The following is a 71,919-nucleotide window of genomic DNA, read 5'->3' as shown; positions in this document are numbered from 1 at the left end:
GAGCTTCAGAAAATGCGTCAGGAGCGCATCTGTCACCTGGTGTACCCATTGGACACGGTGCTTGACGACAGCATTGGCTGTGCTGTGTGGTTTGCAGCCAGAGGGGCCGGTGTCATCACGGAGAACGACTACCAGACGCCCTTCACTTCAGCAGCGAAGGTGAAGTACGCTTGTCAAATGTGCAACTTCCCACAAACTAAAGTAATTGCCAATTTGCATTTGGCAATTGATGTAACAAACACTTGTGCTATTAAATTAGAAGAGTTTTCTTGCAGGCATCTCCTATCACATGGGAAAACTCCCAACATGATTTCTTCAATTATTAAATACATTTGTTTTTGTGTTTTATGATTACAGGTCATTTTAACAGGCATTGGGGCAGATGAGCAGCTAGCAGGTTACTCCAGGCACAGAGTGCGATTTAAGACGTCTGGGCACGAGGGACTAATCCTAGAGCTGGCCATGGAGCTGGGCAGAATCTCTTCAAGGAATCTGGGCCGAGATGACAGGGTCATAGGAGACCATGGAAAAGAAGCAAGGTAAGAGTTTTACACTTTTTAGGCTGATATTCTTCACCCGAGTACATTTAAAGTACAGCTGCTTATTAAAGAAAGCCCATTACACCAACGTTACCAGCAACCACCAGTAGAGCACAACACAAGAGCCAACAAGCCCTGTATTTGTTTTAATGTCATGTGATTTATGATTTGAGTTTTTTACGTTGCATAAATAAGTATTATGTATAAATGATCATTGTACACAAATCTGCAGACTAATCTTACTTTCAGCTCCTTTTAATCAGGGATTCAAATACAAGTAAGCTCCACTGGCTGTCAGTCTGTCTGTTCGTCACGTCACACTTTTGCCCTACTCTTATCTCCGGCACCGTTGCCCCTATCCATGCCAAACTTTGCACACACACACTCCTTGGCTGGCAAACCACAACCTCCATCCCATGGCCCTCTTCTAGCGCCACCATCAGGCCAATTTTAGCAAAACAAATTTTGCAACACTGTTCCTACAGATTTTGGCCTAAAATCACACAAAGCGGTACACAGTATCTCTAAAGTCATGTCATCAACATGGATATGTCCCATTTCCCATATTCCCTCCTGATTGGCTACGATTGCTTTCTAAAGTTTGTGTATGCAACATGACGGTTGCTTATCTCCCGATTAGGGAGTCTTAATGGTGTATAAATGATCATTGTACACACATCTGCAGACTAATCTTACTTTCAGCTCCTTTTAATCAGGGATTCAAGTACAAGTAATTTGATATTCTTGTCTACGTTCTAGGTTCCCCTACCTGGATGAGGAAGTTGTAAGCTACCTGAACTCCCTGCCTGTGTGGGAGAAGGCTGATTTGTCCCTGCCACGGGGTGTTGGAGAGAAACTTCTCCTGAGACAAGTAGCCAAGGAGCTGGGGCTTGGTCATTCAGCTGTACTGCCCAAGAGGGCCATGCAGTTTGGCTCCCGCATTGCAAAGCTGGAGAACCACCGTGAGAAGGCTTCGGACAAGTCTAACAGACTCCACAGGATAGATTCAATGGTTTAAACATACAGGTCCACTGTAAAACCTATTGAATGTATAAATCCAAACAGATTTGATATTTACTGTTGGATTCATTGAACTTGGTTTGGATGTCAATTTTTTTATGTACAGTATAATAAAGATTACAAACCTGAAGTTTCTTTTTTTTATAAACATTTGGAGGGATCCTAAATTGTCTGAATAAATTAACAGCGTTCCGTATTGGTCTGGAACAAACCAAATGGAGTGGGAGGCAAACTAATCAATGCATTCCCTACATGGCCCAATACTTTAATATAATAAATTATAAATAATACATTTATAAGACCACTTCAACTCATGTTCATATCATGTGTCCCCATAATGCTCATAAGATGTCACACATTTGTCTACACTGGTGGGCTGTGGACAGCTCAGAAACCAGCTGCTAATCACTTCGGTAGGCAGGTTTGGTCATTTCAAACAAGATTTCAAACTTCATTACATCTTTTTTATTAATGCAACTTTCCAGGAAAGAGGCTGTTCGCATTGTCGTGGAATCTGTCGGTGATGTGACTGGTAGGCAGGTTTCTGAGCGGTCCACAGCTCACGATTTAGGTATTGGGTAGGTAGGTAGTTTCCAAAAACTTCCAGAATATTCAACCCAATTTCCAGGACTATAACAATCATTCAGCCGAGCGCAATAATGAGTCTTACTCCTACAGTATGTGCAAAGCCCAAAGACAGGCAGTGTAGCAAATATAAAGTGTGCACACCGTGAACAGATCGTCGTCAAAAGGTAAGAAAATCGTGGCAGGGAACCCTCAAAGTCGATTTATGGTGGCAGTAAATGAGTTAACAAAATCAGACATTTTTTCGAGGACCTTCCATGAACCTTAATCAATTTCAAAAATCTTCCAGTACTGGAAAAAAAGTCAAAATATTTCCGGGAATTTCATGATCGTGGGAACCCTGCTAGTAAGACGGATTAGAAAGAAATTGTGCCGTCTAGTGCAGTGGTTCCCAAACCGCCTGTGACCCAAAAGAGAATCAGACATTTGCCAGAGACCCTAACAAGTGAAAATAGCAGATCTACGTTGTGAGCTTGTAGATCTATTTTCACTAATTAAACTAATTTATGTAATGTTTCGTGAATTTACTGAAAAAAAGTTTATAATTGGTTAGAAAGACTTGGCTTTTTGGGATTTTTTTAAAATGCTTTGAAATATTGAAAACAAAAGGGACCCACAAATGGATCCCAACCCACTGTTTGGGAAACAGTGGTCTAATTAGTATAAGGACCGATTAGTTGATAATGGGTGCTTTATAGTAACAGTAAGCTTTGCTACAGTAGATAACTACCACTGCAAGCCAGCAAAGTAATATAAGAAGTTTAAGTATCCAGACGATAAAGAAGCTTGAGACATGGCATTAATGACTGGTAATGTGAACCACAGTCTTATTTATTAACATGGAAACCAGATAAAACAAAATGTTCCCAGTAAATAATGTATATTTTCTGACACTGTACATTTACTGTCCACAATAAAGTGTGAGAACAATAATGGGCCACCCACCAAGCATTATTATAAATACAGTATATTTGAAAATTTGTCCCGACTCGAGTGGATGGTAGAGTCCTCACTACAACTACAACATCAATGTGGCTGGTCACAGAAAAGAAAAATCGTAGTTTTTGGTGCTTGGGTGTGGATAGCCCTTAAGAGGATCATTATTCTACGATCACAGTCCATCACTCAAGTTTAGAAGAAATCGGCTGCTGTGGGGCGTCCTTTAGGTGTCCTCTTGAGGGTTGTCATGAGAGATTTCTTGGCCTTGGGGGTCTTCTTGACGCTAACAGTGGGTGATGTAACTGGACTCTTCAAGACTCCGCACCTGGGCTTCTGCTCAGGGTCAAAGGGCACTCTCGACAACCCCTCAGGGCTCAGTAGCAGGCTGCGATCGGTCTTCCTAAACTCTGCATCATGACAAAGAGAAACCCATGGAAGTCAGGAGGACATTGGTACCACATGACCATTTAGGCCTAGAATTATTGATTGCTTTAACCAGTGAAAAATAGCAGATATACAAGCTCACAGCGCGGCACCGAGTGCCGCGCTGCGAGCTTGTAGATCTGCTATTTTTGAAAAAGTCATGAAAATGTGTGCAAATCTTTGAATATATGTATTTTCAAAGCGAACTTTTGTAACTCAAATTTTGCTTCTGGGTGGTCCCTGGAACTAAATATTTTGAATGGGGGTCTGTGGCCAAATACATATCATTTTGGGGGTCCTTCACATGAAAAGGTTTGAGAACCACTGACATAGTAGTCTCTCAAGAACAGACTAACTGAGCTCCAGTTGAGTGAAAAGAACCTTTTCTTTGACGATGGCTGGCCAGATTGCTGACATAGAAACATAGGTTTTTTTCCAAAAATCTTAGAAGGATTCAAAAGACACTTATAGAATCGGGACAAAATTCTAATTTAAACGTTTTTTTCAAAAATAGCAGATCTACAAGCTCGCAGCGCGGCACTCGGTGCCGCGCTGTGAGCTTGTATATCTGCTATTTTTTTATATTTAAAGCATAAAATATTGCGTCATAATGTGTTCAGGCCTAAATGGGTTAACACTCTCCAAGGTCAAGGCAGTAAATTACACTTCACATTCACAGGTCTACTAAACTCAGTTCATTTCAAATATATTCTGTTGTATCGTCTTACCACTGAGACGGATAGGAAAACAGTATGAAGATATGGGAGAGAAGTTGTAATAGTACAATTGTATCTGCTCCACCGTTAAAGACTAATACTTGCAGTAACAAAAACCAAAGAAATTGAAAGCTGGATGGAATGAAGGGATAAAGTCAGACATGTACTATAGTCTCACACACACAAAAAAGTTGTCATTTTAGGCATAATGTGTTCAACCCAAATTTGGGCTGTGCCATTTTTTTAAGCTGGGCCCAGAGAGTCTACTGACAGATACATTTACTAACCAGCTGTTTTATTGTTCTTGAGGCCGAAGGTCACCTTCTTTGAATCCGATTTGGGAGTCTGATTTTTCTGTGAGGCAAAAAGAAAGAAAGAAAAATGTTTCAATTAATAGATACACCAGTTATAACATTACAATATGCTTAATTGTATATCGTATAATTATTCAAAGGCATTCCAATCCCAGATCTGTAATGCATATTTTATAAGCACCCATGCGTCACCCAGTAGTATCAACTATACAGGTAGTTCCGACGAAGCAATCTGATTGGTTCAAATAGCCATCTACCCGTGATGATAATGTGCGATATGGAACGGGTTTCATCAAACAAAGAAATCAGCCGTACAGGTCGCAAAATAGCTGCTGGCTCACCACTATCGTTTCCATAGGCGATGACTTGTAAGCGGCTATGCTAGCAGTTTACATGTAAAGTTCAGTGACAGTAGCAAAATCTGGCATTAAAAAAATTTAAGATTTCTATAGAATATCTTAATTACAATGAAATGAAGTTGACGTGTTTTTCTTAAGGGTAACAATATTACACAAGAGGGTCGTGTTTTATCATGATTATCGGCACTTCAGCCCTGCCGACAAAAAATTGACTTTTACTTGTGTTCATTATGAGACTCTCATACCATTTTACTAGGATGCGGTGTGCTGGGCAGTCCCTTTTTACTAGGATGCGGTGTGCTGGGCCGTCCCTTTCCCTTGGTCTTACAGAAGAGCGGTGTTGGGGGCAAGGTGTCGCTATGAAAACGGATGAAGTCTGAATCTGGTGTGGTTTTCTTCTTCTTCTGGAGCTTTTTAACACTGAGTGGAGTAGACTGCTCTTTCACCAGCTGAAACAAAACATAACACTCTTGAGCAGGTCAGCCGGTGTGAGGCTTGTCTCCTCGGCCAAATAGTGATCTTAAATACCTAGTTTGGACAGGGCTGAGCAATGTGGACAAAATACACGATCACAATATTAATAACCGGGATAACTACCTGTGCTTTTACAATATATTTACAAAAACAGATTAAAAAAAAAAAAAAATCAGTAATGCCTGTATATTAACTAAAGGCTGTATAATAGAACAGCTCAGTCAGGTAAGATCAGACACTCTTAACAACTTTCCATTTCCTGGTTGCGACAATCAGCAGCTGGTGACAGCAGGGACAATGAGACACTATACTGTCTTTTTCAAACCCCTGACATGAGGCAGTACTTTCTACTATTTAATTGACTGTTTGACTGATCCCCATTCAGCAAAAAAACACTCACTTTGTTCAGCTTGGGCTTCTTCGCAATCATGGCATCTTGCTCTGCCTGCATCTCATCGGACTCGAATTTGATCTCCACTGGGATCTTCCTTTTATTCTTCTTCTGGCCTTTCTTCACAGAGGAAGAGAGCACTTCAGAAGCCGGTGGCTCATCTGCATCACTTTGCTCTTTGACCTCACTGACATCCGCTGCCTTCTGTTTCTTTTTCTTCTTCAGGACTGGCGTTGTCATGGTGATCTCCATCGGTGCTTCTACTTCCTGTGCCGTTTCTCCAACTGTTGCTGCCTCCTCCAATGGCTCTTCAGTCTTTGCTGCCTTTTGTTTCTTCTTCTTCTTCACTGGCGTCATGATGCTGGTGACGGTGGGGAGCTCTTCGGCAGGTGGAGTTTCGACCGCAACACTCTCCTGTGTCGGACCCTCCTCCTGTGTCATCTTAACGTCCTGCTTGCCCTTTTTTTTCTTGGTCTTCTTTAGCAGCAATGTTGAGGCATCTTCTGTTGGTGCTTCGGATCCAACTGGTGTGATCTCAGCTTCCGTTGTTTCTCCCTCAACTTCGATCTGAGCTTCACTCTCAGCCTCTTGAGCCACCCTGAGGCTCTTCCTTTTCTTCTTTTTCTTAGGGGTTGTAGTATCTTCCACTGAGATGATGGTGACATCTTCTGTTGATGCCTCACACACTGAGATGATGGTGACATCTTCTGCTGATGCCTCACACACAACTGGCATCATCTCAGCTGGGCTCTTCTTATTTTTCTTCTTCTTAGCCGGTGTTGTAGTGGCATCTTCGACTGAGATGATGGTGACATCTTCTGTTGATGCCTCACACACAACTGGCATCATCTCAGCTGGGCTCTTCTTATTTTTCTTCTTCTTAGCCGGTGTTGTAGTGGCATCTTCGACTGAGATGATGGTGACATCTTCTGTTGATGCCTCACACACAATTGGCATCAGCTCAGCTGGGCTCTTCTTATTTCTCTTCTTCTTAGCCGGTGTTGTAGTGCCATCTTCCACTGAGATGATGGTGACATCTTCTGTTGAGGCCTCAATTGGTATAATCTCAGCGGTTGCATTTTCTCCCTCAACCTGTGCTTGGCTCTCAGCCACTTCTGCTTTCTCCTCGACCTTGAGGCTCTTCTTAATTTTCTTCTTCTTAGCTGGAGTCGTTGTATCCGTCGGTGCAGTGGTCAGATCTGGTGATGCCTCCGAAATAACAGGTGCTTGTTCCGACTCCTCTTCCTGTGTCTTTACTTCTTGCTTCTTTTTCATCTTTAGTGGGGTTGTTGTGGTGGCATCTTCTGTTGAGGCTTCACAAATAACTGGTACAATCTCCGCTGCTGTATTTCCAACCTCAACAGCCTCCTCTGCCTTCTCTTCGACCTTGAGGCTCTTCTTATTTTTCTTCTTCTTAGCTGGAGTTGTTGCATCCGTTAGTGAAGTGGTCATGATGTCGTCCGTCGATGCCTCAGAAACAACAGGTGCCGGTTCAGATGTTTCTTCTTCCGGTGTCATCTTTGCTCCCCGCTTGCCCTTGGTCTTTATCGGTGGTGTCGCAGCATCTTCTGTTGAACTGTCACAATTACCCGATTTGATGGCAGCCGCGGCACCTTCGCCTTCCACCTGTACCTCGACCTCCTCTGCCTTCTCTTCAACCTTGAGGCTCTTCTTGCGGGTCCTCTTCTTACCTGGGGTCGTGGTATCTGCCACTGAGGTGACAGGGGTCTCGTCTGGGGTTGTGGTATCTGCCACTGAAGTGATGGTGGTCTCTGTGGTCTCGCCAGCTGATGCCTCACAACTAACTAACGAGATCTCCGTACTTTCTCCCTCCACCGGTACTTCACCTACAGCCTCTTCCACTTTCTTCTCAGCTTTCTTTTTTTTCTTGGCTGGGGTGGTAGTGTCAGTCTCCAGGGTGATCTCTGGCTGTTCGGTCCCCCTTACGGTATCCTGGGTAAGGGTAGAAGATGTATCCCCTGCCAACTCACTGGGCTTGGGGTCCACAGAGGTCACAGTTGACTTCTTTCTCTTGCCCTTTTTCTTGGGCAGCGTCTCTGATTGGTCCTCAGTTGCCTGCAGCTCTGGTTGGCTGGGTTCCTCCGTTGCTGTAACCGATGTTGCTTTTTCTTCCAAGGGCAAGGGGGTTTCTGATTCACCCTCCATCACTGTGGGTGTAGCCGCTTCTTCATGATCCTCTGACTTGTCTTTAGGTGCCTGCGGCTCTGGCTCGTTGGGTCCTTCCATCACCATAACTGAAGATTCGTTCTTTGACTTTACTTCCAAGGGCATGAGAATGTCTGCTTCGCCCTCCGTTTCCGTGGGTGTAGCCTCATCTGTGACATTCACAGACGAGGGCTTCCCCCCCAGGACTGAGATGGAGGTTTCTATCAGTGCTTCTTTCTCTACGTCTGTGGCAGAATCGGCTGGGGGTGACAGCGCAGCCGGTGCTTCCGTGTCTGTGTCTATTGTTTTCGTGTCTGCAGTCTCTGCTCCACCTACACTTTTTGTCTTCCTTGCTTTCTTCTTTTTTTGTTTGGGCTCCTCTGTCACCATAACTGACGATTCAGTATTTGCCTTTACTTCCAAAGGCAGGAGAATTTCAGATTCACCCTCTGTCTCCATGGGTGTAGCCTCATCTGTGACTGTCACAGACGAGGGCTTCTCAACCAGGACAGAGATGGAGGTTTCCATCACCGCTTCTTTCTGTCCGTCTGTGGCAGAGTCTGCTGGAGGTGACAGTGCAGCCAGTGCTTCCGTCTCTGTGTTGATTGCTTCCGTCTCTGCAGTCTCCTGTCCACCTACACTTTTTGTCTTCCCTGCCTTCCTCTTCCTTTTCTTCTTCTTCCTTTTAGTGGTAGTTGAGTCTGCTGCTGGTTCCCCGTCATCTTTTGTAGAGTCTTGGTTTGGTTCATCGGCTTCTGCCGCTTCCTTTTCCTTCCCTAGTTTAAAAAAAGTGAAGACCCTGTTACACTCAACTCTTGCAAATGCATTATTAAACACTTGAGCGATACCTTGGCATGCATTCTTAACAGAAGTTAACATACTGTAGAAGTATAGACCTTTTTCCAGAACACACACACGTTATGGTTGCCGTTCTGGGAAATCCGTCTATACACAATATTCTTTGCAAACATTTATGGTTTGATGAATACCATACTTTAACAATAATAATTAATTTGTCACAGTGGAGAGAGATAGGAAACACGGATCAAGAGTAGAGTGACATGCAAGCCAATGATCTGCCTGGCTGGGAATCAAACCAGGCACTCACTGTCAGGCATTAAAGACCATGTGGTACGGTGCGTGCCCTAATCTCTAATGGGCCATGGATACTTGTTTATTTTAATACAAATTTGCATGCCCAATCTGTAGGACATGCAAGCAATAACTTCCTGTTCTTGATGTAACTGTCAAACATGAACACAACTGAACATTGTCAAACATGAACACAACTGAACATTATATTAATCTCATAAAGCTTTCATCTGAATGAGAAGTGTACTCAGTCATCTCATACCTTTTGCTTTCTTGGCTGGAGGTCCTCTGGTGTCCTCTACCTCCTCTCCCTTTCTCCTTTTCACCTTCTTCACTCTTATCCTGCTGCCAAACATGTCATCGTCCTCATCTGTAGACACTTCATCTGGGTACTCATCCTGCGGGAAGACACCTGAGAGAGGCACACACACAAATGGAAACATGTTGACACACAGAAAGGACTGTGACAGACACCAAACTCAGATGGATATCAAAGCAGCCGTGTGATTAAATGGTGAAGAATCATCAAGGGTTCATACCTTCGCTGAGATCACGCAACCTGGGATGAAGGATACAAGAAAAGCAGCGTGAGGGAGACAGGAAGGAGAGAAGAGAAATCAGCTAGAGTATTATCAAAGACTACATATTGTATTGATCAGGATTGTTGAGCTGGTGAATACTGCATGTGACCCAGCGCAGCAAATAAGATGGTCATCACGGAGCCACACAATAACGTGTTGCCTATAGCAACCACACTAATTATGTAGTTTTGAAACAAAACCTTCGCGATTCTTCAGGTCCGTGAAACGAGACATCCAGTAAGTGAGGCATTACAGTGGACATTTGGGGATACGTCTCTATAACTACGTCTAAAAGTTGAATTGTCTCTAGATAATCATATCTGTAAAAGTGAAAGTGACAGCTAAAAGATGAAATTCAACAATTCTTTCATTATATATCCGAGTTATGTGGACAATTTATTACAATTTACTGATGGGTTTCCAAATGCAGATGTCGCTTTAAACAATTCTGAAAGAGCAGTCTAATGAACTCTTTTTCATAGTCGCTTAAGATATTCCATCTTGAACCAAAATTGACCAACCGTCAACCGGGCCTGCTAACTATTTATATGTGACACAAGACATGTCAGGATGTTAATTGCTTATAACCTGTATGTTAGCATCTGCATTAATTATGTTTCTGCACCTGGTTATTCAGGTTTTTCTTTAAATTTGTCACCAGTCTTTAAGTGTTAATAAGGCAAATCTTATCTACTCACATTTTGATGATTTTGTAGAGTGTCTGTCTGTTGTAGCTGCGTGTGTTGCTTCGGCTGGCAAGCTGAAAAAGCTTGTCTGCCAATCCAGTATAGTCAAACTACAAAACACAAACAGCAGAATATAGTGTAAGCATCCATCCATCATATTGGATAAACGTAAATTCAACCAGAATTAAAGATTTCCTACTGAATAGTTTTTTGCTCATATTGTACTTCTGCTTTTACTGATAAGAGACTTAAGGTAAAATACATTCACGATAAGGGATGTGAATTCAGAGCTTTCAGTAAAAAAAAACTAAAAATTAAAACAGCAATGATGTATATCATCCTCAAGAGGTGTTATTCACCTGAAGTATAGGTCCGATATCCTCCTCTTCATCAGGTATCTCTGTATCAGAATCCTCCTCCAGGTGAAGGTCATCCTCCTCATCATCAAGGTCATCCTCCTCATCCTCATCTGGGTTAGTGCCTAAACCCAAAACAATATCCAACAGTATTTCAGTAATCGTCCTGAGTAAAGAAGATATTATGCGCAATAGGCTAACAGCAAATCACAGGTAATGGTATAAAGCAGCTGAATTCTAAAGATCCTGACAACCTGAACCAAGCCAACTTGCAAGAACTAACTGATCAGATCACATTGTCACCTCCTCTAAAAATGGTGCGCTGAACACACCACAAAGACTGAGCCAACTGTCAGCTAATGGCACTGTTCTGTGCCTACGTAAGAGGAACTAGCTCTCCATACCAGGAGGTGTCAGTTGTCCGTATCAGGGTATATCTAATCTCAGCAACTCCAATGCAACAAAATAACCCCACATCTAAGCAGTAGCAGTTAGGTTTTCAATGTAGTCAGTGGGTTCCAGGACCCATGAGTGGTCATTTGAATGGGTCCCAGGGAAATGTTGAGTTCCAAGGAAATTCTGAGTCCTAATAAAATAAAAACGTTTCCCATTCAGACAGTATGGCAATACTGGCAAAAAAAAACAATGCCAAAATCATGTCCGATTGTCGGCCACAGACGCGCAACGATGACAGCTTGGTGTCAGCACAGGTTGTGATGAATGAGTGACCTTGAGGTATTCAACGTGGCAACATAGCATTCAGTATGGATGTTCACGTATGCACATAAGGTTTGCAGTATCTTTAAACACCAGACTTTAGATGTAGGGAGTAGGAACCTACCATTAAGCTGCTTTCCTGCAGCTTTTTTGAGTGATTTTGTCTTTTCCTGCACAATCTCCTCATCTTCTTCAGAAGCCTGTCCTGAGTCTGAGTCCTTGGCCCCGGCTGTTTTCAGCTCCTTCAGTAGGTCCTGAACAGCAAACGGAGCCTGGTCGATGATGGTTCTGAAGATTTCCTTGCAAATGGCTGAAAGCAGGACACGACTGGCCAGAGAGGAGAGAGGACAAAGAGGGCAAGGAAAGGGAAACCTGGTTAATCCCGCAGGGGGAATTCAGTTTTCAGCTTCACCCCCAGCTGGTTATGATGTGCACTCGGGGGAGAAGCTATGAATCGATCCGCTTCCCAATCTCTCAACCCATTCAGCAATGGCCGACCCAAGGAGAAGAGATGGAGAGGAGCACTGCTGTCATAACTGAAATAACGTTGTGTGTAGAGATATCCTGCTACGATCTCAAAGATCGGGTCAGATCAAAGCATATTTTAAGTTTGCTCCGTCTGTGTCAGCGGTCATATCATTTATTTAAGGCATCAAATCATAAATATTTTCTTTAAACAGAGCGTCACATAATTTTTTTATTGTGATGCTTGTTTCGACCAGGGGTGGACGAACGCACCTGTCCAACTTTTAACATGACAGACAGATCGAGGCGCACAACCCTTTCGAAGTGAAACGAAGAGCTCCAGGGACAACTATCCTGACTGAATCTTTGAGTACAGTGTGGGTATACTTACTCCTTGGTTTTGGCTGCTGTTTTGCAGAACGGCTCTATGAAGGTCAGATTTTGAGCTGCTGTGAGCTGTGGGGGGGAAAAAAAGAGAAATACATTTGTAGAAAACCCACTCATTCACCTAAAAAGAGCTATTTGAGCCAGTTGTGGTTATTTAAGTAAAACCTCGCCTCCAAAATGACCAACATGAGCTTAATTCACACTTGTTTAACACTTTAAAAATAACATGTTCCCCAGCCACTACTTTGGGGTATTTCTTGTCTTGTGTGTGTGTGTGTGTGGGGTGGGGGGACATGATTGTTTTTCAAAGCAGTGCACATAAGTTTGTTAGCAGCTGTTCTTGATGCTGTTCTAGCGGGGACTGCCCGTAAATCCTACATCTCATTAGTCCTAATTTGGTTTGGGTTAGGTTTTAGGGTTAGGTTTAGGCATAGTTTTACTGAGGTTAGGTTTAGGCATAGTTTTACTGAGGTTAGGTTTAGGCATAGTATTTTCACCAGGTTAACATTCACCAGATTTGGACTTACAGTATGGGATGTAGGAACAATGAGATGTCAGACCAATGCCATGGCACCGTTCTAGCAACTAACATGGATTTTCCCCAGTATATCTTGGAGAAAATCCACAATGGTTGGACCAGCAGTCTTTACCTCGGCAGCACCAACCCCAGCCAGTTCAGTCAAGTAAAGGTCCAGGATGTGTAACTGGAGGCCAACGGGCGCTTCACTGTCTTTACGGAGGACCTGCGCTATGAGCAGCTCCAGGAACTTGGTGACCACACTGAGGAACAGAGTAGACAGGCAACATATTCACTAACCACAGCTCTACAATGGATGGAAGCAATTGATAAGGCATTATGGATTATGGATGAACAATAATATGGAAGAACACAGTATATTGCTTAAAGGAGCAATATTTATATAATAACCTATTCATTTCCTTTCTAGCCACTCAAGACAAAACCATTACCTGACTTCCCACTTCATCTTCTTCAGCATCTCAAATGTCTGTCTGAATAAAAAGCGGACCAGCTGCCAGAGAGACAAGGAAGAACACAATGGATTTGGGTTCAGGTGTGTGTCAAATTAAACATCTCACTTTTCTATTGATGCATATTTATTAGTTAAGAAGCTTTGTACTTTTACGCTCTGTATGATACTGAAGGCTTCAGATATTCCATGTTACATGACTCAGTTTCCCTCCAAGGTTTTATACTATTTCACTTGTACTTTGAGTCATTTAACTACCTGGGCATGATACAAGTCCAACTATTGTCATTCATCTTTATCTGTAACTTCTGTTAGTACAGGTATACTAATACATAATGTTATATTACCCTTGAGAAATTCTTTACCACAACCAAAATCAATGAGTCACCAAGTTTTAGATTTTTGGCATGATGTTAGACAATTGTGCACTTGGTGATAAGTTTTAGATTTTTGGCATGATGTTAGGTATGGACATAAGGTTGTCACAAATCGCAAACAAGTTGGGCTCGCCCCCTAGTGGTTTGTTTGCAATGAATCCAATCCAATATAAGCCTAAATAGGTCAGTATATGGTTGAAACCCCAAATAATTGATGGAAGAGATTTTTCAATGGATTCTGTTACTATTGGGTATGCTAAATAACATACTAAAACATTAAAGCATAAAGCATATATTCCACTCCCAATTTATATGCATTTAAGCTCCTGTGGACGTCATCTGGATAATAATGCCTTTCCAGTTTCAAGAAAACATTTCTCCTAAACTAGTTCTACCAAACTAAGTTCAACTTCACTTTAGCCCTCATAAACAAACAAGCTCTATTGACCTGGAAGAACTTGTCCATTCGCAGCCGGTCAATTCCATTCCACTCTCTTTTCACAGTCAGAAGGAAGGTTTCCAGATACAACAGCTCTGCAACAAACAACACAATCCATGCTTTAATGGAGAAGCAAATGACGACTGTAATAATTAGAGAGAGCACTAACGAGCATAGAACGAGTTTGACACTTTTATGGTCAACTCAGTGCACATCCCCTCTGAAGTTCAAAGGGATCAATTAAGAGCTCCTGCCAGCTGAGCTGATGGATGCTATTGCTAGTTATAATATGCAGATGATTTAATCTGGTTACTTTTTTCTCCCTGCCAAGTATTTTATTTGGACAGTATGTTGTTTAGACCAGTGTTTCTCAACCTGCATGGGCACACTTTATGTCCCAAGAATCCATGGGCACACCAACATAATACGGGGGTGTAAATATCGTCACTGTCAGGAAGAAACCTTGTATCTCCAAGTTTCAAATTTGTACGTTTCTTGCCAAGTAAAGCCCTGCTTCACCATACAAGGCTGTCACAAAACAGCAGATCTACAAGCACAAAACGCCTCGCACCACGAGGCGTTGTGTGCTTGTAGATCGGCTGTTTTCACTAATTTAAATCACTCAAGGGGCACACTTGACCCTGCTGTTTTCACAAATTTAAATCATTTTTAAAATGATAAATACAATACAGGCTTTCACGCAGTTTCAAGGGGCACACTTGACCCTTCTCAGGGGCACAACAAAGGTCCCCGTGCTTGTGGATCGTCTGTTTTAACTCATTTAACTCATTTTTAAAATGATAAATACACTGGCTTTCAAGCAGTTTCAAGGGGCACACTTGACCCTTCTCAGGGGCACACAAAAGGTCCCCAGGCACAGCAGTGGTTGAGAAACACTGGTTTAGACAGATGCCATGTCTGATGTTCACCTTGGTATCCTAGTTACTTTGTAGCACTAAATGTTTTTCTTTGCACTCTGCTTCTTGACAGTTGACCCTGTCATTTGCTCACAAGAGTTGATGCCAATTACTCTGATCTTGCACTTTATAAGTCCATGCGGTGGATAAGAGCATCCGACGCTCAAATTGTAATAATGTGATTCAACTTTGAAAACATTTTCACAATAGACAGTTTTAATAACTTACGGCCTTCCACTGTTTGAAAGTTGTGCAGAAGGCAGGAGATGTTGTTTGACAGCTCCTCCTGAGGACCAAAGCGAGTGAATGTGAATAAAAAGAAAACCCTTCAAAAGGCCAAGAGAAAGCATGCAGTTGAGAGGAGGGAGAGGACTGAAGCCACTGTACAGTACCTGCAGGAGCGGTTTGTCCTGCATCCACAGGCAGTAGAATAGACCCTTCCACAGCTTGAGCAGCTCTTCCTCAGTGAATCCATCTGCACACAGAACACAAACTTGAAATCAATGTGTCCTGTGAATTGATTACAAATGGACCCCAATGCAAACAAGCCCAACAGCTTTCTTGTGGTACTGTCTTGTACTTTTTCCTATGTAAACTTCTAATAAAGTATTCAATCAATCCTACAAGCAAAACGTGTTTACTGTTACTTGGTGTGGTAACATTGCTTTGCAACGAGGAAAACACTTCATATAAAAAGCAATTAATATAGCCAAACAACAACATATAATACAGGTTAACTGCGGAGTAGCATGTCTGGTGATTCTGCTTCAACCTGAAGATGCTCCCCCATCCACAGTCACATGTAGGCTACACGAAAACTTAGTTTGAATATTCACATAAACCATAACATGAGAGTGCTTAGGTTAAGTGCCTGCAAAAAAAATGAATGTAAACCCAATGAGACAATTCCACGTTATTATGTTATGTTAGTTAATAGTGAGTCCCTTGGCTTGGATCAAAGCTAACGTGACTAGCTTTGGGGAAGCTAGCTTGAACATAACGTTGACACTCTAAACGTTAGCTTACCTTTGCCTTTCTGCGACCTCACAGTGATGTATTTTCTCAGTTTCTTGATTGCCCTGGTCCGGGTTATCTTCTCGTTGGAAGCTAGTCTTTGAGCGAACTGGATCTCTGGTCCTTGTACAGGCGCCATGCCTCTACTCTACCTCTTCACGTGGGAACACTTTTCTCAGTGATCAACTCCAGTCAACTTTCTCTCCTCGCTGCGCACGTTTTTACACATTTTTTTCTTCACTTGCGTCGCAGAAAGATGACGAGACACGCACACGCACACATCAACTGCCATACTCCACAGCACCACAGGGAGGCAGTGTTTGACTGCTCCTCATTCAGTTTGCACTAAAGGCTGCTTGAGACACCTGCCATCATAGGTTGTAAAATGATCTGCCATATTAAACATGTTTGTTTGTTGTCTCCACCAGCCGAAGGCAGGGGGAGAGTATGTTTTCGCCCCTGTCCGTCCGTGCGTCCGTCTGTCCGTGTGTGCGTCCGTCCTCCAAGTTTGTTACCAGCCAATCTCCGGCGCCGTTGGCCCGGTCGCTGCCAAAATGAGCACACACACTCCCTGGATGCCAATTCAGAACCTCTGCCCCACATTTTTCAAATGGCCCTGTTCTAGCGCCACCATGAGTCCGATGTTTGCAAAACACATTTCCTTACACTACTCCTACAGGCTTTGTCCAAAAATCACGCAAATCGGTAGACAGTATCTCTACAGTCATGTGATCGACACGGATCTGTCTGATTGTCTATATTCCATCCTGATTGTCTGATATTGGCTTTCAAAGTTTGTAAGATTGGTCCATTTTGGACAAAATGCCTAAAATCACAAACGCAGAGTGCAATTATCATGAAATCGCGCACACACGTTCCCACTAGGCCGAGGAAGAAATGCCACTTCAAAGTTTTGAAATCAGCCTCATGGTGGCGCTATAACAGGCCGATTTATGGTTTTACCTATAACTCCACCGATCAGTTTCAAACTTTGTAAGCGCACTCCCTGGATGCCAATTCAGAACCTCTGCCCCACCTTTTTCACATGCCCTGTTCTAGCGCCACCAGGAGGCCAGTTTGTGCAAAACTACCTTTTGCAGTACTCCTACAGATCTTGTCCAAAGATCACGCAAATCGGTAGACAGTATCTCTACACTCATGTGATCGACATGGATCTGTCTGATTGTCCATATTCCATCCTGATTGACTGAGATTGGCTTTCAAAGTTTGTAAGATTGGTCCGTTTTGGACAACATGCCTCAAATCACAAACGCAGAGTGCAATTAACATGAAATCGCGCACACACGTTCCCACTAGGCCGAGGAAGAAATGCTACTTCAAATTTTTGAAATCAGCCTCATGGTGGTACTATAACAAGCCAATTTGTGGTTTTACCTATAACTCCACCCATCAGTTTCAAACTTTGTAAGCGCACTCCTGATAGGCCAAGGAAAAACCCTTTCCTTGCATTTTTCACATCAGCCTTTTATAGCGCCACCAGGAGGCAGACTTATGTAAGACACATTTTTGGATATTACTCCTTCAGATTTTACCCAAAATTAACACAAATCAGTACACAGTATCTCTACGGTCATATGATCAAGACGGATCTGTCCCATGTTAAATATTCCATCCTGATTGGCTAAGATTGTCCTCCAAACTTTGCAGGATTGATCCGTTTCGAACAAAATGCCTCAAATCAAACACAGCGTGCAATTGTAATGAAATTGTGCACGCACATTCGCAAAAGGCCAAGGAAGAAATTACACTACAAAATGTTGAAATCAGCCTCATGGTGGCGCCATGAAAGGTCTAGATTGGTGAAGAACACATGCCACCCTTTTTACATTGGCCTATTATAGCACCACCAGGACGCGTGGCCTGGTGGAGACATGTGCTCGGAAGAGCACTTCTTCTAGTTTTATATTAATTTATGTATATTTTGTGTTAATTATTTTAATTGTATTTGTTTTGATGGCATATATAATGTATTGTATGTGTTCTTTGTGAGTTCTTTAATTTGATGTTATAATCATCATCATCATCATCATCATCATCATCATCAACAGCAACAACAACAACAAGCATATGATTAGATCATCATTATCTAATCATTACTTTTTCTTGTTGGTTGGTAAAATAGTGGTTGCTATAGTGAGAACAAAATCTTTATTAGTTGAATACAGTGCAAATCTGATTTTGCTTTACAAAACGTTAGTTTGAACAGAAGTAAAACTTAGGTCATTTTTCATTCTCTGATCACAACGCTGGTCCCTTTTCATGATCTGACAAAATAAACAACAAAATGACAACAAACACACACACACATTATTGATGATAAAATGACGTGTGTGTGTGTGTGTGTGTGTGTGTGTGTGTGTGTGTGTGTGTGTGTGTGTGCGCGCGCGCATGTGTGTGTGTGTGTGTGTGTGTACACACACACACACACACACGCGTCATTTTATCATCAATTTATCTCCTCTCATGTTCCATGTTATTTAGTGCAGTATCTTGTCATACTATGACATTATTTGAGTACAGTTACATGTGCAATTAGTTCCTAGCTACACATGTTTCAGTCACATTCCTTGTTTATTCAATGTATTCATTTATTAAATATCTAATTGTTACCAGAACATCTCATAAAAATAAATGAACAACTATCAAGCTCAATGTAAAATGTGAATACAAGCAGGTGGCGCAAGGGGGAAAGAACATCACATTAAAGTAAGTTATAAATATATTCTGAAATGCTAGTTCTGTCCAGACTATTCCAAGTCATAGACTAGTTGAATTTATAGTCATAATCTGTATCTTGAGATTGTAACCTGTAAGTGTCATGTTTGTTTGGGCAATAAGACTACAATGGTCTCATACACTATATATTTCATGAAATGTAAAAGAATGTCCATGTCTTTGGTGATTTATTTCAACATAGGCCTATCTTCTTGACACAAGCTTGAGACGCCATACCGCCGCCTTACCCGAAGGCCGGTTTGATTGATTGATTGATTGAATACTTTAGAAGTTCACATAGGAAAAGTACAGGACAGTACAGTTCAGATAAGGTCTACTAAAAGGATTTTTGCCTGTTTGCATTGGGGTCGTTTTGTACTCAATTCATATAAATACATTTTGCTTAAAGTGGGAAAGGGACTTTTAAACCCCACTTTCTTCTTCTGCATAATGTTAGAATGAGAATAGCCAATGTGCATATACCCCTTCTTAATACTACCCTGGCTCGGCTGGCTGGCATCCCTACTTTGGGCATGTTGTGTTCATTATTGGTGTACATTCTCAAAACTATAGCCTATGCCTATATGTTGTATCCCTGTCATGCTATTTTCATTGTATCATGGTGTAAGGCTTGAATGGTTCATGAAAAGAAAGGAAAGCCTGCACTTTTACCACCAATTTGTGAAACAGCAAGTCACAGTGTAGTGCTTCAAGTGGCTTCAAGTAAATGTTTCAAGCAAACAACGCATCATATGTTCTGCACCCCTGCATTACTACATTGCCCTTCATTGCTGCAGGTAGGTTGATAACAATTGAAGTTCACCTGGGCTCTCCTTGGCTGAGCTCCATTGTGTCAGGCCAGTCACACTCTTAGGGATCCATTTGAGTACCCTGGTGGGGATAGCCTCGTCCTCCTCACCATCCATTCTCTCCTGCTCAGAATGGAAAAGGAGAAGGATGAGGGTAGGGGGCTAAACTGGCTAAACTAATGTTTTTCTTTCATGTAAGGGAGAAATACATTAAAATACATCATTAATGTTACAGAATATTTTAGGCATTTGTATCCTTTATTTAGACATCCTCGCAGAGTTATATCAGGTAAGCAGGGGATCCACACCCACTGAACCAAAAGGATGTGCGGCATTACCTGATCCAGTTGAAGGTATTCACCGTGCTGCTCACACCCTATGTCAAACACATACTTCCCTGGGCCTGTTGGCTGAACAAAAACAAAAACAAAAAACAAGAATAAAACAGGAACTATTTAGGTGATCGAAGGATAACCAAGCTATTATGATTGAGGGCAGAGATAGTGTTTGTAAAGCACAATGTGGCCATGTGGCCTTCAAAGCCAAGAGGTTCACAAACACAGTGATATTTATTTTCATAGACACAGAGGGTTGTTTTACAATCAAATGAAAAACTTTAAAGAAACGCCATAATAAATTCAGATGAGATGGTACAGCTACAAAAGCAGAACAAAAGAATTGTACTTTTATGTACCTGCACACAAGACGTAACAATAAAGAAACCTTGAACTTTGAATGATAAAACTGCGCACATCCTTTTTGGCAGCGAGTTATCCTGCCTGGCATGCCAATTGCAGTCATAAAGTGATCACCCTTGCACATTCCAGACGTGCTTATACAGCAGATTGAATGCTTAAGAACTTAAAGTGACTTTGAGTGAAACATTTGTGGTCAAATTGGCTGACTTGACTTACATTGTTGTTGAGAAAGTTCCCCTGATATCTGTGGTTGGAATGAATGATCTCCCCAGCTGACTCCATCTTCCCGTTCACCCATGTCCCCTTGTACTGGGAGCCATTGGCATGGTAATGGTATGTGCCTTGGCCGTGCCTGGCAGTAAAGAGGACAGAAAGGAACTCATGGCATTATTTGTGTCGGGTGTCGCTCTCCATTCTGACATGTCGCCACTCCGAAATTTACTTCTTATTGTCGGAGTGGCGACACTTCCATAGAGGTTAAGTTTAGGGTTAGGGTTAAAGATAGGGTTAGTGTCGGAATGGAGACATGTCGGAAAGGAGACATGTCAGAGTGGCGGGGTTTAACCACTTGTGTCTGCTGTCTGTGAACAAAATAACTTGGGAATCATATGGATAGATTTTCAGGAGACTTGGAGGGAAGTGATCAGTAAGCTGCCCTGAAGAGATGATTAACTTTTGAATCAACACGTCCAAGGTCAAAATTACTTTATCGGCTCCCCACTTCTCGGAAATGGGGTAGACATAAAACAAGCGAGGTTGATGCGGGCATGGTTAGAAAAATCCTCAGATGTGTTTTGATTAGGGGTGTAACGATATGGTAACTGAATCGAAAAATGTATTTTAATTTGCAATGATCTACTATATCGATAAGCAAAAGCATATATCGTACCGTTTTGGCATTGTATCGTATCGGTATCATTTATAATGCAGATAATCGGTATTGAATCGTTTTGCAGTGCAAATAATTGATTGAATGGAAACTAAGTACTACTTTTGTCTATCGATAAATGTGTGTAATCTCTGTGTTCATGTCAAGGTGCGGGTTTGTCCATGTGTTGAAATATAATGTCCATGTATTTGCTAGACTCACAGTGTTAACTTATTTATATACATAATAATAGATTTATCCATTAAAAACATGCACTATTGACACGTTTCACACAGATTTAATTTCTTTGCTAAATAGTTACTATATCGCTTTTAAATCATTGAATCAAATCGTATCGCCATGAATGAACCAATATCGTCCATGTATCTTATCGTCAACCATTATCGTGATGCATATCGTATCGTTGTTAAAATGTATCGTTACACCCCTAGTTTTGATATGTCTAGTGCTTTTGCATCGCTTGTGAGATTGTGGAAAGCATAATCATATCTATCTTTGTCCTATAGTGAAAATATTGGATTTTGTGAGGTCTGTGCTATTAAAACATTCAGTGATGTCATGTTCTCTTTCTAGATTTTATTTTATTTTATCATTTTTTTAATGTTTGACAAATCATGACAAATTCCAAATTTGACCAAAACAGGAACCGGAACAAGAGGGGGCATATCAAGAGCATAAGCATGCATTGGCCCCCCACCCCCCACTGAATAGAACCCATAAGTACCTTTCATGACGCTGCCACTGGCCGTCGTATGTGTCTGCGTTGGGGTAGGTGTAGATACCATGGCCCTGACGCAGGTCATCAACCCAGGACCCTAAATCATGACCAGGTGGGAACATGACACTTTGATTTCTCAAACTCAGCATTAGGTTCTCACACAAAGACCTGTATGGAATGGTACCAAGGCCACACCATAATGAGCAGGGGGCAAATCAACATAATATCGATATTTGAGACTATAGATATCATCTTCTAGGAATATGGTTATGGTAATACAGGGATATAGAAAGTGTTGCTTTTCCTGACCTATACTAAAATGATAAAAATGTGCCAGAAAGTTGCAATTCTGGGAAATTGCGAGTGTGGTTGCCATTTTAGCATTTTCCCATTCAAGTCAATGGGGCTAAGCAGGGGCGCAGGAGGCATTTTAAAAGTGAAGGGGACACATCTGGGAGGTATGTGCGCGCGCATAGCGCGCACGAACAATTTTGGGGTATCCCCCCCACTTTTGGTGATATCCCCCCCCACTTTTGCCCCGAGGAGGGGGGGACATATCCCTGTGTCAAACCAAAGACACATGTCGGCTGCTGTCTTTTTTTTGTTGTTGTTGTTGTTGTCAGAATTCGCCTGGTCATAAAGTTTCATAAATCATGAAAATTAAATCACTACAATTTGTTCTATGTTCTGTGCATGTTGACAAGTTTCAAACCGAAGACACCACATGCATGTACAGTGTTTTACTTTAGTAAAATATTCTGTGACCAGTGAGTGACACTGACAGTGATTCTTTCACTCTTTCACTGATTTATTTTCACGTGGGGCCATGAGTGATTGCCTCATTGGTGTCCATTTTTGGGTCCGACATGAAAAAGTTGGGAACCACAGTAACAAGAGGAAACGTAAAATGTGTTGACAAACGAAATTGCATTTCCATTATGCATCTGTTCAAAGGTAGGTCTACTTACATTGTTGCTTGATTTAAAGAACGACGTTATCGTTTTTTGTTTTTTTGACCGTTTCATTTTGACTGAGAATGATGTGAGACTAGCCTACACACACCAGCAGCAGGTCCAGCACCTGCAATGACGGTCTCCTTCTGCCACTGCCTGCCTGCTTGTCACTATCGCGTTGCATTAATTAAACTCATTCAGAACAGCTGAGCTGAGCTGCCGACTGCACTGCACTGCACTGGTGGGACTGTGCCTCTAGAGGGCAGTAATACGCCTTGAAATGAGAACTACTCAGTGTGTACAGTATAATCGATCATATTTGTGGCTTTTTCTTGGACCTGAACACTGGAGGGGATATCCCCCCCACCCAAAAAAAGTGGCGGTGTTAATCCCCCCCGTCCCCCCCTACCCCCTGCGCGCATGGGGCTAAGTATACTGCCAAAGAGGAAACACCATAAAGGTGACGTGGGCATACGTCACCTACTTTATAGAGTAACGTTTAGCCAATGAGGAAGCAGCAAAAACTACTTTTAGCCAATGAGGATGGTGTATAGAGGTGACGTCACAGAGAATGCTACTTCCTCATTGTCTAAAAGTTACTCCATAAACTCGAAACAGAACAATAGTGTGTGTAATAAAGTGTGTAGTGGCAACGCCACGAAATAGCAAATCTCACATGTCGCATTGCGATGCATTGTAGTACATCTTGTTATTTTCACTATTTCTAAATTAATATTAGTCTTTTTGTTTTGGTCACAATATCGATATTGAGGTATTAGGTCTATACAAGCGGTGGTCCATACCCACCCCAGCATCCCTATTCTGGGAAGAAACATTCGCCCAAAATAGCAGATCTACAAGCTCACAACACATTGTGTTGAGAGCTTCTACATCGCCTTTCTTGGGTAAAGAGATTTGGTTAGTAGATGGAAAAAAGCGTAACTCAAGTCCACCTCAAAAAAGACTGTTCCACAGATGAGGAGATCTGGCATCATCACCATTTTTTTTAAGTAAAACACATTTTGTTGTGTGAATCAACAAGTGAGTTTTTTAAATCTAAATTTCGCATCCACTGGGCCAAGCAAAGCGCTCTGATCGGCTACTTCTCCCTTTGCGTTTGTTGTCTCTTCTTGGTTGGTGCATCGCTATGATCGGTATGCCCGAAACTGAAGGTTCTGTGGTGCAAAAACTAAGTGCGATTAAAATGCGTAATTTTTTTTAATCGCGTTAATTTTATGTAATTAATTAATCGCAATTAATCAGTTAAAGTCCCAGCCTTAATTTTAACATGCTTGAGATCAAGAGGGAGAGGCTAAATGTCACTTTTGATTCCCTAGCTTAAAAAGCACTGAACCCCTGGCTGTGGCAGATGAAGATTTTTGTTTTAACAGCTGTTATTATTGAAACCGACACTGCATGCGGAACTAAGTTCACAAGTTATTCCATTATGATCATCCGAGGCTTTCCTATCATGCAATGACTTGGTGTTGCGTCATGGATCTTTGCTGAAGCGTGCTTTGAAAAGGTATAGATCCAATAGTATTAAGTGGCCAGTGTTTAAGACATTTTCATGTCAAGGACCCCATGTATTTGGCCACGGGCCCCCATCTGAAAAGATTCTGTGCCAGAGACCCCAGAGAAGATTTATGCTGAAAATGTTAAAGAAATTACTCAAACATTCTAAAAAGAAACTCAAGATTCTTCAGATTCTTTTGAAAAGAGCTTGTTACGGTGGTTCAACTGTTCCTCATTTTGCTATGAGATCCACTGGATCCCCCTAAGTACCCCTGCTGGTCGCTGGTCTCTGCACCCTACTTTGAGAACCACTGATTTAAAACAAGCCCTTTGCCCACCACGTTTATACTGTACCTACCTTCATATTTGGATCCATCTGGATAATAGAAGGTGCCCTCTCCATGTTTCATATTCTGATAATAGTCTCCAACATATCGGGCTCCGTTCTTAAAACGATATGTCCCCTGGTAGACAAAATACATTTAAATATCAATTAAGTAGCTAGGAAGCAAGCAAAAAAAGAGGGTTAATATAAAGCTAAAATGTGTGATTGACAATTAAATTGCAATGCAATAATGCAGTGGTTTTCAACCCCTTTCACATCAAGGACCATTATTTATTTGGCATTTGAGCCACGGACGGACCACCATTTGATGACATTTTAGACTCTCAGACCCAAAACTTAGAATAGCCTATTTTGTTGTCGTTGGATACGATTTTATCCACAATTCCATACTGTATTTGATCAAAATAACAATTATTTAATTAAGCAATGCAGATGTTTAACAGTAGTTTAACTTTTGAGAGCGTAAAATCAAACCAAATGGACCCTTATGGGTCCATTTGGTTTCATTTTACGCTCTCAAGAGGTAAAGATCTATACAGGTCCATTTGGTTTCCAACTCTCCATCATTTAGCTGGGTACCACCTGCTGGAACCCCCTCAACACTCCCGGACCACTGCTCATCATTGTAAACATACATTAACAATAATGCTGGGTTTCCTTCATCCACCTACCTGGCCAGATCGCTTGCCATTCTCATACTCCCCCTCATAAGTCTCGCCATTGGGAAGCAGTGCCTTGCCCACCCCATGTCTCTCACCTGCCTCATTGCGGTCCCCTTCATATTCCTGTGTCAGTCAGATAAGTTAAATGAGTCACACTGAATCATATAAGGAAAGAATCTCTGAATCAGATAACATAAAGAGACAAGGCTGTAGCCTAGTCACAGACAAATAAATATAAAGCACACACACACACACACACACACACACACACACACACACACACACACACACACACACACACAGACACAGACACACAGACAGACAGATTGACCATTTAGTAGCTTGAAAGCCAAGTATATTGGCTTGTGCTAATTAAATGTAGGCTACTCACCCCCAGGTAATCACGTTCGGTATCAAACTCTTCGGATCCTATGTCTGACATGTTACTACAATGTTTATAAAGTTGTACAATTGGGAGAATAGGAGATTAAAGCTCAATGCATGGAGAGACACAAACCTCGTTGTGCACGCAGCCTGTTTACAGTTGCCATGACAACTAGCTAGACAACATGACGTGAGCACACGACAAAACACGAAGTAAACCGCAGAAAAATAATAACGAGTCTAAAGTTATTTAATCTGACTAATGCTAAAATGATACTTAAAAGGGAAATGAAAGTTTTTGCCTGTCTCACTCTCTGGTCCCTCGTTTCACCAATGCCAATGGAGCTTTTTATTTAAATCGCTGTTTGAAAAGGTTTACATTAAATCATAACTTTTTCTATATTTTCTTTAATATATCTTCCTGTCATACAGTATCTGCTGTAGGCCTATAGGTCTACTAATACTGTATTTACTTGTTATAAGCTTATAACATAGGCCTACACAGCATTTGCCACGCTAGTGGGCTGGCTGGTAGGCGAGGTTAGGGCTGGCCAAAGATCAAACAACGAAATCAGTGTTAGGCTACACTGAAATTGACTGCCTATCGATTTTGTCTGATGGGTTAAAGATTAGAAGTAAAACATAGGAAATTCTCAAGTAAAGTACTAAACATACCTCAAAAATACTCAAGTAGTCTACCTATAGTAAAGCACTTAGTTGCTTTACTCCACTGTTCAAATTCAGCTCTTGTTTTGTGCATACACGCCCGCAATGTAACACAATTCGATAGGTAACCAATGTCTATACACCACGGGGTTGTTCGCTTTCTTTGGTGGTGACGTCAGAGAGGGCTGGAGCAGAGCAGCTCTGGGTGACAGTCAGAACAGATGCCACAGAGAACAAGGAAGTAAAGTGCTCGATATCTGGACACCGAACACACATCAGTTGTGTTTCTCATCGTTCTTTGAAACCAGGTAAGGTTTATTTACATGTATTTTTATGTTGATCACGGGGAACGGATGGGCGAGGTGTTGTTTTTTCACCCCCATTCTGTTTGATCGAGCTGTGATCCTGTGATGTCTGATGTGATGTGCTCTTTTTCAGCCATAACAGAATAACGAGACGTCGGTCATTATAATGTATATAATGTGATATCATAATGCTGTTTCTGACTCACTTTGCTGACTGATCAGCTTCAAACACTTCATCAATTATTTCTGCATTTATTGGCCGCAAAATGCGCAACATGATCAGCTCGTGAGGGCAGATTATATAGGGGGGTTTTATCTGGTAAGAATAAGTCGAACAAAGAAGACAATATAATACTTTAAAATACCACATAAGCTTATGGCAAAAGCGTTATGCTTGCATTATGATTGAACATCGTAATATTCCCATTGTGACATTCATGCTTGGTCTGATGTAGGCTACCTACACCAAACCCCCAGGGTAGACAAACACATCTCCACGTATGAAGATCCAGATGTTGTTAGCCTATCACTTTTCACACTCAACAAATAAACCCTTCGCTTAAGTCGGATACTGAGAAGGATGTCAGTCATACTGCACACAGTAAAATCCTCAATGTTGATTTAACACTGAAAAGTCTGCAAATGGATCCAAATAGACACTTGCTTGCTTCCATTACACTTTACTCAGGATATCACAGTGTGGAACTGACTTAATGTCAGATGATGTGGAAGAGAGGGCTTGTAGAGCAGGGGTCTTCAACAGGGGGTCCGGGACCGCTAGTGGGTCCTCAGAGTTACTACAGGGGGTCATCCAAATCTTTGTGTGATAGAAACTTTTTCTCCCCCTTTTTATATTAACCACTTGAACCCCAGCATCCATATTCTGAGAACTTTAGCCAAAAATAGCAGATCTACAAGCTGCGAGGCGTTGTGAGCTTGTAGATCAGCTATTTTCAGAAAGAGCTTTGGAGGGGAAAAGAGCAGACTAAGTACACAGTGAAAGGTCAAGTTTATTAAGTATTGACGATTCAAGGGGTTAAATATCTGAAAACCCAGATTAACATGAATCCAAAATACACTGATGATTGTGCTGTCAAACAATGAAACTATATGGAATCTATGAAAAGGTTGTGGGGACTGGGGGTCCCTGCTTCATCTCTCTCTCAATTAAGGGGTCCTTGGCCTGAAAACGTTGAAGACCCCTGTTGTAGAGGGTTTGGTTCGGTTCCTTGAGAAGCAGTCCCTATAGGGTTTCCAAAAGGATTGGTGGGGTTGAAATTACAGGGTTCGTGTTCCCATTAGAGGAGGCGGCGAACCTTTGCAGCCGCTTTCCTTCAGGGAGGTGTTGGCTTGGTTCCTGGTTGTGACGTCACACTGTTAATGTAGGTGGTTCCTAGCATAGAGGAGTATTCATGCAGAGTAGAGTATACAGGCTTCATGTAATTCCTGCCCACCATGTGCTTCCCTCCACCATGCAAGGCATATGACCCCCTTTACTTTTACTGTACACTGTAGAGCACAGCAGCTTTGAGCTTTGCTCAAACTGAATGAGTGTGAAAGACAAAAATGCTAATTTTGCAAATGTGCTGTCACGTTTCGCCTGCTGATTGCTGCGCAGTCGCAGCATGTTTTGTTGTATGTCGACGGATTTGACAAACCTGGGTGCATGGATGAGCAGTAGAGCGGACTGTCATTAAACTCCCTATATGGTATCAAATTCTACATCTAGAATTTGATACCACACATCTAGCAGTTGGGGTTCTGTTCAGTGCTTTAGTGACATGATGGGGTTTGTACTAGTTCACCAGCTGTTGAGAGAAAACAAGGCAAAACAGTTATGATGATTTCACCCTTATTGTCATTGATGGATTGTTTCTGACCTCTCTTTCCCTCCCCCTCTCTGTCCCCATCTCACTCAGCCTCTCTCTCTCTCGCTTTCCCTTTCCCCACGCCCCCTCTTCTCTGCTGTCCCGCTGCCCTGACCGGTCCCACCAGCTCCGGTGCAGCCTGTTGGCCATGTGTCCTGGAGCCGCTGCCCTCTCAGCAGCCCTCTCTGTGACAGAGGTGAAACAAGACACGGACACCATGTCATTGTGTTTCCCACCAGCCTCCTCAGCCTGAGATCCACCGCCTTGTCATCGCTATTACAGTCGCCAGGCTTCATCAGAAGCAGCGTCTTTTACCAAACATGGCCCCTGTTCCCCCCGGAATACGGCTTTTGGTCTCCTTCAACAGGGATCAGTGGTGAGTAGTAATCTGTTCGGATAAGTGATTTGATTGTGTCTGTGTGTGTCTGTGACTGTGTGCATGTCAGGGCTTGACAACCTTTTGTGGCACTTGTCCTTTGGACAAGTACATTTCCCATTCACTTGTCCAGGCACAAAAGCCATTTCATTTCTTTTTCTGTTTTTTTAATTTGACAAATACTAGAAGCATTGCTCTTGTGAGTAAAGTTCTCTGCCAGGTCAGGTAGGTTATTGTGTCCTCCCCGTGACGCTATAATATGCCTATAACAGGTCAATGTGAAAAGGGTGGCATTTGTTCCTTGACTTAGTAGGAATGTGCGTGCAAATGTTCACGGAAATAGCAGGCTGCGTTCATGATTTGGGGCAATTTGTTCAAAACAGACTTATCCTGCAAACTTCGGAAACCAATCTTAGCCAATTAGGATGGAATATGACTGTAACAGACAGATCCGTTTTGATCACTTGACTATAGAGATACTGTGTACTGATTTGCATGATTTCTGGATAAAATCTGAAGTAATATAACAAAAATGTGTACAGTATAAAAGGCAAATGTGAAAAATGCAGGGCAAAGGTTTTTCCTTGGCCTCCAGGGAGTGCACATACAAAGTTTTACACTAATCGGCGGTTAGTTAGCCAAAAACACAAATCTGCCAATTATAGCGCCACCATGAAGCTGATTTGAAAAGGTTGAAGTGGCATTTCTTCCTTGGCCTAATGGGAATGTGTGTGCGCAATTTCACACAAACAGACAGGGCCAACGGTGCCGGAGATTAGCTGGTAACAAACAGACGAAAGGACACAAATACGGACACTCGGACAGAAAAATGTAAAAACATAGTCTCGGCCATGCCTTTCGGCCTGGCAGAGACAATAACAAAGGGAATGCTAACGACCCCCCTTGGCCCCCTCCACTCCATAGTATCGGTATTACTGAATTTCCCCCTTGGGATAATAAAGGTATCTATCTATCTAGGCCATAGTCTGCATACAGCACAAAACTGCCAGGAGCATCACAGAAAAAGTGAAACCAAGAGCGACTTGTCCAACGGACAAGTACATTTTTAATGAACTTGTCTGTAAGACAAAAGGAAGAACCTTAGTGTCATGCCCTGCATGGCCATGTGTCTATGAATTATACTGTAAGCATGTCTGCATAGTGCGCTTGTGTTTGCACAAGAGCACGTGTTTATTCATACACCTGTCCATGTCTGTTCCGTGTCTGTTGTCTCGTATTGTCATGTAGCTGCCTCTTAAAGGATCAACACATACCTTTCCTTGACATTTGTCCCCAAAACAGCCTCTCTCCACCCATCAGCACTACGTACACTATCCATCATTACTCTTTAATTACAATAATCCACATGAATCGTGATTTACAGTTGGTTCCTGTATCCAAGGCATTGCGTAAACCTATGGACTTCAAAAACCTTGTCAGGTTTCTCACCTTTAGGCAGTGTCGTCAAACCAGATGTTCAGGTTTATTCTTGTGAAATTCCAGGGACCTCCCTATGGGTTGCAGTGCTTGACATTCTTTTAAATGCTAAACAGAAAGAAAGAGAAGATAGCCAGGGACAACTTGACAAGGGATTTGTCTATAAGCCATGCTACCGAGGTTTTTCTGGTTTTGCCCCTTAAATCACGGGATGTTTGCAATTTCATAATTGATCTATTTTGTTCGCATTCATTAATTATAACGCACTGCTTAGGAATGTGAACCTTGGCTTCAAATAAGATTTCAATGCTTTGTACGTATCGGTATTTAGTAGTAGTGTGCAGGTGTGGTGGAGATATACTGACAGCATAATCCCTTCACATACCAATACTGGTAATCGAGGCTAGATGAAAATGGAGAAGCTAGATGTAATTTCATATTGTATACAGCAGACTCAAAGACCTATTCTGTATGATGATGATGTACATCATGTGTACAGTACATGCTACTTGATGCAAGGAATTTTCCAGGTCTGGAACTGAAGAAACATATTCCAACACTACATTAGTACATGCACAGTCCCTTAGTTTAGCTCATGCAGTATCAGTTACTGAATTAAGGGCATTGGTCAAAATGTGGATTCTATTGAATAGTACCACTGTGTTTAGTAGTGGATTTGGTTTGTGGATGTGCTCGCTTGGGAAACCATCCATGTACTGCACAGAATCGAAATTTACTTTGTCTTTTAATGAGTTGATTTTGTTATTCATTGTTTTAGATATGCTCATTCATTTTCCAGTATGAGTTCTAGTGTCACATTATATATTCAATTCCAGCTAGAGTATTCCTGCATTCTGTGTTACCCTGCCTGTATTGTATACAATGCATGATGGCAGAATATTGTAATCACTGTGTAAACAAAATGACTAGAGAAGGGCTAGGCGGATTTTCATGAAACTCGGTAGGAATGATCAGTTGATTGCCCAAAGAGATGATGATCTTTTTGGGTTGAAAAGGTCAGCCATCGAGGTCACAATAAAGGTAAACATTGATATATTTCTTCATACTTGATAATAGAGAGATGTGGAAAAAGAGATATTGGTGCAAGCAGTGTTTGAATCACTGTTTAATGGTTTGTTTCTAACATTGTTTCCAGATATTTCAATTTGTCCTGATCACATCCTTGCTCACATCTCCCCCTTCAGTGATCACTGGGTCACTGGGTCTCCCATCTATCAGACACTCAAGACAGAGAGACAAAAGACAGTCTTTTAAGTTATTTTGAATCTAGCGAAGCTCTTTACAATTTAACATATAATTGACAGACATGTTGGGCACAGTTCTGTGTGTGTGCTGGGTGACCGGAGTAATGAGTACTTCTGAGTAACCTCGCAGTGCTAACTGCTAGTGTCACGCCGGTGTCACGGTCAACGATCTTTTCCAAACACACAACCAGTATCTCCTTCCACAACACATTTGAAATTACATAATTTGAACCTGACAATCGAACCACTACATACACAGGGAGGGTACACGCACACGCACGTACGCACGCACGCACGCACACACACACACACACACACACAGTAGAATCTGGACTGTTAATTTAACTTTGACTAGTCCATGTTTCATTCTGCAGAGTCTGGATTTGACTTTGTTGGATGATAGTATAAGGTTTTCTACGTTGTTTGCCTCATAAAGAGATGTCCTACAGTATGTGACATAGCAAGAGATTGCCTATATGAGCATCTATCTGTCTGTTGTTTTGGAGCGCCTGCTGTTCTCTCTCAGAGTCAGGCTGGACGCTGGCTGTTAATGACCGCACACACATTGTATCCCCCCCAGCAACTCTGTGTGTGTGTCTCTCTCTCTCTCTCTCACACACACACACACACACACACACACACACACACACACACACACACACACACACACACACACACACACCACGTGTTGTCCAGCTGTTGCGTAAGTATATGTCCTCCCTGTGTCTCCTCTCAAACCGCCCTGCAAATCTGTTTGCACTTCATGGTGCCAAGGCCTGAGGACAGCCAGTTTAACAGGAAGACATTTAGCTTTAATAGCTTGGTCCTAAACTCATCAACCAGATGGATTTGACTATTCTGCAACACCCCTTCCCTTAGCTCTACACAAGACACATTCAACCACCCTTTAATCACATTTTTATATTCCCCTCTCTTGTAAAAGGTTTTAAATTTCAGTTGGGATGACCTGGTAAAATGAAATAAAAAGATATACAGCAACAGAGTTCAAATGAATTTTGGCTCACAGCCAATGTCATTGGCCTCAGTAGTGAGAGAACACACTTGTGTGGTAAAAGGAACTCCTGTGCAGCAGATGATATAAACCAGGGGTCTTCAACAGGGGGTCCGGGACCCCTAGGGGGTCCTCAGAGTTACTACAGGGGGTCCTCCAAAATCTTTGTGTGATAGAAACTTTTATTCTCCTTTTTATATTAACCACTTGAACTGTAGCGTCCATATTCTGAGAACTTTAGCCAAAAATAGCAGATCTGCAGCTTGTAGATCGTCTATTTTCGGCAAAGAGCTTTGGTGTAGAGGTGAAAAAGAGCAGACTAAGAACAGAGTGAAAGGTCAACTTTTTTAAGTATTGACGGTTCTATGAAATGAAACTACATATGGAATCTATGAAAAGTTTGTGGGCGTCCCTGCTTCATCTCTCTCTCAACCAAGGGGTCCTTGGCCCGAAAACATTGGAAGACCACTGATATAAAGTAACTGCTGTTGAGATCTTGTGACACTTGGATAATGGCGTTTGTGAATTGGGCAATTATCTGGATATCTGGAGCTATATGTCATCGCTCTCAGGTGGAAACCTTTATGTCCAAACCATTACTTTTCAGGAAATGGGGACAAAGAACTTGTATTCCCAATTAATCCAAAGTTATTTAGCCCCAAGCTCTTGTTACTACTATTCGTTGGTTCAGTATTTACAAAACCCACAGGCAGACTTAACTGCTTACAACCTACTGTCCCTTTTTTTGGTGCATATCATTATAGGTGAAAATTGAAATTATATATATCTTTTGTGACAATAGTTTATCTAATGGATCAAAACATGTCGCATCGTGATATTTCAGCCTGTAGAGTGGCTATTTTCATTACTTTTGCGTGACCTGTAATCCAACAAAGTATAAAAAATATATAAATATGGAGATACAAGGTTTCTACCCGACAACAACGATGATATAGCACAGCAAAGTCATAAGATGAAGGGCTGATGCAGTTGGGTTTTTATGGTGGCTGGTGATTTTCCACTTGCTATATTTACTTATTTCACAATAGTCAGACCAGGAATTGGAAAGTAATTTACACTCCTTTGTGTCTGTCAATGTATGTCAATGCTTACACAAGGTTTTGCAAATATTCCCGGCACCATTTCCTTATTCTGGGCTGCTCATCAGAGTGTGCATTTATTCCCGGCTTTGTATTTTTTTATGGCGGGTGGAGATAGTCTTGTGGTGTTCATTGGTCAACTTGTAAAAATGTAACATGTCCTCTGAAATTGTTGTTTTAACAATGGTGAAGTGGTTCCAATTTTCATCTCACCGTTTATTCTCCTCCTGTTTAAAATGAACTATTCTGTTGAATTCATAATGAATATATCTTACTTCTAGTCATGAGGTCCCCGATCTTTGCTGATTTATATTCCGGCCCTCTAATCTATGAATGATTTATACACAGGTCATCAGGTAAAAGGCAGTTCATTTCCTGAATTAATTAAAAGCTAGCAGTGGTACAGTCCGTGGGCTCAGGACTGAAGTGTAGAACCACTCATTCAGTTCATAATTCATTGGTGTTGCTCTCTCGATTAGAGTTCTCAACGGGCCTGAAAATGAAGGCCCGGCCCTAACTGGGCCCTAACTGGGCCGGCCCGAGGCCCTACTCGACCTGAAAATGTCGGGTCGGGTTTGGGAAGAATTTGAGAACAATAATAAAAATACAAAAATATTTTTTCATTGAGCCCGAGGCCCTACCCGGCCCGACTAATTAGCATACATTTTAGGACCTGCCCTACCCTACCCTAAATGTCGGCTCGGGCTCGGGTATGGTCGGGTTTGGGCAGAATTTGAGAACTCTGCTCTCGACCCATCGACTTGAGTTCCATTCTCAGTGCTGCCTCCTTGTGTCTCCTCTCTGCAGGTACAGAGCGCTCACTTTCACGCTCACGTTCTTGCTGTACACCAGCTTTCATCTGTCCAGAAAACCTATTAGCATTGTCAAGGTAACCACGCACACACACACACACACACACACACACACACACACACACACACACACACACACACACACACACACACACACGCATGCACACGCATGCACACGCACGCCGCTTGGGGGAAAAAAAACATTTAAAAATGAAAATAGCATTCACAGGCACACTTCAGTAGACTTTGCTTCTTCATACTACTGTGTTTGTGCAACTAAACAAAGGAATACGAAGACCAGGCACAATGAATGAACCACCCACACTACTCTCACTGATTTTATATGTTTGTTTGTTTGTTTGAAATCAATGTGGTGGTGTTTGTGTCAACAGAGTGAGTTGCATAAGAACTGTTCGTCCGTCAATGAGCTAGCCACAGCCAGCAGCAGTAGCAGCAACCAGCAGTCCTCTCTGTCTCCCCTCCACAATGACGTGGACTGCAGCTGGAAGCCATTCGGTGTGTATTTGGTGTCACACACCTCTCTGTCCTGTTTGCAGACATCCCAACTTGGAGATTTTCATTCCTGGGAGGTCCAGGCGTGTCCATGTGCACACAAGCGGGAAAAAAAATCTGTTTTTTTCACGGGAAATTATTAATTTTTTAAGGTTAAAAACGGTTCTGCACGGCGGCAGAACCTTTTTAGGCTTAATATAAAGCATGATGTTCTCCCAAATGTGTTACCTATTTGGGAGAAAGTTCTGTCACAGTGAGACACAACAGCCGTGTGTCGCACAGGCTGTCCAGCGAAAAAGAACCGACAGTTGTAAAGTACTGTATTTTATTCATATTAAGCAAGACCTGTCGAAAACTGTCTGTTTACTGTTATCAGCTGATTATATCCTTCACGCTTAAGAGCCCAGTCTCTGCATCTGAGATCAGTGGTTGGTCACTTTTAGACGCCCACATCTCCCAAACGAATGACAATCATTCATTTGCTAGATTGGCAGTTCAGCGACGAATGAAAACACATTTATTCTCATCGCGGGACCGGATCCCTGCGATTCTCCCGGATATGGCCGGCATTTGCGTGAGCAGTCGTGAGGTTAAGTGCCACTCGCGCGGGAGGAGATGCTGGTATCCGGGAGACTCCCGCAACATCCGGGAGACTTACGATGTCTGTGTTTGATGCGTGCTCCACCCAAATCATGTGTCTGTCTCTCTCTAATACACACATACATCTGTGTCTTAAGTCAAGAGTTGAACTCATTTACTACCAACATTGTTTTTCGACTTTCGTTGTTCCCTTCCACACTTTTTTTCCCCTACCACGGCACTGATGACAAAAGACAGTGCGTGAATCCATCAAACCGTTCCAGAGATACAAGCTAACTAGTTCCGGTTCAAACCAGATCCGGTCCTTTTAGAACAGATGCGATTTTTAATTAGATGAAATAAAATAGAAATCTGCCATATCGAGTCAATGGTAGTGGGAGCTTATCGAATAATTCTGTCATATCTCGTCAATGGTAGTGAATGAGTTAAAAGAGCCATGTGAATCATTTATGTAGTATCTGTTTTTCTGTGTTCTCTGTTTCGCTGCCAAGTCAGGTTGGAAGATCAGTTGATCTGAGAGCACCAACACACTCTTTTGTGTGCATACTCTCTCTCACACACACACACACACACACACACACACACACACACACACACACACACACACACACACACACACACACACACACACACACTGTCTCTCTCTCACTCTCACCTGCCTGTTTTCTGTCATAATCGAAACCATGAATGCGTGCAGTGCACAGTCTGGACCTTGTATGAACTGAGGTCACTCTCATCTCTGTTCACAGATAAGAGCAACTACAAACAGTTGCTGGGAGCCATGGACTACTCCTTCCTCTGTGCCTACGCCGTGGGCATGTACCTCAGGTAAACTTACTGTATGATTAGGATGGAACATCTTTATGGGACAGAAAACTTGGATCTCCATACAGTATTGCATTTAAAAAAAAAAGAAAATGAATGCTCTATTTTATCATTAGTTGTATGACACGCAAAAGTAGCGAAAATGACTGACCTACCGTACAAGTTCACAACGCGTTGCAATGTTGTGATCTTAATACATCTGGTGTTTTTGTTTCTTGCCCATTGAGACCCGTGGCTGATTCTGAAAATGTCTTCTAAATCCTCAATAACTACATTGTATTCACTGGAACACAGACCGGTTATTTCTTCAATTTCTTTGAAAGTTACAGTCTTGGACATAAAAGGTTTCCGCCCAACCGTGTCAATACGTTAGACACTTAATTAATTCAAGAATTACGTTTTCACATGTACAAAGTCTGCATATAATGCGGTTTGTGGCCACAATATGCTAAATAGACAGAAAACGTTTGACACATTTTAATGTTCCGAAAAATCCCCAAAGAAGCAGGTGGTGTGAGGTGTCAAGGTGCTTAAAAAAACATGCCATTTCAAAACCCTTTGAAATTGGACAGGTACACATTTTTGTGCTTTTACCCCTCAGGCCGGGAACACATTTTTGTGTATTTACAGTAGGTACAGTATGTAGTACAGACATTTTTCAGATTTTCTTTTTCTATGAAAGCCAAAGGTGTAAGCTATCAAATAGTCTTGGCATTTTGTTTCTAGCTGCTACAGAGGCTGAGTAATAGTTCTCCAGAAAAACAGTGGGTAATTTTCAAATCGGACTTAGGTCATTAAAGGTGATACACCATGCATTTAAAAAGTATTTATGTCATATTGTTTATGTCCCAAAAACGTTTTTCAAAAGGTTTGAGGCTAAATTACCACTCCTGAATAGAGAGCCTCTCTCATTTTTGAATGGCTCTCAGAGCATTTCAGCTGCAGTACCACATTTGGCCTGAACTGCGCCCCCCCCCCCACCCCCCCCCCCCCCAAATCTTTTTGGAAAAAAAAACTTTTTTTGAAAAAAAATAAAAAAAAAATGTAAAGATTTTTTTTTTTGACAATTCTTTTTTTATGATGACGTCACAATCGGCAGATGACGTCACAATCAGCAGCAAATCTGGACAGCCTGTTTTGAGAACCCGTGGGATACTTTTAACCTTCGCCTTCTCAAAACCAGAGAAAGACACAACGGTCAGAAATGGGACTTTGTGAGGATAGAAGGTGCTAGTGGGACCCCAAAAAAAGGTTTTAAAATAGGAAAAGTGAAATTTCATGGTGTATCACCTTTAAGGCTGTTTTCCCATTTAGTCCTAAATGGGTTAAGCTCATTAATGTCAGTTACAACTAACATTGCCTAAGTATGTTTGCATTTGACACAGACTTTATTGATGTCTATGCACATGCACGGAAAGAAATAGAGAAATATAAATGGAATACAGAAATGATCAAGTAAAGACTTGTCTGATGTCCTTGGTTGGCAGGTGTGTAAGTAACCAAGAGCTGTCCCACAGGAAATGGATGATGGTTGTAAAAAGCCGACCCCCTCAGGTCTCCTTCTGTTCTGTCATAGCAGCCTCTTGTTGGAATTGATGCCTGGATGAGAACTTGGCGCTTTATTTTCTTGGAGTAACCTGTGAGATGTGTTGTGGTGTTTGAACAAGGCGACGGCACACACGGGACACGCTCTCTCTCTCTCTCCTGTCTCTCAAAAATCTGCCATCAGTCAGGCTCCAGTTAACTTAACTGGGTGCTGAAAACTTAAAGGGATATTTCATAATTCAAATAAAATAAACATTTAAAAAAATATATAAAACAAATAAATGAACGACATGAATTTGTTGCGACCATAGGTCGCAGTTTACCTTGAAAACCGGCACAAATGTCTGTAACTGTTCTGACATCACATTGTTGACTGTCAAGACTGCTGATTATCATCACCTGGAGATCATCAAAATAAGCCTATATCTGGGAATGCCCATATATTAAGCCCATATTTGGCCATGCCCATATGTGGACTGTCCATATATGGCCAAGACAGATATATATATATATATATATATATAGTTTGTTTGTGAACATTTGGTGGAAAAGTGCAGCTCTACAAGCTCACAACTGTCGAGCTGCGATGCAACGTGTTGCAATGCGATGCATTGTGAGCTTGTACATCTGCCATTATCAGTGAATATATTTAGTATATAAGGAAATAGAAGGGGAAAACGTTCTCTCTCTCTCTCTCTCTCTCTCTCTCTCTCTCTCTCTCTCTCTCTCTCTCTCGGTTACTTCTTTCTTCCCATGGAACAAAGGCCCCAGGTGTCTGTGTACCTCAGCACACCCTCTCCGTGTTTAAAGCTCCTCATTGTGTCTGTTTTTGTGTTAACCGTATTGTTTACGGTTTCGTGCGGAGGAAGTCTTGTTATGTAACATTGTGTGTGTGTGTGTGTTGGGGGAGGGGGGGGGGGGGTTCCTGTCATGTTAAGGTAGCTCTCTGCCGCACCAGTGCCGGACCGAGGTCAGCTTATGACCGTGTGATAGCAGCTTGTTGTTGAAAAAGACATCAAGCCATAGACTATTTTTAGCACCATAGTAGCCGTCTCTCGGCGTTGGCTCTCAGGTGCATTCCGCTGCTTTTTTTCCCACAAGCCTTCCAAACGACTGATCTCCTGACTTCATTCGACTGCCCGTCTGAAGTAATCCGTAGGGTAACTGGTAGAGTCGCCAGAAAGAAACTCGCACAGAATTTTATTCTTGTATTTGTTTTATTACGCATATCTTTCTGAGGTTAAGATTAGGAATAGGGTTAGGTTTTGGCACCGTTTTACTGAGGTTAAGGTTAGGACTAAGGTTATTTTTAACCGTTTAGGCATAGTTTACAGATGATATTAAGGATCTCAATGGAAAATAACAAATAAGCCTTTCCTTACCCGAGTTTCCTTTTAGTTGACATTGTATCAGTGAACTGTCATGAAACTGTACCATTTCCTATCCAAAACTTCTAATAAATACCTCAATCAATCGATCAAAAGGCTGTTTGGTGCAGAGCTACCTTAAGTGTCCTTGCATCACGGTCAAACTACCTCGAGTAGAGACAAAGCAGTGGGGCCTAATAAAGCTGAAATGTATCTAAACTTTTACACAGCACTGCTGCTGTGTGGACACAAACAGGATTTTCCATTAAAATTGTACATGATTGTTTCCTTCCTTCCTTCCCATCTTCTTTCTTTTACAAAATGAAACCCAAAATTGTTCAAATTGTTTTTGTTTGTTTTTTTGTTTTTCTGAATACCTATAGTCTTATAAGAATTTGTTCGTTCTTTTAACGTGATGTCATCTCTGTGCACCCACGTAGTGGCATCATCGGGGAGCGCTTGCCCATCCGACTGTACCTGACGGTGGGGATGTTGACCAGTGGCCTGTTCACCTGCCTGTTCGGACTGGGATACATCTACAATATCCACAACCTGGGCTTTTATATATTCGTTCAGGTAACACACACCAATAGGGATGCTTAACATTATACTGAGCAGTGGTTCTCAACCATTTTCATGTCAAGGACACCAAATTGAATTTCACAATGAATTTGGCTACACAGACCCCCTTTTTACATTTCTCCTCCCCCAGTGAACAGGAAATTCTCTTTTTTACTTTCACTTTCTCATATGTGTGTGTACACATACTGTACTGTGCACACACAGAAACACTTGTTTGCATTTCTACTGTACTGTACCCTAACCCTACAATCCAGCCGTACACAAAACAAGCACATCCTCCATGCACATACAGCCAATAACTGTTCTCTTGCTCAAAGCCCAATTACACAGTAAAACCTTCTGTGTTCATTTATCCATTTGTAACTCGGAGAGGGTATACATGGAACCAGATTGAACCGTAAGGGTCCATTTTGCTTCCATTTGTACATTCATAGAGGTAAAAGAACACTGAGGATTTTACTGCATATGGGTAGTCACTAGACAGCCTATTGGATGCATACTTGACACTTGATGCATAATGTATTTTCCTGCTCTCTCAGGTGGCCAACGGCCTGGTCCAGACCACTGGTTGGCCCAGTGTTGTCACCTGCATCGGCAACTGGTTCGGCAAGGGAAGGTAAGATGCAGTGAAGTTACTAGAGTGCTGCGTGACTGCCTAATTTACACAACAACGTGGTTTAATATGGTACGTCAGGACAACCAAGGATATGTAAAGGAGAGAAAAGATGAGTCACTTTCTTTGCCCGGCAATTCCGGCTGGCAAATACCGCAGCATTCGTCAGGCAGTGTTGATTTCGTCGATTAAGATTATGACAAAAAATGTTTGTCGACTGCGTTTTTTCACTGACGAAAACGAGATAAAAACGAAATAAAAACTAAGCCGTGAAGACTAAAACTAAGACTAAATATATTGACAATTTCGCCAACAAAATAAAAACTAGACTAAAACGTTAGGGAGGGACTAGTGGAGGAGAAAGTAATTTTATGTTTGGTTGCTCTCAGGTGTTGCGTTGCTGAAAATAGCCGATCTACAAGCTCAAAACGAGTCGACCAAGTGTAAAATCAGTCATTACGATGCCATCAAGGGCTGCCAAAATACATTTTTAGTTGACTAAATCAACTCTACATTATTTAGTCAACTAAAATCTTATGATATTTAGTCGACTAAAATTAGACTAAAACTAAAACTTTTCAGTTGACTAAATTATGACTAAAACTAAATTACATTTTATTCAAAAGACTATGACTAAAACAAAATCAAAATTTGCTGTCAAAAACAACACTGTAGTCGTCAGGCACTGGGAGGCAAGTTGGATCAGGATGTTCCATGGAATGCATTGAAGTCTATGAGAACCGGGTGGACAAGCTTATGAATAAACCCTACTGTATAATTAATGATTGTGACCTTTGTTAAATAATTGGTTGAGGAAAATATAAGGAGACATATCACACTACGTTTTCTGGTGTCTTGTTTTTCGATGTGCACACTATATCATTTTATTGAAATTTGAAATATGTAAAGTATGTTTTTGACTGGCCTGTCCTAGTCTGATTATCTGACAAAGATATAAGCTGGTCCAACCGGCTCTCTTTGACTTCAATGCATAACATTGAAGTTGCGGCTGCAGTTTGCCACCCAGTGCATCTGTTGTGCACGTTATGGCGTCGTAGAACGTCTGTCTTCTCCTTATTTTCACATCCTTGATCGCAAGCAGGAGGACTTGCAGGTCGAATTCAGTGTCTAGTCCAGGGGTAGGCAACGTTAGGCATGGGTGCCAATGTAACGCCTGGGATTCGAACCCGGTTCTCCCACGCGAGGCAGTGAGTCACTCCGCTACACCAACGTTGGCACAGGGGAGGGTGATCACTGGCGTGAGAGAGGTTTTTTCTACTCAAATTAAATATTCAAAAAAAGGTTTTGTCCGTTAAGTCCCTTCACATAATGCAAATTCCATCCTCCATATAATTCTACATTGATTCAAACTCCTAATTCCGACTGAGGAGGGAGTCTGACAGGGTTATTTGCTCTAATGATCATTACACCCTGAGAAAGAAAGAAAATATTTCTGAAGAAGATGGGTTGTTATGTATAGCCTATGGACAATCAAAATCAGTTGGAAATATGACATTTCGATGTGGTGTCATAACTAAACTTTATGTTGATATGGCACACTGACTATGAAGAAAATGAAAACTTGACACTTTATGTAAAAAGGTTTTGCCGACTCCTGGTCTAGTCTAAAGTGGACATGTCAGCAGGGATAATGGTTAACCACTTTTAGCCAAATAGCACTTCATAGAGGAGTGTAGCATTTTAAACTGCACTTATTTGTCAAAATGGTCTACGGTGCCTTTAACCGTATTCTTTTGCGGCACTCTCTAAATCAGTGGTTCTCAACCTGTGGGGGGGTCCCCAAATTATTTTGGGAGGTCCCCAGCTTATTAACTTAATGTGAAACATCGTTTTCTCACTCAAAAGTAAACAAACCAACATAAAGTTTAGGTGTATAGATTATATCTGCACATTTCTAAAGTGACAATTTAAGGACGTTTTAATACCTCTAAAATGGCAAATTAAACATTGGCCAAATTGTCAAATATTAGAGGCAGAAATTGAGAAAATTGCCAACTGCGAGGCATTGTGAGCATGTAGATCTGCTATTTTCACAATACAACCGTGTTAAAGAAAATGTTATGCCTCAACTCTTAGTGCTTCTTAAAATATGATTATTTTGGGGGTCGCGGCCTGAAAAGGTTGAGAACCACTGTTCTAAATCACTCTTGACTAAAGGTCAAATAGTTAGTACATGCAAAAATGTATGTTTGTGTACCGGTATGTGTGTGTCCCTCCCTCCCTGCAGGCGTGGTCTGATCATGGGACTGTGGAACTCTCATACCTCAGTGGGGAACATCCTGGGATCGCTGATAGCTGGCTACTGGGTGTCCTCCAACTGGGGCATGTCCTTCATCGTCCCGGGGCTCATCATCGCGGCCATGGGCGTGGTCTGCTTCTTCTTCCTCATTGAGCGTGAGTGTCACTCATAGAGTGTTATAAAAACATAGAGGCCAGATGAGCTCGCCCCCAGCCCCCACCCCACCCATAGAGCTCCGGTCACTGCCGCCAGATGGCGCTATTAGCGTTTCAGACGATAGGAGCGGAAGTCTTGCAATGCCAGATTTGGCACCATGGCCTCTGTAAGGGATAATGACTGGCTCCGCAGTGTTTCTCCATACATAACAGACCGACAAGGGATGGGATGGGATGTTATGTATGGAGAAACACTGCAGATTATTACTGTCATTATCCCACTTATTACCCGGCTACTAAATAAAATTAATAATTTAACTCAAAACTAAAAACAAAAAGTATTTCCTTGTTTACAGACGTCTGAAAGTATTCCACAAGTGTTGCGCTGGGCGCCCCCCCAGCGTAACACGGTCGGTGCTGATTAGATAGAAAAATCCATTTTCTGATACTACGTCGTCTATTTCTCCCTTAACACTTTGCCGTCCGAAATAGAATGGTGGTTGGTAGATTAGCCGTGAAATTTCTATTATTGTATTGTGATCTGAGACATAATATTATGTTTATAAACATGAGCCCGCCGCCCCTCCTTCTTGGACAGCGCCGTTGTTTTTTTTTTTCTTTTTTCCCCAGGTCATTAGCTCACCGTGATTTTCTCGATCTCCGTTGGGATAGAGTGGTGGTTTTGGCCGAGCATCGATCTCCCTGTGCGTTTCGCGTGCGCGATCCGCGCGCATAACGATCCATGCATATAGTCCAGGAGTGACTGAACAGTCGATGTGTCCACTTTGGATAGCCTAGCACCTAGCACTCCAGCTCTGCTAGTGCTAACTTCCAAACAACAAGTGGGTGGGAGGAAGGAAGGCTGAAGAAGGAAACGCCATGAGAGTCACTTCTGTTCATGTCAGACCAGCCATGAGCTATCAATGCACGAGTGGTGACTAGGGAAGGTTAGACGATCGCCGATTTTCGGATGAAAATCATTTATTTCGGTAAATACGGGAAAGTACGGGAAAAGACGATTGGCTGCCCCTCCCCCCCTAGGAAGTCCGATATAGTACGGTTTTAATATTAAGGGGCTCCCCGTGGCTTGGAAAGGGTTAAAATATTTTTAAAAACATTCTTGAGAGCAACGTTTAGTTCTAAATGTCGCTGTGTGTTTGTTTACATGGCTGACATGTTGGTTACAGCACAAGATTCACACAGTGCAGCTTGACTGCAGCAGGTGTTTTGAGCCTTTGATTAGGCAGCGGTCTGTTATAGAGCGGAGCGGTCTGTTATCAGGGAATATCAGACCTCTGATTCAAACAAGCCGGGTAGTAAATGGCTTTAATAATCCTCTGCGTTCGTGGGGGCTTGGTATCACTTCTTCTTTGCATGGAAGGAGAGGGGAAGGGCAAAGCAGAGTATAGTGAGTTAAGCCGTTACTGTGGAGTGGAAAAGTGTCCACTATGACACTTTTCCACCGCACAGTACCGGTTTAACTTGCCCTTCACCCTCCTTTATTCCGTTTTCCGTTTTTCCATCCGGCCTAGCTACCTGATGCCAATTACTTGCAAAACCAGGTAGTCAACAACAGGTACTGGTTGGAATCCAGCTGGTGACCACCTTAGTTGCGTGCCATCCCTTCTCTGGTCCATCTTATGTATACGATTACTAGAACACTTATTTTGTGTGAAAGCGTGTACAAAAATGGCTCCTGAAGGTTTCTCGTAGGTACTTGGTTGCTTATGGTCCGTATATAATTTTGAATGTATTAATTAAAACTCCAAAGGGAAGTGGACTGGTGCTGCTAATTGTAATAATGATTCTGAGAACATTTGTGATGATAATGGAGTAATTGTACTATTGATATTTGTGTTATTTCTTCTTTTTCTTTATAGATCCAAATGATCTCCAGAGCATTTATGCTCAGAGCTGTTCCCCTGGAAACAATGTAAGTACAGAGCAAAGAAACGTAACAATTTTTTCAATATATAAAAAGATAGAAATGACCTATTATTACTTCCTCTTAGTTTTTGCCATTGCTTGTGTTAACATACTGTATGTGTGTGTATGTGTGCGCACGTGAGCGTGTGTGTGTGTACTGTACGTGTGCATGTGTCTGCATAGACAGTAATTGTGTCTTTGGCACACGCATTGGTTTGCTTGTGTCTTAACGCTTACGTGCCTGTGCACACACAATTACATAATGTGCGTGTTCATTTGTCCGGACAGTATGTTAGTCTATGTGTGCATGTCCTTGTATGGAACTCTGTAACTGCAGCTGTGGGTCTGAACACACACACACACACACACACACACACAACGTTAGCAGGCCCTGCAGAGGTTCAGGCCTTTGCCCTAGCGCCAGTGGGCTATATCAATGTCGGTGTTGTCATATGAGCCTAGATGTTGTCTGGGTTTTTGGATATCGTAACATTGTGACATAACATGTAAAGTAAGTAAGTAAGCCTTGCCGAGCCACGAGGCCCATAGGGCAGGAGCCTACTGTATCTCCTGTTTCTGTAGCGTGAGGCAGCTTGATGTACATCTACAAGTACACCCCCTGGACATGACACTAGTACAGTATGTCGCAGGGACTTACCCCCAGTCCAACTCCAGTCCAGTTTAAGCTGAGTGCCACTGGGCAGGGAGGCACTGAGTTTTTGGTATGACCCGGCCAGGGATCGAACCCCGATCTCCCAGTCTCAGGGCAGACACTCTAACCACAATATTATCCTCACAATGTCACTGGGAAAAACTATAGTGATATTTGATTTTGTCCACATCGGTTCAGGGTTTGACCTGTTTTATATCACCTCTTTGCTTCATTATATCTAATGTTGCCCTCCAAAGGCCAGCTTGACTCTTTGCTATCTCTATTATGAAATAATAAATAGGGGGGAGCAGATTGCTCACTCCCTAATCTTATAAAAGATATCAGACAGACGAAACGTTTCATTGACCCCATAAGGAGCTTGAGTGCATTATGTTCCTTGGAAGATGACGCTGTCATTTTCACACAAAGGCTCTTGAGTCTTGTCACTGTAATGCCATTGTTGCCTCCTGCCAGGTGTTTAAAATGACATTTTTGGTATTGGCTTACACTCTCATTTACACTCTTCTCCAGAGGGAATTCCAAGGTACAAGATTGCCAGTAAAAAGTACTATCACAATAGATGTAACTAAATATTTCCGTGAGCCTGAAGTACAGTAACTGAAGAGATTGGTGTCAGTAGGGTGCATTCCTCTGCCAACACAATGCAATTGTCAGGATATTGTTCTAACGTGTTGTGTTTTTTGTGAATGAATTCCCATACCATAGTTCACACAAAAGCATCAGAAGTAGCACATCTGTGAGCTTGTAGATCTGCTACTTTTGCTATTTTTGAATTTGAATGCTAAAAAGTTAACAGTTTTGGACATTTTAGGTTTCCAGCCAACAGAGAGGCTGTATTCCGATGGATCCAATGTTATATAGTCACGACACAAGCTCTTGTTAATAAAACGTCAATGGTTTAATACAGGGTTCTTCAACGTTTTCAGGCCAAGGACCCCTTAGCTGAGAGAGAGATGAAGCAGGGACCCCACAAACCTTTTCATAGATTCCATACAGTTTAATCGTTTGACAGCACACTCATTAGTGTATTTTGGATTCATGTAAATTGGTGTTTTCAGATATTTAACCACTTGAACTGTCAATACCTAATAAACTTGACCTATCACTCTGTAATTAGCCTGTTCTTTTTCCCCTCTACACCAAAGCTCCTTGCCAAAAATAGCTGATCTACAACTTCTACAAGCTCGTTGTGAGCTTGTAGATCTGCTATTTTTGGCTAAAGTTCTCTGAATTTGGACACCAGGGTTCAAGTGGTTAATATAAAAAAGGAGAAAAAAAGTTTCTATCACACAAAGATTTGGAGGACCCCCTGTAGTAACTCTGAGGACCCCCTAGGGGTCCCTGTTGAAGACCCAAGCCACATAGACACACTTCATATACACCCATTTCACTACAAAAAAAAGAAAAACTCTACCGGTTGGCAATCAGTACTGCTGAAGCTCCCCTGACCAAGTGGGGATGCCTTGTTGGCAAGAGTAGGACATGAAAACTATGGATCGAAGCTTTAACACTCAGCGTGCGGTGAAAACATGACCCCTGTGCAACTCTGTTTAGTAACTGAGATAATTAATAATGCGTGACAGAAAAAGAAATGACAGCTGATTAGTCAAGTAGGCTTATACATCACTTGGGACTGCTTTGAATTGTTTTGCAGCTGCCAGCCAAGAGCAGGAATGGACTGAATGGACACAAGGAGTTGTATCTGCAATACAAAGAGGGCAAAACACAGGTATAGTACATATACAGCACAGTATCTATTGTTATGTACTGTACCGGTACATACTGTAAGTGTCTGTATAAGTGCATCTGTGCGTGTATTGACACTTGTGTGTCTGTGTGCACGAACGTTAACTGTACACATGACATACTCTTGATGCATCATACAGTACAACCCTGAGTGTTCATTTTGTTCTGTACGGAGTTAAATTAACACCCAGGACTTTTACAGTGTACTTTGATCGTCCTTTGAAAATGATTGTGTACACATCCATAAGTGTCTTTCAGTCATACACCAGCTTGAACATGATGCTTATTTCATACAATGTCGTACAACAGTGCTGTTCCACTTCACTGCGTCATCGGAGTGCTGAAAAGCGTTTAAGGCAGGGGTCTTCAACGTTTTCAGGCCAAGGCCCCTTAGTTGAGAGAGAGATGAAGCAGGGACCCCCACAACCTTTTCATAGATTCCATATAGTTTCATCGTTTGACAGCACAATTGTCAGTGTATTTTGGAACGGTCGATACTTAATACACTTGACCTTTCACTCTGTACTTGGTCCCTTAGTTCCCCTCTACACCAAACCTCTTTACCAAAAATAGCTGATCTACAAGGTCACAACGCCATGCATTGCGAGGTGTTGTGAGCTTGTATATCTGCTATTTTTGGCCAAAGTTCTCAGAATATGGACACTAGGGTTCAGGGTGGTTAGAAAGGAGAAAAAAGTTTCTGTCACACAAAGATTTGGAGGACCCCGAGGACCCCCGAGGGGTCCCGGACCCCCTGTTGAAGACCCCTGGTTTAAGGCCATATCAGCTTGTTTTTGCAACGCGTCATGTCTGTCTGTCTGTCTTGAGCGACATGTTTGTAGTATAGTAGCTTCATCATGTTGCTGGCTTGCTTTGAAAATGACTTGTAGCCCGTCGCTTTATCGCCGCTAGTGTGAACGCAGCATCAATTCAGGCTTGTGTCGCCAGTAAGTTAGACTTTAACATGTCATTATGATTCATTCAGGCGTACTGCAGTAATGAGGATATTGTGCTGTACAGAAAGGTTAGTGTGTATTCACCTTCAGTGCAGTCAGCTCAGTGGGTTAAGGCCACCAGGGGGCAATGCTTATTGAGGTGGGGTTGGATGAAAACATCAATCACATTAGTGTTTCTTTAAATGTAATTTGATTTCATAGATTACCTTATGGCACTTATTGTGTTTGCCTACTTGGCAAACCCAATTGATCAGGCACAAGAATAATAGGGCTGCACAATTAATTGAAAGTAATCCGAAATTGTGATTTACTGTAGGTTATGTAATCGTGAAACTTTGTTTAAACATATGATTTGATCAGCTGTGGAACGTTGCCCATGTCTCCTCATCACTACAAGTAATTGATTGATTGATTGATTGATTGATTGATTGATTGAAGTATTTATCAGAAGTTTCCGTAGGAAAAAGTACAGTTTCGTGACAGTACAGTTCACTGGTACAAGGTCAACTAAAAGGATAAGCTCAGCTTGCATGTTCTCCCTGTGTCTCCTTGGGCATAGGCCCTCACACAAAAACATGCAGTAGTCCTGGTTTCTACACTACCTCCCCCTAGCCAGCCGGGTGCTCCCCAATGTCCCCTGGCGCGGCAGGCGGAGAGCGGAAACCAGGACTACAGGTTAGGTAGTCACCGGGTGAGAAAAATGGGTTGCAAAAATCGTGGGATAAAAAACATAAATAAAAAAAAGGATAAGCTCAGGAAAGAACATGGTTTATTTACATTGAGATCCCTTTTTAGCTCATATAACATTGAATGACAAACAGATAGAATAGAACACAGTACTATGCAGAAGATATCATCAGAGGGGAGGTACGGTTAGGCTAGGTTTACTGTTACAATTAATGACCAGAACATTGTACTCATGCCTCTATCGATCACGCTCACAGAGGAATAATAAAATCATAGGTTGTTACATACTGTACATTTATTGAGCACAATATGCAACAAAATCATTAAGAAGAATACTATAAAATCATCTTTTCCCACCAGAAATCCTCATAATCAATCATTGTGATTTATAATCGTGATCAAACAAATCAGGATTATTATTTTAGTCATAATCATGCAGCCCTAACTGAAAAACAAAACAAAAATACCTTTAATATTAAACTGGTTATAACTGGATAACAGTTTTCAAATGTTTTGCCCCCTGGCTATGGTGGTTCTCTTTTATTTTATTGAATGCTTGATGTTTCTTCTCTCTGGTACCGTATCCCTTCAGGAGGACTGGTTTGTGGTGTTGTTTTCCAATTCATCCGCAGTCAAACTATCAAATCAACCCGACTTCAACAAATGCCAACCTTGATCCTTGTAGAATTGGATCAATCAGATAAAAAATCACTTGAAGTGATCCTGAAGGGATGGAGTCATTGGAATGCAATGGGGTGGATGTGAGCAGTGGTGGAAAAAGTACTCAAATGTTTTACTTAAGTAAAAGTATCAATACTGCAATATAGAAATACTCTGTTAGGGTGCCCTCACACCAAAATGCCTATGAGAGTGGAATCCGCGTTCCGCCAATGCATTTCAATGATAAGGGAGCTTTTTTTGCAGAAATCCTCTGCTGGCATGAAACCGCTTCACTCTCATTGAAATGCATTGGCGGAACGCGGATTCCACTCTCATAGGTATTTTGGTGTGAGGGCACCCTAACAAGTAAAAGTCCGGAATTCAAAATGTACTTCAGTAAAAGTATGAAAGTGTTAGCATTATAATGTACTTAAAGTACTAAAAGTAAAAAGTACTATATGTTTGAAAATAGCAGATCTACAAGCTCACAACGCGTCGCGATGCGACATGTTGTGAGCTTGTAGATTGGCTATTTTCAAACAGCCAAGGTCTAAAATAGGGCTAAAGTAGTTTATGTGTGTTTTGTAATATTATAATGTATATCTGCAAAAAAACTAGTAACGAACGTTTTCAAATAAATGTAGTGGAGTAAAAGTACAATATTTGGATCCGAGATGTAGTGGAGTAGACGTAAAAGTATTGGAAATTGGAAATACTTGTGTAAAGTACAAATGCCTCAAAACTGTACTTAAGTACGGTAATTAAGTAAATGTTCTTAGTTACAGTACTTTACACCACTGGATGTGAGGCAGTGGACGGAGGATGAATCTCTGGTTCCCTTCCAGAGTTTGATCCCCGTGTGGTGCTGGTACCTCCGAGACTTCAGACTACATCAGACTCTTATATTTTATACATGCCTTTCTCTCTTTCTTTACTTTGTTTTCTCTCTCTCTCTGTCTCTCTCTCTCTCTCTCTCTCTCTCTCTCTCTCTCTCTCTCTCTCTCTCATATTCAGAGTTATGACACAGAGTTGCTACTACCCAGAGACCATGGCAGTGTGTGCGTGCCGGTGCAGCAGGTAGTTGTGGTGAAGAGTGAATCAGAGCCATCGGCTATCAGCTTCATGGGCGCCCTGCGTATACCGGTCAGTGTCTCTCTCTCTCTCACACACACACACACACACACACACACACACACACACACACACACACACACACACACACACACACACACACACACATAGGGCTGTCACGATTATGACATTTTACATGACGATTAATTGTCACTCAAATAATTGCAATTAACGATTTAATTGTGAATTACATTTCTGAATTTGCACATGGCAGATATGACACATAACCCAAATATACAAAGAAATTACTGACATTTTTGACAACACTATACTTAACACATTGATAGTGCACAACGCGTCGCGATGCAACGTGTTGTGAGCTTGTAGATCTGCTATTTCCACTATTTTTGACCTTTTTTTTTATATATGAACATTTGTCAACATGGCAACGATTATGACGATTATGAAAAATAATCGTGATTATGTCAAATAATTGTGATTAGACGATGATGTAATAATTGTTACAGCCCTACATACATACACACACACACACACACACACACACACACACACACACACACACACACACACACACACACACACACACACACACACTGTACATGCTTGTCATAATAATCTACATGACATTCATATCCTCTCTCGCACACATTTGTCCATGAATTATTACGTAAACAGACATTCTTTCTGTTAATGGCTTTATTTTTGCTTTCACCTTAATGACCAATTGACCATACATCATGGCCTTGAGTGTATTTACGCTTTTATGATATAGTTATGTTGTAGCGATATAGTAAGTGATTAGCAACCAGACTCCCCCACAATTCTTGACACTATTGAGGTGTTACCCAACAAACACTCTATACACTAGCAATAATTACTATTGGAATATAGATTTTAACAAACAACTTAAAAAATATCACTTACAGCATCCTTTCATTCTTAAGATCGTTCAGTGAATGTGGGAGTTGGTCACACGGCCATGTCATAAATGAAATCAGTACTTACAGTCAGTGTTATTAATGCTGTGCTGTTCTTCTGTACAGGGAGTGATCGAGTTCTCTCTGTCTCTGCTGTTTGCCAAGTTGGTCAGCTACACATTTCTTTTCTGGCTCCCTCTCTACATAACTAAAACAGGTATGTACTGTGTGTGTGAAACACGTGTATAGGGCTTTCACCCGTGGTTCCCAAACCTTTCAGGTCGAGGCCCAAAAGAGATACAGACGTTTGCCCGGGACGCAAACTCGTGAAAATAGCTGAACTAGCAGTTTTCAAATGTATGGAATTTCTCCGATTTTTCTTTTATCTATTCATGAAATAACTTAGAAAAAACATTGAATACGTTTTTTAATTCATGAAAAATGTTGCTTTTCTGGGAATGTTTTGGGGAATTGATAATAAAAAAAATAACACACATTTTCACTGCCTTCTGCAGAACAGCCTGAGCGATCAAGTATCATAGCAAAGGACATAGTCACAACAAGCACAAGCGTGGCCTTTTGTAAGATGACATTGTTGTACTTTATTAATGTTATCTACACAGTCTGTTACTGCCAAGGCAGTCTGTCTAAACCTGCTGGGTATTTGTAGCTGGAGGTATTATATGACTGATGGGTGGCCACACACCTGTACATTCACTTGTTCTTTTTTTACCCAATGTTTATTGGCTAAAGTCACACAAACACACATATTCCAATTACAACATTCTTACAAATTATGATTCAAAATCATATCGTTTAGACTTTGTGTTCTGTGGGCGACAGTGGCTAGGTGGTAGAGAGCGACTGTCTAGGAGCCTGTAGGTTCCCGGTTCGATTCCTCATGCAAGACACTGAACTGATGTATCCATAGCTGTGCACCTAAAATAGCAGATCTACCAGCTCACAATGTGTCACAGTGTGACATGTTGTAAGCTTGTAGATCGGCACAACCTCCCGATGAACAGGTCGTAATGGAATCTTGTATAGTTGCTCTGACGTCATTGTGTGAATGTGCACCGCATTAGCATGTATGTAATGTGTACCCATATATCTGCTGTTGCAGTGTGGTCAAGGTGAATTACTTTGTAAAGCACATTTGAGTGACTGGAAGACAGTCTAGAAGAATCGCTATGTACTGTAAATGTTGTCCATTTACCTTTTACGGTACATTCACCTTACTTCCTTGTCCCTCTCTTCCTAGATGCAACTTTTCATCATCTTCTGTCTTACTCTTCTCTGACCCAATTACCCATCACTCTTTCGCACACTCGCACGCACACAAGCACGCAAGCACACACACACTGTGCACACACACATCCTCATCCTTCCAATCTACATTTATCTCAACAACACATTCACTTCTAGTGTTAGCATTGGCATGTTGGACTGAACTCAAAGGCTGACTGTGTGTGTGTGTGTGTGTGTGTGTGTGTGTGTGTGTGTGTGTGTGTGTGTGTGTGTGTGTGTGTGTGTGTGTGTGTGTGTGTGTGTGTGTGTGTGTGTGTGTGTGTGTGTGTGTGTGTGTGTGTGTGTGTGTGTGTGTGTGCGCGCGTGTGTGTGTGCGCGCATTTCAGCCCACCTGGATGCGAAAAGGGCTGGGGATCTCTCCACCCTGTTTGACGTGGGAGGAATTGTGGGTAGGTCTTATCCTTCTAATTTCTTCTCTAATGTGTGCTGTTTGCTTTGCATTGATATTAAACTTTATGTCCCACAATGTGGCGTGTGTGTGTCCATCTTTTTATGTGCATACTGCTGCATTCCTTAAACCTTGGAAAATAGCAAATCTACAAGCTCCCGACGCGTCACAACATGATGCGTTGTGAGCTTTGTAGATCTGTAATTTTTGTTTCATGACACCGGTGCGCAACCAAGAATAACTCAGGGTTTAGTGTGAGCAGTATACTGTAGAGTTTCACATGGTGACCTGATATGACTGTTCTCGTTGGTGTGTGTCTGTGTAGGTGGGATCCTGGCCGGGGTCATCTCTGATAAGCTGGGGATGAGAGCCACTACATGCGCAATCATGTTGCTGCTAGCCGCCCCAACGGTAAGTCTCACATACCCATTATAGGGTAGAAGTTTGGATATGCTAGTTACCATATTTTCTGTCAGTGCTTTAGCCCTAGGGTTCACAAAATTGTGGCCCAGGGGCCCCCTTGGGTTCCTCGATGGTTCCAAGGGTGTCGGCCAGACATATTAGAAGTTTGATGTCACTAAAATTTGGTTTTACTTTAAATTCTTACAATACAAAACATATTTTGTTGAATATTCTAACAATATGTTTATCTTTTCATATGAGGGGCTGTAGGACAGAATCATTTGAAATGGGGGTCCATGGCCTATATCAAAGTCAGTTTGGGTAACCCTGACATGATATGAAGAAATAAACCCTGTTTTAGCCTATTCTTCTCTCTGATCTATATCTCACTTTATGTCTCCCTTTTCTCAATCTCCTGTTGTCTCTAGGCCATGAAACAAACCTACTGTATTTGGCTCTTATGATTTGAGAGAGATTATTTTGCAGATATGTCAATGTTTTTTTCATGCAAGTTATATAATGAATGTATTGTATAGTTTACAATGATTTCATAACTACTGGGTACTTAAGTGTTAACGTAACAGATGTTGTGTCTGGATACCTCATTCAATCTAACAATGTGAGCCATGAGTGCAACAATGAAACAGAGAGGATTGATGTCATGTTTGTGTATGTGTTTCCAGCTCTATGGCTTTTCCATGATCAGCGAGTTTGGCTTGGGGCCAACCATTGGTAAGAGACAACGTTAATTTCTTCCCTATTCCATCACTATCTTAATGTTGCTATATTTGTGTTGCCAGCCAACATAAGTGACAAACGCCACTGTCTTTTTTGTAAAGGTTTAGGTGGGACATTGGGTAGTGCAATAACACACAAACCCACTAGTGTCAATTTATCAGTTTAATGCTGCAAGTTCCACCCATGATGACGTTAGATTCCTTCTCGGTTTGACTCATTCGTCACCCATAAGTGTGACTTTGGTTGTACTCAGTACTTCATTGTACTACAGTGGGCTAAAGTAGGGCTGTACCCATTGTCAGAGTACTTAGTGCAGAAGTGCAATACCTGTTATCTACTGCTACTGCAGTACTTCAGTACTTGGAGGCCAATTACGCCAGTCATGTAAGTATGACGCACCGGCTTGGGAGAGCTCAGGGATCTCTGTTATATGGGCAGAAAATGGATACAGAGACAGAGATTCTTGTATTTATTGAAGATGAATGACACTGGAACGGAGCTGGTTGATTCACCAGCTACTGTATTCACACAATCAATGCCTTTAACTAAAAGCTAGCTGAAAGACTTGAAAGTGGAAAGTGTTCACGGCCCACCCATCTGTTGATTACTGTGTTAAGTGACCGCAATCCTTTATATTAATGTTACATTGTCATACAAATCTTAGTGGCCTACTTGCATTATCCTCGTGGTCCACAGGTCAGGAACTTATCGGCCTTATGGTAAATTGTATGATGAATGTGATGTTCCTCCTTCCAGGTATGTTGCTGGTGTGTGGAGGCCTGGTTAACGGACCGTATGCCCTTATTACAACCGCAGTGTCTGCTGACCTGGTGAGTGTGTGTGTGTGTGTGTGTGTGTGTGTGTGTGTGTGTGTGTGGCTGTGGCTGTGGCTATGGCATCACCTTCCCAGTCAATTTGTTTCATGATATAGCCAGGGCAGGAATTTCATGAAGGCCATGGCCGCCGTTGCACCTCACTTTGGCCTTGTGCCCCTCAAAAAAATTGTATGCCCCAGCTGACTGTACCACTTTCTTTATTGTCAATATGTAGACAGTAGAGACCATTGTCTTTCTTGTCATGTAGACACCAGTGTCTTTTGTTGAGATTCTGAAATCTTAACTCCCCCCGAGGCCCCATCTTTAAGCCAATCCAGTGACTTTGATTGGTGCAGGGCTGAGCTACCATCATTTATCTATTTCACTGCAGAATAGGTTATCATCCCTAACCCTTAAATTCAACAAATTCTTTCAATGGACTGAAATGTGTTTTATTTGCAGGCCTTCCTGCCCTGGCATTTAGCCTTTGTGCCCTCAGAAAATGGACAACACCAAAGGCCAAGTGTCCTTGCCCTTAAAATGACTTAATTCTAGGCCTGGATATACAGTAGCTGTTTTTAAACAGGCGGACATCATTGGACAATTAACCGATTCCAGTATTGAGTTACAGATGGCTTCCACTTCCATCGCAAAGTAAACACTCAGAAATAACAGGCCACATAAGTAAACAACAAAGCCGTTTAACAACTTAGTAATACATCTGATCTAAAGTCAGATTCTTATAAACTTAACCCCATTTAGGCCTAGAATTATTGAATGCTTTAACCAGTGAAAAATAGCAGATATATAAGCTCACAGCGCGGCACCGAGTGCCGCGCTGCAAGCTTGTATATCTGCTATTTTTGAAAAAGTTGTGAAAATGTTTGCAAATCTTTGAATATATGTATTTTTAAAGCGAACGTTTGTAACTCAAATTTTGCTTCTGGGGGGTCCCTGGAACTAAATATTTTGAGATGGGGGTACGTGGCCAAATAAATATAATTTTGGGGGTCCCTCACATGAAAAGGTTTGAGAACCACTGACGTAGTAGTCTCTCAAGAACAGTCTAACTGAGCTCCAGTTAAGTGAAAAGGAACTTTTCGTTGACGATGGCTGGCCAGATTGCTGACATAGAAACATAGGTTTTTCAAAAAACCTTAGAAGGATTCAAAAGACACTTATAGAATCGGGTCAAAATTCAAATTTTCACGATTTTTCAAAAATAGCAGATCTACAAGCTTGCAGCGCGGCACTCGGTGCCGCGATGTGAGCTTGTATATCTGCTATTTTTCAATAGTTGAAGCACAAAATAATGATACACAATAATGTGTACCCGTTCTAAATGGGTTAACCTGTACACTACAGACATCCAGACCACCTCTCTGTCTCATTTGACCTTGTCTTTCCGTAGGGGACTCACAAGAGCCTGAAAGGAAACGCCAGAGCCTTATCCACCGTCACGGCCATCATCGACGGCACCGGATCTGTAGGTCAGTACCAGTACTCAACCTGTACACCAGTGACCAGGGGTCTTCAACAGAGGGTCCGGGACCCCTAGGGGGTCCTCAGAGTTTTCTCCTTTTTTATATTAACCACTTGAACCTTAACGTCCATATTCTGAGAACTTTAGCCAAAAATAGCAGATCTACAAGCTATTTTTGGCAAAGAGGTTTGGTGTAGCGGGGGAAAAAAGAGCACACTTAAATACAGAGTGAAAGATCAAGTTTATTATGTATTGATGGTTCAAGTGGTTAATATCTGAAAACACAAATTGACATGATTTCAAAATACATAAAATACATGATTGTGCTGTCAAACAATGAAACTACCGGTATATGGAATCTGGGGGTCCCTGCTTCATCTCTCTCTCAGCTAAGGGGTCCTTGGCCTGAAAACGTTGGAAGACCCCTGCTGTACACAGTTGGTTATATCAGTTCCCTGTTCCCGACGGCATAACCAGATTTGGACTGGTAGCACACGTGAAGGTGTTGTGTGTGTGAAAAGTGGGACTAGTCTACACATTCACAGTCCTATTCAGACTCTCACTTGTTGTTCTACTCCTGTGTGTTGACAGGTGCAGCACTGGGCCCCCTGCTGGCCGGACTGTTGTCTGCAGGTGGCTGGGACCGGGTCTTCTACATGCTGATGACTGCTGACTTCCTAGCTCTGCTGGTGAGCGTTTTGAGTGTTGGCTTGTTAGCTGAGACGTGAAGTTGGCAGTGTGGAAGTGTTCTAATGAGGCTGTCTGTATGGCACTCTGTCTACATATCACAACACAAGGCCACGGAACTTTCATATGTTACATAGAGTATCTGTCTCGATATCTGTAATGTGCTGCAACACTTTGGTGGTCAAAGGCAGTGGTTCTCAACCTGTGGGTCGGGACCCCCAGGGGGGTCCCCAAATTATTTATTGGGGAGGTCCCCAGATGATTAACTTAATGTGCAACATTGTTTTCTCTCTCAACAGTAAAAAAAAACAACATAATGTTGAAGTGTATGACAAATTGACAAATTAAACTTTGGCCAAATTGTCAAATATTAGAGGCAGAAATTGTGGAAATAGCCGATCTACATGCTCACAACGCCTCGCAACGCGAGGCGTTGTGAGCATGTAGATCTGCTATATTCACAATAGAATCGTGCTAAACTAAATGTAATGCCACAAATCCTCCAATTCCAAGTAGTGCTCGTCGGGGTGGGGGGTCCCCAGTTCAAATATGATTATTTTAGGGGTCACGGCCTGAAAAGGTTTAGGACCAATGGTCAAAGGCATGTGCACACACACGCACGCTCTCTATTCTGTTTTGTCCCACTTATCACACTGTCCCTCTCACCTTACTAAAAGTTATTTAAAAACATACTTTCTAATGATTCTGCTTGGTTGTGTGGTGATTGTCATTGTATTTCCAAGCTGAGCTCATTCTGTGTAAACATAGCATGATGTGTTATTAACCTCTGTGTACGTAAATCTGGCACAGTAGTTCATACTTATCTATTTAATATCCATATCTATAGCTTTTACCGTATTTTAGAAGACACAGAACATCTAGTATTATTTATTTTTATTTAAAAATGTTTAAAACAAGGTGGAAAGTCTGATGACACGAGATTTCACGCATTTATAGTACGATGCAGATTCTGAATTATGTACTGTATCTTATCAACTAATATTTGACTATGTGTGTGTCCTGTTTTACAGTTGCTGCTGCGGTTAGTAACCAAAGAGCTGACCTCAGGCAAATCGCACCCCATCTCCACTGTAGAGTGAGTCGCACTTTTCTATTGGTCCCTCTGTTTGTCCATCATGCAATCCATTTCGTTCCACACAATCCATTTTTATTGCAGCGCATCACTCTATTGCCCCATTTCATGTCCCCATCTTCTCAAAACAGTTACCATCATAACCAAACGTCACATCTGTTTGCATTTAGTATAGGAGCTTTTGTGTGCACCCCACAGTTGACAGTTAAACACAAAAGCCAGACTAGATGTTAAATAATAAATACATTTAAGTTAACTGTCTCTCTCTGTCTTACAGGTTGAAGGAGCACTGAGCACTTTGATTGCACGAACACCAGACACACACACGCGTGCACGCACACACACACGCGCGCGCACACACACACACACACACACACACACACACACACACACACACACACACACACACACACACACACACACACTCTAATTCCCACAGTCCTCTCTCTGTTACTTCCATCTCTCTCTCTCTCTCTCCCTCTTTCTATCTATCTGACTCTCTCCCTCACCAATCTCTCTGTATGTCTATCTTTCTGTAAGTCTCTCTCTCTCTCTCTCTCTCTCTCTCTCTCTCTCTCTCTCTCTCTCTCTCTCTCTCTCAAATGATGCCACTAACATTACACCATTGATGAACTATACTCTGCTGCTTGGCAGGTCTTCTCTAAGACTATGGTGTCTTGTCACTCTTGCCTTACTGAACCAAAGAGATTATTGTTTCTGTGGGAGGGACATGCTGTAGTTAAAACCCAGAGCTTTCTATTTTTTATTTTTTATTTTAAGGCCCTTTTAAATTATTCCACTTGGGTTTTGTGGTGTTTTTCATAGAGATCGCTGATCTCTCTGTGTCCTTGTTCCTGTATGTGCAGCAGGGGATCTTGGGGATTTGGGGAGGGTTTTGGATGTTATGAATGTAAAGTTGTCAACCATTAACATTGTTATGTGGATATTTATACAGTGCAATGTTAAGTGAACTTTGGTCAATTTAAGTCAATTTAATGTCAATCATCATCTCTCTCTTGCATCTGTGCTCTGTGAGCGAGGAATTATATTCCTTTCTCCATTCCCTCATTGCATGGCAAAACCGTACTCAAAAACACACTTTTAGCAGATAAAAAAATGTGAACAATAAGTAGTCTACCAATAGGAGTGTACAGTATCTCCTTGGCAGCCATAAGCTCACAACACATCAGCTTGTAGATCATCTATTTTTACGATGCAACGCCACCATACAACAGGGCATACATTAGAATGTTATGGAAAGAAAATCTCAGCACAAACCATTTTTAGCCTGATTTATGCTTTGTTGTATGACAAAGCAGATCTACAAGCTCACAATGTGTTGCAAGGTTGTGGATTGGCTTTTTTTTCTCGCAAATACAGGTGTGCCTTGAGATTTCGACAAGTGTGAAAACCACTGGTCGACATCTTGGTGAATACTTTGTTGATCCTTTTCACGGTTTCTGTGCTGCTTCTGCTGCCCGTGTGATGGTGCTTCCCAAATTATACAAACGTGCTTACTAGTTTCATACTGTCGTTACATTCAGGATGCTACTAGTGTCCCAGTTTTCTGCTCTACGGGTAGATTATTATATAGTATATTCTTTTTAAGCAGCAGGACTTGTTTATATTTTTTTAAATACACTTGGAAACCACTTTGTTCACATTTGCTTACATGCGACCTGTTTAACCACACAATGACGAGTGAATACAACAGACAACTGAGTGAATGGAGACGGAGAGAAGTGCTACTACTGTATTGTGTTCCTCGTTCACAGAACACAGAAGCAACAGATGAACATGATGGTCAATATATGGGCGTATCTCATACCCAGGAAGCTATACGACCAAGCCGAGGTTCTACCAAAGTTCACTTTAAATTGATCAGCTGTAGTGTCTTAATCTTTTTAAAAGAGATTATTGTTATTCATACAATCATATTGTTATAGTTAGCTAGTAGGCTTCTCTACCCAAAGCTAAAAACCAGAGAGAACTCTTGATACAAACCAGCTTTGGAAAACATGCAGGTTCTCCATGTCCGTACGTCTCCTGTTTGTTTAACTTTGAGAGTATACAAATAGCATAGACAACCTGTTTCCCAAAGCTGATTTGACTCAAAGAGTGTACAGATGTAACCAATTGGTTCCTTACATGTCCGTTTGATTACAAATGGATCAAACCAGCTTTGGGAAAAAGGTTGTACAGTACATGTCCATATTAACATTAGGACCTTGGGAATAACATATTGGTTAAAATGAGTGATGTGCACCTTGTTTTTATTGTTTAGGTTTTCTCAATTTTGTCATATTTATGGACTATGTTAAATTTATTTATTTACTATATTCCGTCTAGGAAGTAAAATCTACAGAACACCAAATTGCCTGATCAGATTTTGTACCATAATTCACATTGTACCTTTTTGGTAGCATTGAGGCAACTCTCCATAAGGTCAATTTATACTTGGTGCACGGTGATGTCGCACACCACAAATAGACGATCTACAAGTTCACAGCGCGTCACACAGAGCTTGTACATGCTATTTTCGGGCGTGCGACACGTCACGCAGCCAAGTATAACTCGGGCTATACCGCGTTCTCCAAGTACGAGAACATATTTGGTGGAGGCGTAGATTCACAATGTATATTTAATGTCACGTGTCCGTGGTAGACCTTGTACTTGAAACTTTGTGTGCCTTTTAATGTTTGTATATTTACTGTATATTTACTGGACAGTGATTTGTAAAAAAAAAAAAAAAACACATAATAAAAAATAATAAAAAATACTAAATACTGCCCGACTTTGTAGTTTGGGTTCTGTAAGCTCCTTTTGCAAAGTATTGAGGTTTAAAGCAGTGGTTCTCAAAGTGGATTCCAGGGACTGTGGGTTCCTTTAGGGGGGGTCTAAAATGACCCATACAAGTCTGTAACTGACAGTGTACAAATGGAATCAAACGATTTGGTTCCATTTTGTTCCACTTTGTCAGAGTTATGGGGAGACCATGACATTTCAAAACACTGGTTTGAAGCATAGCTTTGACATGTCTTTTATTTATTTCTTCTTAGTGTCAAGTTTGTTTTCTTCAGGTAAGTATTTGAGCGTTGTGTTTTTGATGGCTCCTTGAGCAGTGGTCTAATTAAGGACACTGAGGGGCCTTCAGGCTCAGCTGGAGATGGCAGGTGTCACTTTGAAATGGTGCCCTCCTGACAGGCTAGAAGCCACTCAGTGACACAGGCAGAGGCGAGGGAACACACACAAACTGCCACTCTGTCTGTTTCATTGACACACTGACATAAACACACTCTCTGTATCTGGTTGGCCCTGTTTCTCTCTCTCACCCCCATAGAGTAAAATCCCTAAAATAAAGAATATCAATATAATAATGACTTTACTCATTTCAACCCGGCGTTGTCTTGTCTTCACTTTCAGTACCTGATGCTGAGTGTGGTCAAACCGGAAAGATATACAATCATGGTAGATTTCAATTTTCAAAGAAATTTGGTTATTGAAGGGAATGAGTAGGGGCCTGGTATTGACACCTGTGGGATATCGGTCGACAATGTATACAGTTAAATACATATAGGCTGATAGCTGGTAATGGTTTCCCGCTTTGCTTGTAGGTATAGCAAACATGCACAAACGAATCCAAACACAGTGGATTAGTTCAGCAGAAGAATGTTAACTTTTGAGTTATAAGAATTGTCTTCATAAAGGCCAAGCAAGCTTAGCCTACACCTAGTCACGCAAATATTTAATGTAATTTCATCAACCCATTCTCTCCACCACTGCCACATAAACACACATAGTAAAATCTAAATACACTGCACTGTTCTATTTCATCAAAGCAAAGCTGTCTCATTACTTGATATTGTGAATTATGCCTTCTAAGAGGAGCCCTAAGTCTAATTTGGATTGATTTATTGCAATTCCAGTTGAGTATTTCGGTGACTCATCTAAAATAGCCTAACGTTATCTGTGCTTTGATTGATAGCAGGCCAATATCTATATATTATCAGGCACCAGATATATATATAGCTCTTTAACCTGCTTTCCTACATATTATCCTCTAATTCATTGTCAACTAAATGTGAATTAGTGAGTTCATAAAGTGTTTATGCATAGTATAATGTGTTGAATGATGAAACTGGAACCTTCCCTATGCAAACTAATAAATAAATACTTCAATCAATCAATTTATCAATGGTTCTCAATCTCATAGTCCTTGGGTCCCCAGCGAAATGAACAGTTTAACCACTTTAATCCTATGTATGTTTGTTTGAATAATTGATTGAAATTAATACTTTATTAGCCGTTTGCATAGGAATACATGACTAGTTTATATACTTCAATGGTTTCCTATGAAAATAAGCTTAGTCTTTTCTAGGATCTCCTTTTAGTAGACCTTGTACCAGTGAACAGTACCGTCATGAAACTGCACCTTTTCCTATGCAAACTTCTAATAAAGTCTTCAATCAATCAATCAATCAATCAATCAATCAATCAGTATTAGGATACAAGGTCTAGCCTACTAAATAGGATTTAAAGTAGCTATAATACCCAATAAAGCACTATGGCTTGTTTGCATTGGGGTCCTTTGTAGGCCTATCCAGTCATTGAGAATATAGCCTACAATGCTTTAACCCCCCAAATCTTCTCGTGTGTCTTTGGAGCAGTAGCCTATCTTTTCAGATGGTTGTCCGGCCTAAATTGTAAAATGGGGGCCATGCGGGGGTCCTTGACATTAAAATGTATGAGAACCATTGTAGCTTAATTGTAGGCAGCATGTGGAATCCCTGATGACGAGAGAAAGTTACCTACTAGCCTCAGTACTCTGTTGTTCTTACAACTGTGTAGCAAGCTATACCTTTGTCTTTTCGGCAAGCGGCACTGTTGTGCAAATGCCATGGAATATAATTAATTGAGCTCTCCTCCTCCCTCGCAATCTACGTGCCTGCGTGCGCGCGCGCGCGAGCGCTCAATTCGTGGAGAAGAAAGGGTGAGTGGGAGGGTCGAGGACAGAGGCGTCAATTGGGTATGGTAAGCTATGGCAGCTGCCAATGGCATACCTTGGCTACAGGGGGAAATGACAAAATTGACTTTTCATCGTGCCTGTTGCTAACATGACTGGTGTCTGACACCAGTCATGTTGCCATACCTTAGCTTTTGCCGAATTGACGCCACTGGTCGAGGGAGCAGAGAGCGAGAGAGAGAGAGAGAGAGAGAGAGAGAGAGCTCTGGAGTGGATAATAAGGTTTATGAGATGAAACACATAGATCTTAATGAGAGAGAGAGAGAGAATCAGAGAGAGAGAATCAGAGAGAGAGAATCAGAGAGAGAGAGGGAGAGAGAGAGAGAGAGAATCAGAGAGAGAGAGGGAGAGAGAGAGAGAGAGGGAGAGTGAGAGCGAGAAGGAGAGAGAGAAGGAGAGAGAGAGAGAGAGAGAGAGAGAGAGAGAGAGAGAGAGAGAGATGTTTGGTTGTCACACTGACTTCCATTAAACCCATTGGTCTTATTACTGGAGAAGGAGGCTCCGCTCCGGGACACAGTGGGGACAGACAGACAGACAGACAGACAGACAGACAGACAGACAGACAGACAGACAGACAGACAGACAGACAGACAGACAGACAGACAGACAGGGGAGGACAGCGTGTGACGCACGGAGCGCGGAGGCTACAGTGCTGCTGGCTGGTGACGGGCACAGAGACTCTGGTGGGTCCCAGCGGGGAGGAGGAGATATGGGCACCGCTTCGTCCTCCTACCGAGTGATTTACCTGGATGTGGACGGCAGAACTCAGAAGGTAAGCCTACCAACACATGATTCAAATTCATGCTGTTGCAATATTGCAAATACACAGTAGAATCCTTAGTGTTAATTAGATTTGATCCATTATGGATCAAATCCAATTAACCCTGAGTATTTCACTGTAGCCTAGACCTACACTTGACTGGCTCTAAATATTTGGGATCTTCATTACAAATTAATTTAGCATACGATTGGTCGTTATTATTATTTATATTTTTTATTTTATTTTAGAGTGAAGATGTAGTTTTTTTTGTTGACAAATAACTTTGAACGAATCCGCACTTGAGATGCCACCCTCTTTAACGAATCATGTAGGCTAAAGATGAGTTTCGTCGTATACATGCATGGTATATTGGTATAACTAACATGATAATCATGGTATATTACGAATCATTCTACACAGTAAACAATTGTATTCAACAGCAATGCACTTAATTAGGCTACATGGTGGTTTTCTTTTTCTTTCTAGAGAGAGGGGGACCGACTTTGCTGGTGAATTTGTGACAGATATCCAAAAAGCACAATGTTTATTAAAAAGTTTAAAAAAAACTTGTTGTTCCCTGTGGGTGGCTAGTAGAGGAGGATCATGGGTTGAACAATAACCCAGGTGGTGGAGAATTAACAGTGACAGCAATGAAACTTTATGCAAATTATTTCTAATTATTTGGCAGCTGGTGACCTTTACACAGTGTGTCACAAGAACTACTTTCACTGGTTGCAGATTTGACAGTATGTCTACTGTGTGGCAACGTTTTGTGGCACACTTTAATGTTTCAGATTTACCTCCATGTTTCTGCAAACATTCAATTTTGTCAAAGATAACTTAATGGAAAAGGTTACACAAATATCCATTCTGCAACATTCAATTGTTGAATAACTAATTTAAATTCTTGATAGGTCTATTTATTGACTTGGCTATACATATTCCTGCTTTTTGTAAAAGGATATTGATAATGCTGATACATTCAGGCATCTTGTGACCCTTCCTCAGTAATCATTTATCAGTTTGTGTTACAAATGGTTCCATTTGTATACTTTCACATTAAATTTGCACTCTGGATTTTGAGTGTATACTGAGCTATAAGTCAAATGCATAAGACAGGCATAATAGTAGTGCATCAAATACAAATCTAATCAGACAAATGTAATGAAAGATATAAAATAAAACTCATTACATATTGAAAAAAGAATATAAAAAAACATAGAATAAGATCAGAATATTACAATAAAACAGCAGTACAACAAAAAGGAATAAGACCAGTAAGACTCCCTAATCGGGAGATAAGCGACCGTAGGTGGCTTATCTCCACAAATAGGGCAAAAATTTGTTTTTCCAAAATCTTCCTGATCCATGTTGATGACATGAGTGTAGACATGCTGTGTAGTGATATTCGTGATTTTAGGGCAAAAACTGTAGGAGCAGTGTCCAAAAATGTGTTTTAAAAATCGGCCTGAAGGTGGCGCTAGAATAGGGCCATGTGAGAAATGAGGGGTGGGGTCTCCGCGTTGCCTTGGCGGACGAATAGGTACCGGCCCCGGCTCTCCCGGACGCTCCTAGCCCGAGTTACGGCATTTTATGTGCGCTGCAGTGGCAGGGGGTCCTCCACTGGGGGCGCCACCACTTTTGCATCCGTTCTGGAGCACCAGGAGTCGGTGGTCCCTGGGAATTCCCCGCGAGCAGCCCTGTTGGGGTGGTCATTTGGTCATTTTTGCACATTTGGTCATTTTTTACATCTGGGGTCCCCCAGGGACCTGGGGGTCCCTGGGGCTCCGGGGGTCCTTGGAGGTTGTAGTTTGGCAGTCAAGGAGTGTGTGTGCAAAATTTGGCATTGGATCGGGTCAACGGGTGCGGAGATATAAGCAGGAAAAAGTGTGACGTGTGAAGTGTGACGGACTCACTGACTCACTCACAGATAGCCGGTGGAGGTTTTGGTAGTAAATGCGACCTACGGTCGCAATAAGCATTATAGCCTTGTTTAATTTGACTCCTTTGAGAATGAAACAGAGATTAAACCTGGTCTGGTCTCACACAGCAGAAGCACCAAAAAGTATGCCAGATAACGATCATGATTATTATTCACAATAATTAATGATTAAGCTATAGACTATTGCCCTTTGTGCATCTGATGATGTTAACATCTTGACTGTTTCTAATTGATATGGTATTGATATTATTGATATGACATAGTTCTATGGCTTTTAACTGTGAAGGCAACACCCTCAAAAAGTTATGAAAAATTAATTCTGCAGCCTTGTATGCTCCTAGTCCTTATATCCCACGCACATTCAACCGTCACGCTGCAATCCCCAATGATTCAGCGTGCATAATTACACAGAGTGTCCGGTAATGAGTAATACGGCAGTTAGTTGTACCCTGCTCTTCATGTCCATTACAGTCTTCAAACAGTGCCTAGATCCCCATCCAGAGCTTTGTTTACACTAACACCCTGTGCAGTAGATGGCCACGGTCATAAACGGACCATATAACCAGGTTTATGCCTCCACTGTGCTTTGTATTTATTGCATTCCCCTCCAGCACCTTTGCCTTTTATGGAGTTCATCTACAGTCCATACTGCAAGGATATTAATGTCTGTCTCAACAGCACGTTTGTGCACCGCAATACACTGCATACTCATTCAGTATGCATTGGATATTTATGCAGTGTATAGGCCTATCCAAATGGATCTGTAACCGTTCAGATGGTCCGTTTTGGTTCCATTTGCACACTTTCAGGATTACAGAGGGATAAAGTGATACTGAGGATTTCACTGTGTATTGTATATTGTCCATTCAAGCCAGTTCTTTCTTCTCTCAGTGTAGTTTAGTCACACTGTGTGCAACCAGCTTCTTCGTTCCTCTTATCCCCCTACTACAGGGGTCTTCAACGTTTTCAGGCCAAGGACCCCTTAGCTGAGAGAGAGATGAAGCAGGGACCCCCACAACCTGTTCATAGATTCCATATAGTTTCATTGTTTGACAGCACAATTATCAATGTATGTTGGATTCATGTCAATTTGTGTTTTCAGATATTTAACCACTTTAACTCAATACATAATAAACTTGACCTTTAACTCTGTAGGCTACTTAGGCTGCTCTTTTCCCCCTCTACACCAAACCTCTTTGCCGAAAATAGACGATCTACAAGCTCACAACGCCTCGCAGCGCGAGGCGTTGTGAGCTTGTAGATCTGCTATTTTTGGCTGAAGTTATCAGAATATGGACGTTAGGGTTCAAGTGGTTAATATCAAAGAAAAGGGGAAAAAAAACTTCTATCACACAAAGATTTGGAGGACCCCCTGTAGTAACTCTGAGGACCCCTTAGGAGTCCCGGACCCCCTGTTGAACACCCCTGCCCTGGTACTACTAGACAATGCTATATCTTTGAAAATGTTTGAAAGTTTTCAACTATAATGAGTTGGACATACGTATCGGTCACATAATTACCATTACCGATTTCGACAAAAAAGGTCAAATAATGACGATAAATCGGACATACCGATATCTCTATTTCTGATGCTGTTTGTCTGTGGATCATATTTTATTACTCTGGCCTCTCTCACACTCTTTGCCTTTCTAATTCACATCTCTAAAACTCATTCCCTCTCCTGCAAGTCTGTCTCCCCCTCTCTCTCTCTCTCTCTCTGTCACTCTCCCTCTTGATGCTAGTTGTCACACCCATTCCCTGGCTTGCAGAGATGACTTATCACCAGAGTTGATTGGCCTTCCTACTATTCTCCCACTTGAAGTACACATAGATACTCTGTGCAGACTCTGCACAATAATCCAGTGGTGGAAGAAGTAAAAATTGCGATACCTCAAAGTAGAAATATTCTATTACAAGTAAACGTCCTGTATTCAGAATTGTACTTGAGTAAAACGTAAAAAAAAGGTTGGCTTCAAAACATAGCCTACTTAAAGTACCAAAAGTAAAAGTACTCATACACAATTTTCTTTTTTTTAAGATAGGCCTATTTCAAATGCGATATGAGTCATGCGAAGCATTGTGAGCTTGTTGCGACCATAGGTTCGCGGTTAACTATGGAAACCGGCACATCTTGTCCACGTATCTCTGTCTGTCTGTCTGTCTGTCTGTCTGTATGTATGTCATGCCTGACACTGTGGTTCCCCTGACACATCACTGTGACATCACAGGCTCAGAGCAGGGATAACGCCTGATACTGTGGTTCCCCTGTCACATCACTGTGACATCACAGGCTCAGAGCAGGGATAACGCCTGATACTGTGGTTCCCCTGTCACATCATTGTGACATCACAGGTGACATCACGGTCAGATACTCAGAGCAGGGATCTCCATATACATGTATGGGCATAAGCAGGTGACATCACAGTGGTGTGGCTGGTTCAGACAGGGATCTCCATGTCTGGGCATAAAGTATTGTATGTTGTGATGTCATGGGAACCACTCTAACAGAATCCCTTTTATGCCCATATATGGAGATCCCTGATGTCATCAATATAAAGCCCATATCTAACAGGACTTCATATGGGAATGCCCATATATGGAGGAAGACAGCCCATATCTGTGTGGCTGGTTCAGACAGGGATCTCCATGTATGGGCGTGAAAGGGATTGTATGTATGATGTCAGATGTGATAGACGTCATAGGATTTTCACATAACGAATAACTGAGTAAGCATGCATGTTTGGGGTCTCACAGTATATCTCCATATACAGTACATGGATCTCCATATATGGGTAACTGGTCTGATATACATCACTGGACAGACGGCCAAGACATGGCCGTTTAGGGTGAGGCCGCATGTCGCCCTGAGGGGTCTACTAGTACTGAAGTATAGAATATGGGTTTTGTATTAATAAGACATTTTTAAATTAACTAAATTAAAACAGACAGTTTTGGTTTGTATAGGAAGGGGGTGTGTCTGATAAAATGAATATCAAATAAATTCTGAATCGAGCAACTTAAAAACTCTCCGAGGTGCTCCCAAAAGCCTGAGTAGACGATAAAAATACCCAAATTCTTTAAAAAAGTGAAATAACCCTTTAAGTACAGTACTAAATGTAAATCTGCTTAGTTACTTTCCACCACTGGAATAATCCCTGTCCATGCTATATGATTAGAAACCAACACAGGCTGTGCGGTAGACCGGTACCCTTTCAATTAGACTGTGATATAGTTTAAAATGACAATAACGAAGTGATCGAAAGGTGCATCTGCAATTTATTTTGAAATGATGAAATGATAGCAGCTCCTTGTTGTTTGGTAATTTCTGCAATCAGCGCTGGCATTTGATTTTGTTGTGGGTAATTGTGCAACCATAAATTAAAATTCAACACCACACAAAATTATAGTTGGTAAACTGGCTGTTGCTCTGCCAAGTGTAATTTCTCTCGCATACTGTATCTCTCACTGCCGCATTTACTCTCTGCTTTAGTGCTTTTACAAGCAAATTCAAGACGGTATCAATTGGTTTATAATGACTGGTTTGACTGCCTGGTGTGTGTGTGTGTGTGTGTGTGTGTGTGTGTGTGTGTGTGTGTGTGTGTGTGTGTGTGTGTGTGTGTGTGCGTGTGTGCGTGTGTGCGTGCGTGCGTGCGTGCATGCATGCGTGTGCATTTGTACACAAACAGGTGAAGTGACAGCTTCGTGATTTCAAACAATGTCATTATCTGAGCCTTTTTGTTAATCAGATCATCTGCTTTACATGCTCTGTTGTCCCCACTGGGCCCTTAGACAATAGATTATTTTGAACGTAGCATTTCCACATACAATAACATTTTCTGTTTTATGTGGTTCACAAAGAAAACCACTCATGACATGCAAATGTGTACAGCACGTGTGTGTGTCACGTGATGGTCAGGTGATGCAGTCGGGGGATGGATTGTGGCGATATAGGTGTCGGTGTATTCAAATGAATTGCTTGTTAGGGATGGGACGATACGCGATATTATCGTTTATCGTGATAAAAAAACATTCACGATAATTGTATCGTGTAGATTTAATTTATCGTGATATCGTCCTCCGTCATGCACTGGGATCAATTCACCTTTTATTTGCCATGCTGCATATCCCGTATCTGGTACCACTTAAACCCTCTATAATTGATAAAAGGAACTTATAATAAATGTACTTGATACAGTCTTTTTTTCACTAAACGCGTTGTGAGCTTGTATCCGCTATTTTTTGGCAAATGTTCCAGGATAGTGGGTTTTGATTATTGCAATAATATCGTAAATCGCAATTTCTTTTGTCACAATAATCGTGATATGAAATCTTCATAACGTTCCATCCCACTTGCTTGTATTGGATAATCTGATGGAAACATTGGGACATGGACATGATGCTTATGTCAGATACCATTGAGCATCATACATGTACAGTATTGTATATTTTGTAATAATTATAATCAATATCTACAAAGTAACTTTAAGTAGTAACTAAAGTTTTCAAATAATTGTAGTGGAGTAAAAGTACAATATCTGCCTCTGAGATGTAGTTGAGTAGAAGTAGAAGTATAGAACATTGGCAATACTCCAGTACAGTAAAAGTACATAAATATTCTACTTAAGTACAGCATACTTGAGTACATGGTCATAGTTATTTTACACCACTGGTCAAGGACATCACATTGTTAGTTGAGTGTCTCTCTTGGCTACCTTTCTCTCTCTGCTATCTAAACTAAGTGTGTTTCATGGGTGGCAGCCTCATCTACATAACACAAGAGACATTAAGCATCATCATCCCAGACCACTGTGTGTAGATCACACACCAGTTGAGATAACACATATCGTCACTGTCGGGCAGAAACCTCGTATCTCCAAGTTTCAAATCTGTACATTTCTTCGTAAAGTAAAGCCCTGCTTCATCATAAAGACTGTCGCACAGAACTACTGAAAATAGCAGATCTACAAGCACACAGCTGTCGCACAGAACTAGTGAAAATAGCAGATCTACAAGCACACACCGCCTCAATACAAGACTGTCGCAAAGAACTAGTGAAAATAGCAGATCTACAAGCACACAACGCCTCGCATCGAGAGGCGTTGTGTGCTTGTAGATTGGCTATTTCCACTATTTAAAATAGTTTCTTAAATAACATACAAGGTTTCCACCCGACAACAACGATAATAAAGCTGCCACAGTGGCTGCATTGTGTTGTCCTACAGTAGGTGTTTGCTAGGCGTGTTGCGCGGCAGATGACAGCCGTCATCATGGTGTGTGATGCAGTGTTTTCTTATACTATTTTTGGATCATATATTATATAATATTTGTACTTTACTTCAGTATTTCCAATTTCCAATACTTTTACGTCTACTCCACTACATCTGGGATCCAAATATTGTACTTTTACTCCACTACATTTATTTGAAAACGTTAGTTACTAGTTATTTTGCAGATCTAAATTATAATATTATAAAACACACATGAACCCACTTTAGCCCTATTTTATAACTTGGCTATTTGAAAATAGCAGATCTACAAGCTCACAACGTGTCGCAATGCGACACGTTGTGAGCTTACAGATCTGCTATTTTCAAACATTTTGTACGTTTACTTTTAGTACTTGAAGTACATTTTAATACCAATACTTTTATACTTTTTACTCAAGT

General features: G+C 41.6%; 5 protein-coding genes across 6 annotated transcripts in view; 3 read left to right on the top strand and 2 right to left on the bottom strand.

Moving 5' to 3' along the window:
- The window catches only part of asnsd1 (asparagine synthetase domain containing 1), a 3,177-nt gene extending 1,487 nt beyond the window's left edge, over positions 1-1,690 (top strand). Inside the window, exons 2-4 of the mRNA XM_080753272.1 lie at positions 1-159; positions 358-539; positions 1,299-1,690. The exon at positions 1-159 is cut by the window's left edge and continues 1,327 nt beyond it. Coding sequence (XP_080609398.1) covers positions 1-159; positions 358-539; positions 1,299-1,557 — 600 coding nt within the window. The 3' untranslated portion in view covers positions 1,558-1,690. The remainder of the gene's footprint in view (positions 160-357; positions 540-1,298) is intronic.
- Positions 1,691-3,014: 1,324 nt separating this feature from the next.
- Positions 3,015-16,099, bottom strand: LOC308307988 (uncharacterized protein). Its single transcript, XM_080753334.1, has 16 exons — positions 15,959-16,099; positions 15,325-15,407; positions 15,161-15,218; positions 14,025-14,110; positions 13,180-13,241; positions 12,861-12,990; positions 12,215-12,279; positions 11,483-11,685; positions 10,645-10,766; positions 10,298-10,395; positions 9,558-9,577; positions 9,281-9,430; positions 5,770-8,702; positions 5,141-5,344; positions 4,510-4,576; positions 3,015-3,490 (listed from the first exon to the last, which is right to left on the bottom strand). Exons 1-16 carry the CDS (start codon positions 16,083-16,085, stop codon positions 3,276-3,278), a joined length of 4,623 nt encoding a protein of 1,540 aa, XP_080609460.1. The 5' UTR covers positions 16,086-16,099; the 3' UTR covers positions 3,015-3,275.
- Positions 16,100-19,467: 3,368 nt separating this feature from the next.
- Positions 19,468-25,714, bottom strand: rsph1 (radial spoke head component 1; the record flags this gene model as incomplete). Its single annotated transcript, XM_080752870.1, has 7 exons — positions 19,468-19,614; positions 19,830-19,901; positions 20,406-20,541; positions 21,803-21,893; positions 24,623-24,728; positions 25,282-25,395; positions 25,664-25,714. The coding sequence occupies 7 exons, from the start codon at positions 25,712-25,714 to the stop codon at positions 19,468-19,470; spliced, it is 717 nt and encodes a 238-aa protein (XP_080608996.1).
- Positions 25,715-26,550: 836 nt separating this feature from the next.
- On the top strand, positions 26,551-59,368 carry slc37a1 (solute carrier family 37 member 1). Its single transcript, XM_080753191.1, has 20 exons — positions 26,551-26,630; positions 28,547-28,871; positions 34,493-34,574; positions 34,890-35,013; positions 36,360-36,438; positions 39,788-39,923; positions 40,469-40,545; positions 42,791-42,957; positions 44,838-44,890; positions 47,211-47,285; positions 50,620-50,748; positions 51,741-51,831; positions 53,249-53,311; positions 53,636-53,721; positions 54,396-54,444; positions 55,207-55,280; positions 56,677-56,755; positions 57,340-57,437; positions 58,467-58,531; positions 58,806-59,368. The coding sequence occupies exons 2-20, from the start codon at positions 28,816-28,818 to the stop codon at positions 58,819-58,821; spliced, it is 1,599 nt and encodes a 532-aa protein (XP_080609317.1). The 5' UTR covers positions 26,551-26,630; positions 28,547-28,815; the 3' UTR covers positions 58,822-59,368.
- A 4,796-nt stretch (positions 59,369-64,164) lies between these two features.
- LOC308307282 (high affinity cGMP-specific 3',5'-cyclic phosphodiesterase 9A-like) overlaps positions 64,165-71,919 on the top strand; it is a 58,481-nt gene continuing 50,726 nt past the window's right edge. For both annotated transcript variants that reach the window (XM_080752466.1, XM_080752465.1), the window contains exon 1: positions 64,165-64,323. In XM_080752466.1, coding sequence (XP_080608592.1) covers positions 64,261-64,323 — 63 coding nt within the window. In that variant the 5' untranslated portion in view covers positions 64,165-64,260. The remainder of the gene's footprint in view (positions 64,324-71,919) is intronic.

Source organism: Nannobrachium achirus (genome assembly GCF_963921795.1).
Source record: "Nannobrachium achirus genome assembly, chromosome: 22".
NCBI classification, from domain to species: Eukaryota; Metazoa; Chordata; class Actinopteri; order Myctophiformes; family Myctophidae; genus Nannobrachium; species Nannobrachium achirus.
Note: the sequence above shows the minus strand (reverse complement) of the source record. Positions and strands in the feature narration are given on the sequence as shown.

What these genes read in the sequence shown, in the direction of transcription:
- LOC308307988 (XM_080753334.1), bottom strand. Translation starts at nt 16,085, where the DNA reads ATGGCGCCTGTACAAGGACCAGAGATCCAGTTCGCTCAAAGACTAGCT. An exon ending in GAATGGACAAGTTCTTCCAG is followed by an intron (nt 13,242 to 14,024) that starts GTCAATAGAGCT and finishes TCTCTCTGGCAG; the next exon opens with CTGGTCCGCTTTTTATTCAG. An exon ending in TGCAGGAAAGCAGCTTAATG is followed by an intron (nt 10,767 to 11,482) that starts GTAGGTTCCTAC and finishes TTTTGGGTTTAG; the next exon opens with GCACTAACCCAGATGAGGAT.
- slc37a1 (XM_080753191.1), top strand. Translation starts at nt 28,816, where the DNA reads ATGGCCCCTGTTCCCCCCGGAATACGGCTTTTGGTCTCCTTCAACAGG. An exon ending in TGCTGCTAGCCGCCCCAACG is followed by an intron (nt 53,722 to 54,395) that starts GTAAGTCTCACA and finishes ATGTGTTTCCAG; the next exon opens with CTCTATGGCTTTTCCATGAT. An exon ending in CCGCAGTGTCTGCTGACCTG is followed by an intron (nt 55,281 to 56,676) that starts GTGAGTGTGTGT and finishes GTCTTTCCGTAG; the next exon opens with GGGACTCACAAGAGCCTGAA.